Genomic DNA, 72,089 nt, shown 5'->3' on the forward strand with positions numbered 1-72,089 from the left:
CCAGCTGTTAGGTCCAGCTTCAGCTAACCTAGCAATTCGAAAACAAGCAAATGTGAGTACATCAGTAGGTACCGCCTTGGTGGGAAATTAACTGCGCTCCATGCAGTAATGCTGGCCATATGGTCTTGGAAGTGTCTATGGACAACGTTGGCTCTTTGGCTTAGAAATGGAGATGAGCACCAACCCTTCAGAATCAGACATGATTAGACTTAATGTCAGGGGAAACCTTTACCTGTACCTTTACCTTCCGTCTAGTAGAGAGGACCTGGTTTGGTAAAGGGGACCTAGTAGAGCAATTTGGAAGATACCAAGGTGAGGGAAACCAAACTAAAGAATACATTCCAAACTCAAGTACAGCTGCCTGATTTTTGGAAAAGAAAATATTAATTAGTTTGAATACTAATCCTCTACAGGAGTGTAATGAGACTATATTTGTGGAAACAGAGGAAGAAAAATTGGTGAAAGTTTGGAGTGTATGTTACTCTAAGAGGTTTCAGTGGATTTTTTTTCATAGATGAAGAAAAAAAATTGAGAGCCAGCATGGTGTAGTACATTGAGTATCAGAACATTATTGGTTTAAAGGTTTGAATCCCTGCTCAACCACTGAGACCTGCTGATTGACCTTGGATACATTACATTCTCTCAGCCTCAGAGGAGGGCAAAGGCAAATTCTCTCTCTCTTGCCAAGAAATCCCTGGGATATTGTCACTTTAACGTTGCCATAAGTCTTGAAGGCACAAAATAATGACAAAAATCTCCCCCAAACAGTGCATTTTAATTGGAAAGTACTGTATATTAGAAACCTTTCAAATAGGCAATTCAATTTCAAATACTTGGGTAAATGACATGAATTGGAATTAAATGCACATTTTGAAAATTATTTGAACTATTAATATCAAATGTGCTGCCGTTTTTCTGCAAACTTGCAGAGAAACTATACACTTCAGATTCTTCAAATATCTTACTATCCAAAGTCAAGATTAGAAAATTTGCCTTTCTATAGTGAAGAACTGGATGCCAATATGGTGCCAGCACATTTGTCAAAGTTGTAAATGAATTTTCTCACACAGCTATAGATACACTAAAGGTGAGTCCTGTAATATTCGAAGTGCACATGTATGAAAAGGCTTTTTTGTAAATTTACACTGTGTTGGTATATTTGTGAAGCTTTAGGTGTGGAGATTCCATGATACTCTCATATCAATTTCTTTTGGTGCATAAGCTAATTTTTCCAAATGCACAACTTAAATTTTAAGTTAACTGCAATGTTAAAAATCTGGGGAATGAGAGAAAATTCATTAGGGTAGATTCTTATTTGGAAAAACAGTGCTCTCATTTGTCCTTCCTGTCATTGCTTCTCTAAGTTTTGCATAAACACAACTTTATACTTTCAAAATAATAACCTACACTGGTCTGAAACACAAGTGCAACAACAGAATTGGGCCAGACTTTCCACGCAGAATCCCCATGACCAACAGAAAATACTTTGTTTTCAGATGGTCTTTGGTGACCCCTCTGACACCCCCTCCCCACCCAGGGGTCCCGACCCCCAGGTTGAGAAGCACTGCTTTAAAGCAACTATAAGGCAGTGTATCAATGATAAGGGCAAATATGCAGTTTCATAAGTGACGATCCAAACATTCATGAATATTTTACATGGGGAGCGTTTTGCTAATGCTCACCTTTACTTTCCAATATTAATGCACATTAGTTGACAAGTCGCTCCTGACATGAATTTTTTTTTGCACATTATCTAAGGAAGGAGGAGACATTATTGTAATTCCTTCCCCTGTACTCAACTACCCCAGTGGGTAAGGCCAGATCTAATAGTTCGAAGTTAGGAGAGAGTAGATCTTGATTGCACATTAGAAGAAACGTCTTGACAGTGAGAGTAGTTGTCAATGGAATGTATTGCCTAGAGAAGTGATGGGGGTCTTCTTCTCTGGACATTCTCAGAAAGAGGCTGGACAGCTACCAGTTGAGAATCCTTTACTCAGAGGTCCTACTCTAGCAAAAGGCTGGACTCGATGTTGCATAAAGCTCCTTCCAACTCTATGATTATAACTCCACAAGCTGAACACAGTAGTAAGTACAGTTCATACCAAACTAATCTAATTATCTTAATTAGGAAACTCGGCTGATATGTCTTCCAAATGGTTCTTGAACTGAGCTCAGAAAAATAGGCATGATAAGAAAGGTATGTAATTGGTTGAATGACTAAACACTTAAAGGGTGTCAATAATTGGATGAAGATAAGATGCAAAATAAGTACCCAGCAGTGTTTGCACATTCAAGTTTGGTCTTGTAACATTTAACATCATCATTAATGAGTGGATGAAGAAGGAGATGGCATACTCATTAAACTTGCAGATCGCACAAGTTTGGAAAAGATAAGCTAAAGATCATTGCTCTCAGCAACACAGTGAAATTCAAGATGGAACTATTGAAGGAGTTATAAAAAGAACTGAATCGAGTAAAGGAAAACCATCCTGGCCTCAAACCTGTTCCAGAAATGGCAGTCTAATCATCCACACATAGACATCGGTTTCTTCCAAACTGATTCTGAACCAGCCTAAGTGGTTAGTGTAGATGAGCCCATGTTTCAGCATTTTCCATCCATTCACACATAATTTCTTTTGATATTATTATTTGCTTTTCATTTCTGGGTTTGGATAAATTGCTTAATCTTCCATATGTTCTCGAAGGCTTTCATGGCTGGAATCAATGGGTTGCTGTGAGATTTCCGGGCTGTATGGCCATGTTCCAGAAGCATTCTCTCCTGACGTTTCACTCACAACTATGGCAGGCATCCTCAAAGGTTGTAAGGTCTTTTGAAAACTAGGCAAGTGAGCTTTATATATCTGTAGAATGTCTAGGGTGGGAGAAAGCACTCTTGTCTGTTTAAGACAAAAGTAAATGTTGCAGTTGGTCACCTTGATTAGCACTGAATGGCCTTGAAAATTCAAAGCCTGACTGATTCCTGCTTGGGGGAATCCTTTGTTGGGAGGTATTAGCTGGACCTGACTGATTCTAGGAAAATGGGGTTTATATAGCTGTAGAATGTCCAGGTTGCTTGAGGTACATGTGAATGTTGCAGTTGGCCACCTTGATTAGCATTTAATGGCTTGCAGTTTCAATCTTCCATAATCTGTGGTCATGATGAATGGCATTGCCATCTGAGAGATTCTGGGAGTGGTAGTCCAAAGGACATTTTTTCCTGCCTTTTGGGTGTTCTATATAATTGAGAGAGGCTTTATTTTGAGGCAGCTGTTTTAGAATGCATCTTAGATATGTTTTGGAGTTGGCCATGTTTACCCAGAAGGGTAAGGAATTCTGTACATATTCAGAAATGTAATGATTATGATTAAAAGTTTTAATGCTGTCATTTACAAAAGACACCAGATGGTTGTACTGGTTCAGATGGCTGTTACACTCTTTAAACTTTAAATAAATTGATTTATTGTGTGGAAACTAAACAGCTACATTTCTCTTCAGTCTGTGGTTGACTGTTCATTTTTCTAAGGTCTCTATTTCCCCTGCCAAAAAAGGACAGGAAATCAAATTAACTGGAAACCCAGTATAATTTGTAACCATTTAACAGTAGAATTTAACCCATATTCTTCTACCAATTACACTATGTAACATGATTTTTGTTCCTGGATTATAAATACTATTTCCTAATTGAATCTATAATAAAAACATGGAAAAAAGGGTTTTTTTTCCTCCATGTCAGGAGCAACTTGAGAAACTGCAAGCCACTTCTGGTGTGAGAGAATTGGCCATCTGCAAGGACGTTGCCCAGAAGATGCCCAGATGCTCTGATGTTTTACCATCCTTATGGAAGGCTTCTCTCATGTCCCTGCATGGGGAGCTGGAGTAAACAGAGGGAGCTCATTCGCACTTTCCCTGGATTTGAACCTCTAACCTATCAGTCTTCAGTCCTGTCGACACAAAGGTTTACGTCCCACCTCGTAATTTAAGATCATTCGGGGAGTCCCTGCTCTTGCTCCCATCAACATCACAAATGTGTCTGGTGGGGACGAGAGACAGGACCTTCTTGGCGGTGACCCCCCACCTATGGAACACACTCCCAAATTAAATAAGATTGGCTTCCTACCTCCTGGTTTTCAGGAAGAAATTAAAATCATGGTTTTGGGACCAGGCTTTCGGTCAGCAGTCATAAGTAGCACTTAAATTGACATTGACTGGAATGCCGACAAGACTAATGAGACTGTTCTTACTGCTTTTTCACTGTTTTTAATTACTGCTTATGTCCTGTTTTAATTATGACTTATATTTAATTGTGGTTGTTACATAGTATTATCCAAAGAATTGCATGGCCATGTTCTAGAAGCATTCCCTCCTGATGTTTCACCTGCTTCTGTGGCAGGCATCCTCAAATTTTGGGTGTTCTGTGGGAAACTAGGAAAATTGGGTTTATATATCTGTGGAAAGTCCAGTGTGAGGAAAGAACTCTTGTCTGTTGGAGCTAGGTGTGAATCTTTCAGTTGGCCACCTTGATTAGCATTTGATGGCCTTACAGTTTTTAGGTGTGGCTTGTTACTGCCTGGGAGAATCCTTGGTTGAGAGGTGATTAGGTGATCCCAATTGTTTCTTGTCTGGACTTCCCCTGTGTGTGGCATAGATTTTTGTAATTGGTTGAATTTTTGTTTTCTGTTTTTAGTTTTGTTTTGCAGGAAAGGGGGAAATCCTTTGGACAGTCTCAGAAATTGTCTTGAAGAATAACACTTGTTTGGGTTTCTGTTTTAACAAAAAATATGCATATTTATTATACTACCCTCTTTTTTGGAGAAAAAATGAACTTGCCCATATGCTTTTTTGTTTGTCTTTTTGTCGTTGTTGCCAAAGCTGTTGATACAAACAAAATTTTGAAGGCTAATTTGAAACATTTTGAGCTGTTGTATAACACAGAATGGGTTCGACTCAAGTTCTGCATGGAACATATTACATAAACTACTGATTACAATGGGAATCCTGTTAGATATAGGATCATTGCATCCACCTGAACATTAGGAAGAACTTCCTAACTGTGAGAGCTGTTCAGCACTCTCTGCCCCGGACTGTGGTAGAGGCTCCTTCTTTGGAGGCTTTTGAACAGAGGGTACTTTGAATGAGATTTTCCTGCTTCTTGGCAGGGGGTTGGACTGGATGGCCCATGAGATCTTTTCCAACTCCATGATTCTATGCCATAAAAGGGGGGGGGGAATGTTTCTGTATATAACTCAGGAATTAATTGTATTTTAAAAGATTGGATATTAAAAAACCAAGACAGTAGGAAAGACATGCTAAGTGTAGTTGGATGATGAGTACTGGCTTTAGCGTATAAAGCCCGAAATGGTTCCGGCCCAGCTTACTTGTTCCACCTCAGAGATTAAGATCGCTGGGGGAGGCCCTGCTTGTGATCCCACCACCTTCGCAGGTGCATTTGGCAGGGAAGAGGGACAGGGCCTTCTAGGTGGTGGACCCCCATTTGTGGAACATACTCCCTAATGAAATCTGGTCAGCCCCCTCTCTCCTGTCCTTCAGGAAGAAATTGAAATCATGGCTGTGGGAACAAGTTTTTGAGCAGCAGCCGCAGCAGTAACAATTATAAAGGAATCATGTGATTGACAATGGATGGATTTGAATTATGACTGGACTTGGACTTGTCTCCTTTAAATGGTCTTTTTAACTTATGATGACATTTTAATTAATGCTTAACTGTGTTTTTATTATTGTTGGCATCTAATGGTCGCCGGTTGTAAACTGCCTTGAGTCACCCTCTGGGGGTGAGAAGGACGGGATATAAATGTCTGAAATAAATAAATAAGAAATAAATGATGTGAATTGAGTAGATCTTCACATCTATAACTATTAGGGGCACTAGTCAACACCAGCATTCAGTTTCTGTTGCTAAGTCATCATTGCTTCTTTAGCTGTACAGGCTGGGTATCCCTTATCTGAAATGCTTTGGATCAGTTGTGTTTTGGATTTCAGATTATTAATAGATCTTGGAGATGGGACCCTAAACACTACATTAATTTATGTTTTATATACACCTTGTACATACACTCTAAAAGTAATTTTATATATTTCTAAAACTGTTGTCCATGAAACAAATTTTGTGTTTGTTAAACCATCAGAAAGCAAAAGTGTCTCAGTCATCCCATGTGATTAATTTTGGATTTTGAAGTCTTTGGAATTTTGGAATTCCTAATAAAAGATGGTCAGCTTGTACTGTAGTCTATGTAATTGTGTTGCGTTGTGTTGAATGTTGTTTTTTTTTTTGTCATGGCTTGTAAAAGAACAGCATAAATGCTGAATGATCATATACATTACTTCTGACATAAACATCTTTAAAATGATGCCATGTGCTATGCAACCGAGAAGATTTCCACTTTTTGTTTGTTTTAAAACCAAACAAATTGCCATAGGTCGCCTTTAGGGAAGCATGCTTAAAGTGAGCTTAAGTTGGTGACCAGCATTTTGTTATAGCCTCAGGAACAAGAGAGATGTGAAAGAAGATTCTCATTGAATGGATCATATGTTTTTCTGGTGCTGTACGCATTCTTTTTCTCTACTGACCTCCAGTTCCCACACCCTTTACTTGCTAGTTCAATTCCTTCAATTTAGTTTCTACTTTAGAAAAGACTTTTCTTCTGGGGTAAACAAAGAAAAAAAGACCTGTAACTTGGAATCTACTGGTCTGACTACCTGGAACGATCCTGCTTCGCTACCATCTTCTCCAGTTGTGAAGAGTAGAGAGACTTTCTGTATTTTGGCAGTCGGTGTAATACTTCCATAGAAAGGCTGCTGGTCACTTGGCTGTTTTTCTGGCAGATGGACAAACCAATTCTATAGGGGTGCGAGAAGGAGCCAACACCAGCAAAACCCTACTGGGCTCATGCTGGCCAGGAATAAGAGCATGGGAGGAGGGTTGGAAGAAATGAAGTGTACCACTTCCAGGCAGATATATGTTGCTTTCTTTGTCAGGAGCATGTCAGGAATCCACCTGAAATGCACCCCAATCTGCCCTGATGTGTCCTCTTCTTTCCACAAATTGAGAAGAGTTGAAATACACATAGTGACCACAGGATTTGTTTTTCAATGCTTAACTTTTAAGTTGAGACCTTTTTGCCATATGCGTTGTTCTTCTTTATGTAATGCATTGCTTTTATTCAGAGCACCACCCTGGGACTATTTGAAACACAACACAATAAATATAAATATTATTATATGTACAAACCATGGTTTGTAAATATAATAATAATTAAAATAATCACAATGTGGGTATTCTAATTAACATTAATTGTAGTTCTAATATTTCACTTTCCAGTTGTAAGACTATGGGATGGAATTTAAGTGGAATATATAGCACTATTAGTGTATACTGGATTTTAAATAAAAACAAAAACCTGTTATCTATGCATTTTATCTCACGGTCATATGTTATTATGACTACAGAATTTTTGTTTAATGCAGAAATTGATATCTCCTCCCACTTTTGGATGTGTATGTGTTTGCTCACATATGCATAGTATGAAGTACACAACACGTGGCATTTAACTTTTTATTGATTTGCACACACAAGAAAAGCTCTCGAATATCACTCCACACCCTTGATGGCACAAGAGAAGCATGTGGGGGATTTCAGATAAGTTTCCACCTTCTAGGCAGCTCAGTTGGAAGAGGTCGTATTTGGCTGCAATGCTATTGAACTTGAAAAGAAGTTATTTGCTGCTCTCTCTTGGAGTGACATAAAATAATCAAGAAATAAGTGGTGATGTTGCTTATGCAGGTGGCAGCTTCTCAGGTTTCAAGACGATGGTAATGTGAATGTAAAGCAATGGCAACTGTTGAATCCTCAGATGCTAGAGAAAATATAGCAAAAGGGCAGCATTTAAGCAAGAACCTTTATTCTAGGTTGAGCAACAATGTTTCCTGGTTGACACTTTGTGGTTTCAGCTACCTGGATTGCATATTGTGTCTCACTAGAGCAGGAGTAGAGAATCTCTGACATGCCAGATGAGGTCTACAGCTGGCATGGCTAATAGTAAGGAGTTAAGATGTTTCGGAGAGCTAGCCATTTCTTAACCGTCCTCTGTATGTTGTTTTGACTGGAACTTATGGAAAGACCCAACTGTATTTTGTAAGATAATTTTCATAGCCATAGTGAAAGGAAAGGAAATGAGCTAGAGCGAAGATGGAAAATGTGTGGCTCTCCAGTTGTTGTTAGACTACAATTCCAATCAGGCCAAGGCTGCAATGCCGATGGTAAGAAATGACAGAACCTGCAGTCCAGCATCTGGTAAGCTGCACCTTCCCCACTCTTGCTGTGTATAGTAACAATGGAACAATTTTACTTACCCTGTACTGAGGCCAATACACTAAAAATAAGTCTTCTACATGGTAACATTTCATATACGTGTAACACACACTGACATTGTCTGAGCACATGAACCAGTAATGTCATCGTGCCACCTGTGTCTCCTCCTTGAAGATAAAGTTGTTGGGAAAATTTCATTGCGATGGATCCTGGATCTGTCTCGATGGCTTCAGAGCATGTCTTTCACATGTGTAAGGTGGAACCTTGCTGTGTATGAAAATAAGGGAACCAAAAGGTAAGGTGACACTTTTTTATTGGACAATTTCTGAAGTTCAAAAGAGGGTCCCATTTTTTTAAAAAAAAAATCTCCACCTGTTTTGTCATTATACATTTCACATTATCTGGTACCTCCTGCAGGAGAGACGATATAGTCTGGAACCCTTACACTGCTTAATCCAAATCAGTTTCGGAGCACACCATACATTTCTATGGAAATTTATTCCCTAAGGAGTTGGCGTCTTAGACCACACTTCTAGTGAATGTCTACTGACATTGCTTCAAAATAAGCTCACACAGGTTCAGGGTGGCAAAGAAGCACTTGCCTCTTGTCACAGCAATGAGGCAGTAAATTGTACATAAAAGCTTCGAGATATCTCTGTGGCCATAGGAGACACTTCAAGAATGAAATGGACTACAACCTCTGGAGCTATTACTCTGGAATGGCTCCACATAGTTCAACTACCGGGATGGGGGAATGGCTTGAGGACAAAAGTAAATGTTTCATTTTCTGGGTGCCATCAAATTGTTCAAGAAAATGTATCTTAATGTAATATATTTGTTTAGATATGTGCTGGTAGACCATCCTTTTTCTCTGCAAAAACTTTTCAATGTCAGGTGTAAGTTTTGCACATTTAACAGCTTAATTGTTCAGAGTTGTGATGCAAAATCCTCATTGATGAGCTTTAGAAAAGGAAGAAATGATGACAAGCCTGTTAATGTGTAGCGTTTCTCCTGTTGTGTCTCAAAACAGGAATAATTCACTCCATGGAGAAAACTGTACACCACCACTACCAGCAATAACAACAATGAAAGAGAGAGATAAAAAACATTATGTGGCGAGCAACGAAATCACATAATCCAGAGCCACCCCAGAGATAATAATTAATCAATAATAATAATAATAATAATAATAATATGAGAAGCTAAAGCCCATTAGGGCCAGTTGAATAGATAGGGAGCATGTGGAATTTAGATGCCTTGTGAAGGGAAGGCCGCGTTCTTCTATCCGACTATCAAGCAAGTTGTTCCGTAATTAAAGGCAGCTTTGAAGCAACGTTGTCAAGGGGTGGTTTGAAGGGAGGGGAAGGGCATCTCCCCAGTCTTGTTCCTGTAATAAGAAGGAAGAAACACATGCTGCCTCTGAACCTTCATATGCTGCCAAAAGATTTCCAACAAAGAGCACATTTGCAAAAGAACTGGGGTTCTTTTTTTAAAAAAGGTGTTCCCCGACAAGAGAAAGACAGACAGATGCACCGGCTGGCTAGGTTTGCAATCATCAAATCACTTACACCAAAGTGGCTCCCCAAAGTCATCCTATTTCTAGAACAAATGGGATGAGAGCCTCTGTAATTAAGTGTATGTTTTGTTTTCATGTCTGTGTATAACTATGGGTGTTTGTACATGTTGAGAGAGAAAGAGAGTGGCCTTTAAATTATATGTAAGCATATCAATACATAATAATAACCTAATACTGCTTATGTATTAACTGCTCAAAGCACTTTGTGCGAATTGTGTTGTTTAAGCTATGGGCAGCATGGCAATTTATTAATTAATACAAATTAATGGAATGATGTACTTCTATAATCCTCATCACCATTTTCACTTTCAGTTTCCTCATCTGTATTTCTGATAGTGAGCTGAAGCTGAGGAAGAATGGTTTCTTTAAATCCACCCTGCAAGTATTTAATCCAACTATGGCTCAAATAGAGAACTTCTGTGTTCAAAGGTTATAGTCCTATCCATGATGTTACATCAACTAGACAGAGGATGAGTGTAGGAAACATCCAGTGACTATGTGATATGCAGATCTTGGGGATGGTTTGGAACTACCTAGAACTGAATGAAATCAGAAAAGTACTGCTTCTCTTTAGATTCTGTCCAGCCAGGTATGTCTCAGAAGCATTGGCAAACAGTCAATATTTTCAAGGATGAGTCCAGGGATAAACATAATGTGTACTGTTTGCAGAATAGACTAGGGCTCAACCTACTGCTGTCCAAATTAATTGCTCCCAGAAATAGCAAACTTTTTCAGGATGATTTGCTGCAACAAGGAGGAATACATATTATTTTTTTAAAAAAATCAGCTTCATCTGTCAAACATATGGAGTATTTGGGAAAGTGACTATATTGTGGCTGAATGAAAAGCCCGAATGGTGAAGAACATTTCCAGTTCTCAAGCCAAAGTGGCAAGTGTCACTTTTCTAAATGGATCCTTCTGCAACCAGAACATCTCCTGCCTTTCAGATCTGAATCCTAAATTACCTGAACCAGATCCCATCATCCACACTATGGATTTTACTCTTCTTCTTATTCTACACACAGAATAACAGGGTGAGGTCCACATTCATATCATGTGCCACAAGAAAACAGGAAAAGAATAGATAATTTTTTTCATGACGCTTGTTTTTTGAAACTTGAAAATCCTTCAGGTGCAAAGATTTGTGCATCCCTTTTATCGAAAGGATCTGAGGAATCTCAGTCTCTTTGAACTGCATGAAAACTTGCAAAAATGTAACAGATTTAAGAAGTGGTAAAACTGGACCCACCACAAAAAAATAGGAGTAGAAAAAAGTCTGCATGGTCCCAGAAAAAGTGATGATTGGTTTTGCCTTACCATAGAAATGCTAGCAAAATGTGATTGTTTTTCAAATGCTAAATCTCAACAACATCAAAACAGAACATATGAAAACTATTCATACACATCAGCCATGGATCATACATTACACCAATCTGCTTGAAAGAGCCACTGCTCTTGTAGCATCTTAACTGGCCTAAAGAATTAAATTAGTTAGCTCCATGTATCAAGCAATCATCAATCCATAGCTATTTATGTTGTATTAACTGGAAAGTTAGCGCAAGTCATTCACGGATGAGTATCCAGCACTACTATCATTGGAAGTTGCAAAAAGAGGGAAACAACTATTGTGAACATGCCCATACTTGGGAAATTGGATCAATTATTTCAGTGCTTTAGATTGTACCACTTTCTTCCTGCGGTTAAATATCAAGGCAGGACAAATAAAGGGGATTTTAACAAAAGTACCAGAAAGTACAAAGACTTGGAAGTACATGTAGTACATGCATTTTGCATTAGGAACATTGTGACGCGGAATAGTCTGTCATCAATGCTGCTCCCAACCCTCACCCACATGAGGACAGCAAATTCACCTATTTTGCAGAGATCCATGTAGCATGTACAACACGTTCTCTCTGCATAGCAATTTTAGTTTCTCAAGTTAGGGCAAGTTGCCTTATCTAGACTCAAAAGAACCTCACATCTGCCTTCACCTTTGCCACTGCCACACTTTTGTTCCTATGCAAGCGAACCTTGCAGGTTCTGTCCTTAGTAAGTATGCTTTCAAAGGTTTGCATGTCTCTCTGATACTTGGGGCAGGAGCCCTATACAAGTGTTATTTCTGTTGCCTCTATTTGCTGTCTTAAGGTGTGGATAGGCTCTCACATATCAACCTGTTATAGAGATTTTGCATTAGTAGAATCTACTCTAAGCTTCACACACAGCATCCTGAGTAAATGTAAGTATAAATAAGAATGGGCCAGGAAATATTTAGATAAATATTATAAAAATAAATAAAATACAAACTCTTAATTTGGACCTTCCTTCCATATGCTAAATTGTGCAAACCTAATGATGGTAGCACATGCCAAACCTCAAAAGTTAAAACAACTCTGAACATTTTGTGTGCAAGCAGGGGCAGTACCACCAATCATAGCTTCTTAGGATACAGTGGAGTGTTGTAAATTAGGAAAATGTAACCAAATTATGGTTTCCTATACTTCACATAGAGGGGGATAGCTATATGTTGGTTTGTTGCAGCAAAAACAACAGTCCTTTGGCACCTTTTTTTCATGTCAGGAGCGACTTGAGAAATTGCAAGTCGCTCCTGGTGTGAGAGAATTGGCTGTCTGCAAGGACGTTGCCCAGGGGACACCCAGATGCTTGATGTTTTTACCACCCTATGGGAGGCTTCTCTCATGTGCCTGCATGGGGACTGCAGCTTTCAGAAGGAGCTCACCCACTCTCCCCGGATTCAAACCACTGACCTGTTGGCCAACAGTCCTGCTGGCACAAGAGTTTAACCCATTGCACCACTGGGGCCTTTGACACCTTAAAGGACAATAGTTTTATATGGTATAAACCTTCATAAACACCTTCATCAGAAGCAAGTGACATACTCCGTGAAATGAATTTTGTAATATATGGAATGGTTCTACAAAAGGCATTAAAATAAAGATTCCTTTTGCATATTTTTCTAGGTTCTCTCTTGTGTACTGCGACAAACACAATCCAGGAGAGGACTGTTTTTCCTTGGCAATTTTACAAATGTTTACTTCAAAATACATCCTGCTATGTATATTGGGCCTTCTGCCATCAGATTTCTACCTTAGGATCGTTAGGAGAAAGTGGTTGCTTGCTATTCCATGCACAAATAAATCCCTGCTTATGGAGGCTTAGTTTGTGTCAGAACTTAGTTTTTGGATTATCTACAAAAAATAAATGTTCCAGACTATGAGCTGAGGTACATTCTGCATATGACTAAATAACTACAGTGTCCCTATATAATCGTTCTACCAAAACGCACACATGAATTCCTTGCTACAACATGTGTCAACTTATGTTAACACATCAATGAAGGGCACTGGCTGAAATAGCTTTAAAAAGTATTTGGTATTTATGAAAAATGAAGCTATTAACATTTTTAGCCATTAGAGCTGAACTTTTTTTTCCATGTCAGGAGCGACTTGACAAACTGCAAGTTGCTTCTGGTATGAGAGACTTGGCCACCTGCAAGGACATTGCCCAGGGGACGCCTGGATGTTTTGTCATCCTCTGAGAGGCTTCTCCACTGTCCCTGCAATGGAGCTGACAGACGGGAGCTCGCCCTGCTCCACGGATTTGAACTGCTGACCTTTAAGTCATCAGTCCTGCTGGCACAAGGATTTAACCCACTGTGCCACTGGGTGCTCAATGACCTGAACTAAACACTGATGTTCAAAAGCATCACACCTATAGGAAGTACTTGCAAGCATCTAGACCAGTGGTTCTCAACCTGTGAGTCCCCAGATGTTTTGGCCTTCAACTCCTAGAAATCCTAACATCTGGTAAACTGGCTGGGATTTCTGGGAGTTGTAGGCCAAAAATATCTCAACCTACAGGTTGAGAACCACCAATCTTGACACTGTAACTTTTAATGGGTTTTCTAAAAACATCTGGATGGGACTAAGTAATGCTCTAGAGACCAGTCTTTGATATTGCCTTCTACTATTAGAATTTTGGGTGGAGTGGGAGGCTTTCAAATAAAAAAGCATTACATCTAGACCTATTTCAATCTCAACAATTTCCAGGGTTCAATTTTTCCTATTAATAAAAAACAAATAAACAATTGAATAATAGTTAAGCAACGGTGCCCAACAAGGGCAAGGTTTGATATATTTTCTATTTTTTTTCATGTTGGGAGTGACTTGAGAAACTGCAAGTCGCTTCTGGTGTGAGAGAATTGGCTGTCTGCAAGAATGGTGCCTAGGGGATGCCTGGATATTTTACTATCCTGTGAAAAGCTTCTCCCATATCCCCGCATGGGAAAGCCGGAGCTGACAAACAGGAGCTCACCCCGCCTTACAGATTTGAACCAGATCAGCAGTTCAGCTGGCGCAAGGGTTTAACCCATTGCACCACTGGGGGCTCATGAGAAAGCTATACTGTCCAGGTTATAATTTGATAAAAAGAGAGAAATTGTTCTTTTTTTTTTTTTTTACAGCAAAGCTTAATTTCAGGTGGGCTATCTCTGAAATGGTTTTCCACATCCACTGCTTTGAGGACAAATACTGTAACAACAAGGCTGTTGTGCCACCACCATGACTTTCCTCAACCCAGCTCCTTCCAGATGTAGCAGGCTATGATTTCCATTACCCCAGTCAGCGCACACAGTGCAAAGCCACTCATAGCCTGACACATCTGGGTTATGCCAGGTTGGAAAAGCTCCACCACAAGAACATTTGAGCATCTTGCTATTTAGAAACGCATGCGTGGCATAGAAGAAATCCAAAAGAGATACATTTTAAAGACAAATGTGCATCCTAGTGTAAAATAAGCCCACCCCATAAAAAACCCTATGAAAGAACTGTCCTGATGTAAGTATCCCTTTGGCATTTTGAATGTGCAGGGCTCTATCAGGACCTTCTTTGGCCTTGCTGACTCTATTTCAAATGCAACTCAGAGGAACTCCAGAGGCTGAACCACTCTCCCTCTGCCCTTCCTGCTTTGTGGGGATTTTCCTTTCCCCCCCCCCCCTCTCTTTCCCCACTATTTTGTCCCTTCCTCTTTCTCTCCTGAGTACCTTGACCTCTTCCACTCTGTATTAGAGAAGGAAGACATAAAGAGCAGGTAGGAAGACTCTTCCTTCAGCAATTCAAGCACACAAGCCCTGTTGCCATCTCTTTCTGACTCTGTCCCCCACCAGGCTGGCTTCCAACCATCCTGGCATGAGCCCGCTCTCTTTCCGAAATGGACGAGGGGAGCCTGGATATTATTTTATTTCTCTCTTTCTTTTTCTGCTTCCTTCTGCGCTCTGTTCAAGCCAAGTTCCCTTCACGGCCGCTGCGGGGCGCCCGAGTTCCACTCTGGTCTGGAGAAGAGCAAAAGAAAAAAAAAAGGGGGGGGGACTCTTGGAACAGATGCTGCGCTGGGAAGCGGGGGGGGGGGGGCGGGGGAAGAGAGGCGGTGTTGGAGGGGATCAAAAGCACCGGGGGAAGAAGGATGGAGAGAATGCGGGGCCGGGAGGGGAGGAGGAGGGGGAGGGGGAGGAGGAGGGAAGCGAGGCTTTCTTCTCTAATGCCCTCGCTGGGGAGACTTTGTTACAAAACAGATTCATGCGAGGAGGGCAGGCGGGCGGCGGCGGGACAATGAACCCTCGAGGGGAGGATCAATCCCAGGGACGGGCCCAACACAAGGAGGCAAGCTCCAGGGCACTGGGCCGCCTCCCAGGCACCCACCCACTCGGATCCGCTGCCCCACCACTCGGGGCCTGCCTTGCTTCTCCCAGTCTGCCCTGGCCAAACATCTCTCCTTTTTTTCCCTTCCTTCCTTCCTTCCTTCCTTCCTTCCTTCCTTCCTTCCTTCCTTCCTTCCTTCCTTCCTTCCTCCCCCACCCCTCTTCCTTCCTCCCTCTTTCTTTCTCCCTTTCTTTCTTTCTTTCTTTCTTTCTTCCTCTCTCTCTCTCTTTCTTCCCTCTCTCTTTTTCTTCCTTCCTTCCTCTCTTCCTTCCTTCTCTTCTCTCTCTTCCTTCCTTCCTTCCTTCCTCTCTCTCTTGCGCTTTCTATTTTGCTTCCTTCCTTCCTCTCTCTCTCTCTCTCTCTCTTTTTCTTCCTTCCTTTCTTCCTTCCTCTCTCTTTCTCTTTCTTTCTTCCCCTCTCTTTTTTCTTTCTTGCTTCCTTCCTTTCTCTCTCTCACTCCCTTCCTTCCTTCCTCTCGCCCTTTCTTTCTTTCTTTCTTTCTGCCTTCTGAAAGCGCCAAAGCAAAAGGAAAGAATGAAAGAAGAAATGCAGGAAAGAAAGAAAGAGGGGTTTGACCAATTTCCCTCAACTTCTCAAGATACATAACCATTTCATCTCTCTACCGTGAAGACACCTCTATTTCTACCGAATTATTTTTTCCTTCTCCACCCCGCTCTTTCCCTTCCTCCCTCCCCCCTCTCTCTTGCCTTCTTTCTTTCTTTCTTTCTTTCCTTCTTACTCTCTCTCTCTTTCTCTCCCACTCCCCATCACCACCACCTTTGGGCCCAGGGTGACTTCTCTCCCCTCCTGCCCTGCTGCCTTTTCTTCCCGGGAGGCCTCCCAACCGCCTTCAGAAAGCTCCCTCCGCCTCTGTTCTCTCCTTTCTTTGTGAGTCCAGGGGGATAAAGGAGGAGAGAGAGAGAGAGAGAGAGGAGGAGGAGGAGGAAGAGGAAGGGGGGGGGGGAGAGAGAGCGAGTTTGGCTCTGTCCAAATATGTCAGATCGTGGTTTTCAACCCCCATACCCCAAAAGATCTTTGGGGAATACATCCAAGGAGCAGGCCTCAAACTTCTGCCCTTCTTCTGGGGCCAAAAGAGAGAGGGGTGGTTTTATCCTTTTCACGCTCTAAGAATCAAGCACCACGGCTCTTTCTCCATCAGCTTTGGGCACAAACAGTCGAGGGTTAATTTTATTCTATTTTTTTTAAAAAAGTTTTCTTAGGTGTGAGTGGGGATACTTAGCCACTCGGTGGTCCTCCAAAAACAATTGGATTCTCCCAGCCTTTGCTTTAATATGCAGAGATATATAGACAGACAAGTAGATAAAACCTCTCAACCTCTGAGGATGCCTGCCATAGATGCAGGCGAAACGTCAGGAGAGAATGCTTCTGGAACATGGCCATCCAGGCCGGAAAAGTCACAACAACCCAGCGATTCCGGCCATGAAAGCTTTCGACAACAGATATAGATAGATAGATAGATAGATAGATAGATAGATAGATAGATAGATAGATGATTTGAGAAATCTATATATGTTTATCTCAAAGCAAGATTCTGTGGAGTTTATATGAGTTTATCATCCCTCACTGTTGGTTATGTGTGTGTGTGTGCATACATATACATACGCACACACAAGGCGGTTAGGGTCCATGAACTCATATGAATGACACCAATTCCTATTCATAAAGGTACATAGGAATTGTGTGTGCGTAAAGGGCTTGGAGAGGGTCCTAACTCACCACACTGAATGAATGAATCCACTTTAAATCCAGTTTCTGCCTCCTGCAGAATTCTGGGGTTTGTAGTTTAGTGAGGTTGTGAAAGACTCCTCTCTAAACTACAAAACCCAGAATTCTGCAGGAGGCAGAAACTGGATTTTAAGTGGATTCATTCTCTAGTGTAATGAGGACTGAAGTATCCGCTGAACTGATTCTCCAAATTATTGGGAATCAGTGAAGGCGCCAAAGCAAAAGGAAAGCATGAAAGAAGGAACGAAAGAGGGGTTTGACCTGTTTCCCTCAACTTCTTTCTCCAGATACATAACCATTTCATCTCTCTCCCGTGAAGACATCTCAATTGCTACCGAATTATTTTTCTTAAGGGGCGGGAGAAAATAAAAGTCTGGCTCTTTTTCCCCTCCCCGCGTGGAAGGGCGGTCTCAAACAGGATTAAGGAATATAATTATAAGACCCTATCAAAATAACCGACGGCATCCGAGCCTGCTCAGCTTCCTTTCAACCTTAGGAAAGATAGATCCAGAAACTCTGTCTGCCCTGCAGTCTGTTTGCGCCTTTTCCTGGGAGGAAGGCCCTTTCAATAAATACCAATACAGTAGGGATTACTTCCAAGTAAACATCCATAGAGATAGTACTTGCAAGAAAGCAGCCTGTTTGGGGTAAAGGTTTTCCCCTGACATTAAGTCCAGTCGTGTCCTACTCTAGGGGTTGGTGCCCATCTCCATTTCTAAGCCGAAGGGCCGGCGTTGTCCGTAGACACCTCCAAGGTCATGTGGCCGGCATGACTGCATGGAGCGCCGTTTAGGGTAAAGTGTGTTAACAAATATTACATCGAATTAATTCTTAAATATTTTTTAAAAAAACTGGAGTATGGCATAGGCGCCAAGGCAGTCGCATCAAACACATATATTGGGTTGTTGTAGGTTTTTCGGGCTATATGGCCATGGTCTAGAAGCATTCTCTACTGACGTTTCGCCTGCATCTATGGCAAGCATCCTCAGAGGTTGCTGACCTCACAACCTCTGAGGATGCTTGCCATAGATGCAGACGAAACGTCAGGAGAGAATGCTTCTGGAACATGGCCATATAGCCCGAAAAAGCCTCCAACAACCCAGTGATTCCAGCCATGAAAGCCTTCGACAAACACATATACTGTTTTCTTAACACTCAGATTCAGCTTGGACAGCAAGTCGTGGGGAAAGGATTCTCTTCCATTTGGAAAGTGGGAAAGTTAAGCCGGGGAGGAAAGGGAACTTGAAGGGAGAGGGAAGGCGCCTCTCCCCCCCCCCCCCCCGCTTTCCCCCACCCGAAGGACTGGCACGAATTCACGCCTGCTCAAATCAAATCGAAACCGTCGCAAGGCCCTAATTAGAGTAATTAGAATAATAAGGCTGCCTATATGAGGTAAGACAATGTGTACAAACAACTTTATTTAATGTATACTGCTAATCAGCGGTGCGTGCGCCCTCCAAGGCTTGGGTGTAATAAAACTCACCCCTCGTCCGCCCAAACAATCAAAGGCAAATTAGGGTAATGATTGCGCCTGCTTGGGCGAGGCCTGCGGGACCCACAGGCCGGGGGAAAGGAAGCGTTTGCGTGGGTCTGGACAAGGGACGGGGCCTCCCGACGTTTGGGAAGCAAGGGCTGCAGGGAGGGAGAGCCAGGAGTGGACCAGCCAGTCAAGGAAAGGAAGGACTTCCCAAAGTCCTGGGGCGCCCAGGCTTTGGAAAAAAAGCCGGAGAAAGGGCGCCCAGGCCAGAAGGAAGCTCTTTGGGGGAAAGCAGGGGGGAAGGCCCACGCACTTTGACAAAAGCTTGCCCTTTCTGAAGACTCAGGCCCCATCTACACTGCCACCTCCCTCGTGCAGTTTCAGGATGCAGTTTAACTGCATGATCTGGCAGTATAGACTCATACCATCCAGGCTTAGGACCTCATCACACTAGAGAATGAATCCACTTTAAATCCGGTTGCTGCCTCCCGCAGAATTCTGGGTTTTGCAGTTTAGGGAGGCTTTTAAAGGCTCCTTCATAAACTACAAACTCCAAAATTCTGCTGAAAACAGTTACTGGATTTAAAGTGGATTCATTCTCTAGTGCGATGAGGTCATTAGTTGCGAGTGAGTGTTACTTCTGAATAAAGGACCTCATCACACTAGAGAATGAATCCACTTTAAATCCGGTTGCTGCCTCCTGCAGAATTCTGGGGTTTGTAGTTTAGGAAGGAGGCTTTAACAGCCTCCCTAAACTACAAACCCCAGAATTCTGCAGGAGGCAGAAACCGGATTTAAAGTGGATTCATTCTCTAATGTGATGCAAGTTTCCTAAAGGGAAGAACTGGCCTTGAAGCTGCAGGCCAGCTTCCCAACGAGAAAGCCTGGATCTACGCTGCCAAATCATGCCGTTTGAACTGCATTACAGAATCAGTGTAGACCCATATATTGCAGTTTAAACCTCATCCTATAGGTCCACACTGGCTGCATTATTTGGCAGTGTAGATCGAACCAAAGCAAGCCAAAAGAGCGAGCAACCAAAGCAAGAAAGCGGCCCAAATTGCAACGCAATGCAGCTGGCCGCCTTCGCCTCTTCTTTAAACCTTGCAAACCCTCTCCCGTCGGGTTCAAACCTATTTAGCCGGGTGTATTGATACAATACATACACACAAATATGTACGTAGATATCTGGAGGCTCTTCCACACGGCCCTATATCCCAGAATATCAAGGAAGAAAACCCCACAATATCTGCTTTGAACTGGGATATCTGAGGGCCCTTCCACACAGCTCTATAACCCAGAATATCAAGGCAGAAAATCTCACAATATCTGCTTTGAACTGGGTTATCTGAGTCCATATTGCCATATATTCTAGTTCAAAGCAGAACATGTGGGATTTTATTCAGCTGTGAGGAAGTTGGCGCAATGCTCTTATCCTAAGCATGCCTGGATGTGGTTAGGGTCTCATCATGGTCTAAGCCAGGCGACCTCTCTCCTAAGCCATTGCCTCCGTTTTGTGGCCGTGAAAAGGAGGCCCGGGTCTTTCTCTCCCCTCTTTTCTCTTCTGCCGCAATTGCGCGACTACAGCTTTGGGATCTTTGGACCAGTTCATATGTTAGTAGGTATTTTTCATCCCCCTGGAAACGGTGGTTTAACATTTCCACCCCATGCTCCTTGCTCGCCTTTGCTGCTGACGCCCGGCTAACTTTCTGCATGGCCATCTCGCCTGCAAAAGCACTGAAACTAAAGTACTTTGCATGCCCCCGGCCCCTCTCCAAAGTGAGCTGGATGCAAAAAGAATTAGAATCACACAAACAGCCTTTCTGGGCAAGAGGGGTTCCCAAGAAAGCTGTGAGAAAAGGCACAACTTGGGAACCAGGGCAGCCTAGTGCTTTGAGCCCCCAACTCTAGAGACTAGAGTTTGACCCTGAGCCCCAGTGGCAATGGGCTAAACCCTTGTGCCGGTAGGACTGAAGACCGACAGGTCGGAGGTTCGAATCCTGGGGAGAGCGCGGATGAGCTCCCTCTGTCAGCTCCAGCTCCTCATGCGGGGACATGAGAGAAGACTCCCACAAGGATGGAAGACCATCAAAACATCCTGGCGTCCCCTGGGCAAAGTCCTTGCAGACGGCCAATTCTCTCACACCAGAAGTGACTTGCAGTTTCTCAAGTCCCTCCTGACACACACACACACACACACACACACAAAACCTGACCAAAACACGCTCTCCTGGCCTCAGAGTCGCAGGCAACAACAATAACAATAAAATAATAATATTCCTCCCTGTCTCCCCGGAGGGACAACCTCATTTTGGGATTTCACAGAGCAAGCTGGCAGGACCTCGTTGCTTTCCGCGTGGGCTCCTGGTGGCCTTGTGCCTTGGAGGATGCCACAGCTGCTTCTCCTCTGGCCTGGAGGGACCAATCACCCCAATACAAAAAAAGACAGCAGAAGGACTAAAAGTGGGGAACAAGTAGAAGATTCAACCTCCAGAGTTTCCTGTATCGAGGAACTACAGTGGGAGAGGGCCCTGCTTGTAAGTGTCGCTTGTGATGCCTTCCACCCTTCTCATCTTTCTATCAAACCAGCCAGCAGATAACAATTTGTTTCTATGTATTGTCGAAGGTTTTCATGGCTAGAATCACTGGGTTGTTGTAGGTTTTTCGGGCTATATGGCCATGCTCTAGAAGCATTTTCTCCTGACTTGCCATAGGTGCAGGCGAAAAGTCAGGAGATAATGCTTCTAGAACATGGCCGTATAGCCCGAAAAACCTACAACAATCCAATTTGTTTCTACCTGTCCGATCACCAAACACACACACACTAACAACGTTTCCAACCTTCCTCTCCGACCAAAACAATTTTTTAAAGCCTGATTTTTTGGCACACACATTTAGACCAGAAATCCCTTCTGTAGATCAGAGGGGTTTCCAAAAGGAGGCCCTTTGCTTCTGATTCGTATGCCTTCCAATCGTCCCCAATCTTTGGCAACCCTGTCGCAGGATTTTCTTGGCAAGATTGGTTCTGCCTTTGAGGCTGAGAGAGTATAACTGGGCCAAGGTCAGCTAGTGGAAGCTGGGATCCACCCAGGCCCTTGTCTCCAGAGTCCTAGCCCTGAACCCAAACTACTGTGACACTCTGCTTCTCGGGTGAGTAAATGAATACAAGGAGAGAAACCAAGGCCGAAGGGATCTGCGGGTCATCCCGGATTTGGTGCTGATCTGGCGCAGAGAGGATACAAATGGGAAGGTCAGCAGACTGGGATGTTTCCCCTACCATCCCTCTTCTAAACTAGACGCAAATCTCAATCATTTCGAGCGCCAAACGTGGCCAAAACAGAGGTGCCAAATGCCTTTCCTTTCCAACTGTGGCTGCAGTCCAAACTCTATTGACTTGACAGGAATGTGATTGCTCCTGAGCAAGTGGATTTTGTTTTGAATCGCCAATACCTTGCACTTGTGTGTGTGTCTTCTCTCTCTGTTCAGCGATATTCTTACTCAATACAAAAATAGGTGTAGCTGAAGAATATGGGCTTCCCTTCACAGATGAGTTTTTCTGAGGTGGGAGTTTGGTGCATTAAAGATTTCCCGCCGGATAAGTACTAACAACTTCCAACTTTTTTCGTGGTTTAACACAATGTTGGAAATTGTCCCACTAAGTTGTCTCGGTTTGAAACACTGGCCTGTACGGCTGGGGAGGCCCTTAAGTCTTCTAACTTGTGCATTGCCTATGGACTTATGCACTTCATAGGCTTCATAGCCAAAGAATAGTCTGAGATTGGGCTGCTGTGAGTTTTCCGGACTGTATGGCCATGCTTCAGAAGCATTCTCTCCTGACGTTTCGTCCACATCTATGGCAGACATCCTCAGTCTTCACAACCTCTGAGGATGACTGCCATAGATGTGGGTGAAATGTCAGGAGAGAATGCTTCTGGAACATGGCCATACAGCCTGAAAACTCACAGCAACCCAGTGGTTCCGACCACGAAAGTCTTCCACAACACATACTTAAAATTTGTTTTTGCCAGTTCCTTCGTCTGAAATGTAATTTGCATCACCTGTGATCTTTTGGCTATCCAGGGCTGACCCTGCTTAGCTTCCAAGATCAGACTGAGGGCCATTCCACACGGCCCTATATCCTGGGATATCAAGGCAGAAAATCCCACATTATTTGAGTGTGGACACAGATGACCCAGTTTAAAGCAGATATTGTGGAATTTTCCTCCTTGATATTCTGGGATTTAGGACTGCGTGGAAGGGCCCTGAATCTGGTGCCTTCAAAGTTTTTAGGCATCCGCTTAACTCACTGGTAGTTCTTTTCATTCCCTTCATTCAAACACACTTTACCAGCAGGACCTTTGATTTTAAGGGAGCCTAACTTCCAAGTGAATGCGCTTTTGCAGCAAGACCCCAGCCATATTTCCTTGTAAATCAGGCCTGGGTTGCTGTGAGTTTTCCGGGCTGTATGACCATGTTCCAGAAGCATTCCCTCCTGACGTTTCGCCCACATCTATGGCAGGCGTCCTCAGAGGTTGAGAGGAAAACGTCAGGAGAGAATGCTTCTGGAACATGACCATACATCCCGAAAAACTCACAGCAACCCAGTGATTGCGGCCAGGAAAGCCTTCGACAACAAATCAGACCTGTTTATTGTTCTGCTCGCGGACCCAATTCCGATTTTAAGGTGATTTTAATGGGATTTCAGCCGCATAACCTGACCTTATCCACTTCCCTAGAAGCCCTAGTGTTTTTTTTCCCCTGGGCTTGAACCTAAAATAAGAAATCATGGGTCGCAGACAACTATACATAGTTTGAGGGATTGGGAACAAGCAGAAAGGTTTTGTTTCATCCTAAGGAATGAGAAAAAATCTTATTTAAATATATGCCAGCACTCCAAATGCAGAAAATCCCATTACTTTTCCTTTCCTAAGCTTTGGATTTCTGATTCAAAACAAGCACCTTTTCGAAATGGTTTAAATACATAATTGTAAAGGCAACATTATCTTCACTTTCCGATTTCTCCAGCAATATAGACAGTTAATCTGAATGCGATATACATAATAGCAAACTCCCAATAATAAGCTTCCTTCAAGCTTTGGTTTTTCTCCCACATTTCACAATGGTTGCCTGCAAATAATTTCTTCCATAAATTCTTTCCCATTTTTCAATTTTTACACACCTCTGCCTCCTCAAACATTTTTTTTAAAGGCAAGGAAACCTGCAAATTATCCACACACACGAAGGAAGGTGGAAAGTCCAAGCCGCGTGGGTCTTACCTCCGAGTAAAAGCATTGTTTGGAAAATACCGTATATGTGAACCCCAGAAGTAAACCCCGTTTTGCTCAATGAGAGTTACTCGCTGCTAAATAAGAGGGGGACTGCAGCCTCCCTAAAGAAACAAACAAACCCCTGGCCCGGAAAGAAAGGGAAGAGAATCCTTTTTAACCCCATCTTTTGTTTCTCTTTCTCTAGTAAAATAGTCTCGGCTGCCTCTTGCCTTCAGACCAAGCCCGTGGGGAGGGGAGGGCACCCTCAACGTGGGTGCGAAGGTGAGAAGCAGCGAGGCCTTCTTTGTTCCAGACTTCTTCCCTAGCCGTGCCAATCTAACGCGGATCTACAACAGCGAGGACGCCAAGGAGGAGGCCCGGATCGCACGCGAATTCAGCGGGAGGGTTGGCGGCTGCAAAGGAGCGGCGCGAAACCCTCCCCAGAATGACAAGCAAACAAATCGGCCTAATTGGCTTGAGGACCGGGGGGGGGGGCGGAGGGCCCGGGCGGCGGTGGGCGCGCTCTTTCGCCACGAACGAAGCCGCCTCGGATGGAAAGACAAGACAAGACGGCGGATGTCCTTCCCCGCCGCCGCCGCTGTTTACACAATCACCCCCATTTGACATATGCGCTTAGCACTGAGAAGAGGCCGGGAAATGGAAACGTCAAGCCCGCACGGCTCAGGAAAGAGAAACACAACAAAACCAAGCAGCTGAAGAAAAGGGGGAGAAGAAGAAGAAGGAAAAGGAGGAGGAGAAGGAGAAGAAAAGAGGGAGGAAGAAGGGAGAACCACTTTGGAAGAGTTTGCCGCCTATGCAACTCAAAAGGATCCCAGAAAAGAAAACTAAAATTGGGTTGTTGTAGGTTTTTCCGGGCTATATGGCCATGTTCTGGAGGCAATTTTTCTCCTGACGTTTCGCCTGCATCTATGGCAAGCATCCTCAGACCTCATTACCTCTGAGGATGCTTGCCATAGATGCAGGCGAAACGTCAGGAGAAAAATTGCCTCCAGAACATGGCCATATAGCCCGGAAAAACCTACAACAACCCATGGATTCCGGCCATGAAAGCCTTCGACAATACATTAAAACTAAAATTCTCCCTCTCCCTCTCCCTCTCTTTCTTTCTTGCACACACAAATCTCTCTCTCAGGGCCCTTCCACACAGCCCTATATCCCAGGATATCAAGGCAGAAAATCCCATATTATCTGAGAGTGGACTCAGATAACCCAGTTCAAAGCAGATATTGTGGGATTTTCTGCCTTGATATTCTGGGATATAGGGCTGTGTGGAAGGGCCCCTAATTCTTTTTAGACTCTCTCTCTCTCTCTCTCTCTCTCTCTCTCTCTCTCACACACACACACACACACAATTTATTCCAATCTCTCTCTCTCTCTCTCTCAATTTCTCTTTTTAGGGCCCTTCAACATATCCATATAACCCATAATATCAAGGCAGAAAACCCCACAATATCTGGGTTATCTGAGGCTCCTTCCACACAGCCCTATATCCCAGAATATCGAGGCAGAAAATCCCACAGTGTTTGCTCTGTACTGGGTTATCTGAGTCCACACTGCCATATATTCCAGTTCAAAGCAGATAATGTGGGATTTATTCAGCTGTGGGGAAGGGGCCTCGATTTCTTTCTTATAAACACAAATATCTTTTTTTTCTCTCTCAATCCTTTTAAGAATCTTTCTCACACACAAACAGCCTCTCTCAATGTCTCTCTCTCACCCACATAACCTCTCTCCATCTCTCTCACTCTTTGAACTCTCTCTCTCTCAATCTCTCTTTCTCCCTGTTGTGTCAAGTAAATATAAAATTTGCTTTAGTTTCTATAAGCAGCACATACATTCCTGGGGTCTTCCTATTCCGGCTATCTCTTAAGAAACAACAAAACAAAACACCCAACTGGACTCTTTAATGTGAGCTGATCTCAAGTGTGTGTGTGTGTCTATGTTTTGGTGTCTGAAATTTTCTCCCCTCCTTTAAAAAAATAAATAAACCTCACACCGCCTTTTGATTGAGGAAGTCCTCCCCAAATTGTAGTAGGGATTTTCTCATCCACCATTCGCTCCTAGAACTAGCTTTAGATCTCTCCTGCCGAAAAGGATGAAAGAGGATTTTTTTTTAAAAAAAGAGAGTCTACAATTTGCATAGATTTGAGTCCGGAAGTGCAAGCAACATACAGATTGGAGCACACACAATTTGGTCTCCTTCACAAAAGCCAGCCGCACTCTGATTGGCTGCCTTTTGGGGCGAAAGAGGTTCTTTTCAAAAGGAAGTGTTGTTTCTTTGAAAAAGAAGATTTTGTCGAGCTCCTACCTTTCCTAAAATTATAAATATTTGCCCCTTGTTCTGTATCCATAGAGTTAACCATATATAGTTAGAAAACATTATTTTCCTAAAGGTAACCTTGATTTTGCCACTGTATATAAGGGACACCGTTTTGCTACGCTGTAATACATCATGGGATTTGAATACCAGGGGTTTTGCTATCCACGGGAGTCCAGGAACCACACTCCACGGGGTACCAAGCCCCACTGTTGGAAACTGGACGTATAAAGGGAATGCAGCTTTCCTCCACTTTGCCTGCTTGGAATTCTACCAGCATCAAGGAGAGGCTCAGGGGGCAGGGAAGCTTTCATGAAGCCAACCCCACGCAGGATGCAGAGAGACAAGCCTGGGCCCAGGCGGCCCACCAAGTCCCACGCACGTGCTGAGGGAGAAAGCCAAGTATTCCCTCCAAGACCACTGGAAACGTCCTGCAGAGGGCAGATGCTGCCCAGTTTTCCACTCCACAAACACCCACCGTGCTCCTCTTACGATTTCTTTCTAAAGTACAAACAATTCCGAGAGCTATTGACCAAGAGGTATTACTCAATCCCTGGCCGGTTTAAACACCCCCCCCCCCCCCCACAACCTCAGCATCCCTGCGGTCGCGAAACACTCCTTCTTTCTGTCACTTCGCTTCCTGGCTATTGATAAGATCATTTAGCTGAATCTGTTTGGGAGGCATGTCATATTGACTCGGAGTTAGAAAAGATGATGACATCTAATAAGGCTGCAAACGGCAGTCGAAAGAAGTTGGGGTGGCGGCGTGGGAAAGAATGTAGGCTGGGATGGCGCGCGAGGAAATTCCACGCAACCCACCAAGGCTTGAAAACACGCGAGGATATTATTCGCATCTCACAGGAGATCCGATACAGAATTCTCAATCAACCTAGAGTAGGACCTGAACTGAAGTTCCATAAGAATTTAAATAGGATCCCTCTCCACTGTCGCTTCAGACGCAGTTTAATACCGGAATAAGCCTAAACCCCACTCACTTAATGCTGAGCCGATCCCGATTCTATGCTAGGAAAAGAATCGACAGGAAATACCCCCACGCGTGGGTAGACGTCCAAAGATTTCAAAGAAACCTACGAAAAAAGGCTTCTAACACTGCAGTCCTGGGTATAGCCAAATTTTTTTTTTTGTATCAGGAGAAAGGTCGGGAGAGAATGTTTCTGGAACATGGCCATACAGCCCGGAAAACTCACAGCAACTCAGTTTTTGTCTCAGTTACAGACTGAACTTTGATTTGCCCTCACACACCAAAGGAGAGGAAAATGCTAAGGAGAAAGAGGTTTCTTGAAGACAGAGAGACAGAAATAAAAGCGAAGGGGGCTCGGAGAATATTTCAAAACCAAGAATGCAATCTACTTGCCACAACTTTGTTTTGCTCTGAGAGAAAACACACATGGCTCCCTCTCCCTGGGGAAGAAAGGCTGTCAGGTAAACGCCTGCATGTTATAACGTCAACAGAAGTGTTTAATGATAAATAATATGGATATGCGGAGGCGGGGAGGTGGTTGTGCGCCTGTCTACACACAGAGAGACTCCACCACGCTGCACACAAACAAAACACCCAAAGCTCAACTGTTTGTCTATAAAACACTAACTTTGGAAGGTATTAAAGGTCTCTGGGCTGCCTTGAGTTTTTTTCCAAAATATAATGACTTCCCATTTAATCTAACCGGGGAAATTGGGAGCCCTAAGGCGGTGCAAACTTTTCAAAACTAACATCCTTCCCACCCATCCAAACAAGGGTTCCTTCTAGTTCAGATTTCAATAGCTTTCGAGATTGTCAAACCAGGCCACCCCAAAAGAGAGAGCCCCCACTCTGCCTTTAGATATGCTTTGCAGGAGAGTCATAAGCTGGAAAGGCCCAGAAGCTTGCTTTTTTTTTTTTTTTTTTGGCACAGGGCACCAGCTACCCAAATGACACCAACCAAAACAATCAAAAGATCAGATATAGATTTGCTTCCAAAAGATCAGGATATAAAGGGAGTACAGGGAATTCAACCTAATAGCAAGACTAGAGCCAGTTCCTTGGCACATAAGTGTGTGTATCTCTCTCTATCTAGGTTTAGACACAGATAGATATTTATCCTCAAGGAACCACTCAGTTCTGTTTCTCTCTCTCTCTCTCAAAAGGAAAATAAGTCGAGCAAACTATAAAAGTCTTGTGTATTTCTGTTTTATGTAGATAATAAAATATTACTTTAACATAAATATATAAGGATCTCTGCGCTTTTATTTTTTTTCCCCACAAGCACATCCAAATGTACCAAAAAACAAAGATTTTTTTTGAAAGAGACCGAACCAAATTTTTTTGTTTACATCCCATGTAGATTTGTTTTTCTTTTGTTCACCTACTCATTTAAAGCTACAGAAAGAAAAAGAAAAACAGTTTCCAGAACCTGTTTGCTTTGAAGAGGAAATAAATATACATTGAGGCAGGCCACTTAAAAAATGATATGAAAATATTTCCCTGGGTAGAATTTCAAAAGAAAGGGGGGAAAATAGACAAAGAAAACATTAAAACTATTTCTGCATTTCAAAGGACAAATATTAAACATATATACAGAGCGGTAAGGTTTGCTTGGTTTTTTCTTAAATTATTATTTTAAAGTAATCTATCCAAGGGTTTAGAAGAGGATCTGTCTCCCCCAAACTCCCTCTTCTGACCTTACCCAGATACTAATAAGTCTCACTGTCTTTTCCCTCCACTTTGCCAGCTCCTCTGCCCTCTGACCTGAGGAGACTCTGTCTCCAAACCATACCCAACAGCAGCTATAATACCCTTAACAAGAATTCATGGTTCATCTCATTTGAAGGAGGAAGAAAAGCACAATATGGAGAGGAGGGGGAGGATAGAATAAAGGCCCGTCAATGGAGTAGCTTCCCAGAAATTCCTATTTGTCTGATACAGGGGAAAGGAAAGGGAGGAGGAAAATCTGATGCTTAGAAGAACAACTTGAGATCATATTATTCAACCCCACCTGCCATGTTTATCTGTAGGTTTCTATGGCAAGACAGTTAATTTGCCTCAGAGGTCCCAAACAATATTCCTCTAGGCACACTGTGTAAAGATAATTCTCTTAAACTTATACAGAGACCATCCCACCACCCTTTTTTGTGCTGAGTACATGTTGTAAAAAATGTAGATCTGTCGCTATTACTATTGTTTCAAGAGCTGCCCCATCATCCTAATGTAAAATGTCATATACAAGTTTGAAGTTCTTCCTCCCTTCTTCCCTCTCCAGAGCATTCTCTCTCCATTTTGGGGTGAGTGGAGTTGTACTGCTATCTACTAAGAAAATGCATCTATCAACATGACTTAACAAAAAAGAGAGGGAAAGACAAGGTTGGTGGTGGTGAGGAATGGCATTTGGGTGGTTTTGTTTTCCCTCCATTTTGCTCACTGGGGAAGTTCAAACTGATCTTTTTTCATGCCACACATTATGCTGAGATTTGGATAAAGGATGTAGGTTACATTTAAAATTCGAGAGTGAAAAGACATAGCAAAGAGATCCCCCCTTGTAGCAGATTTTAAAGGGAGACCCATTTGCTTAGGGCCCTTCCACACAGCCCTACATCCCAGAATACCAAGGCAGAAAATCCCACATTATCTGAGTGTGGACTCAGATCACCCAGTTCAAAGCAGATATTGTGAGGTTTTCTGCCTTGATATTCTGGGATATAGGGTTGTGTCGAAGAGCCCTTAGAACTGAGTCCCATGGATTTCAATGGAAATAAACTTGGCCACATTCTCTGTTCCAAACCCATAGGTGTAAATAAAGATGGGACCGCCCTATTCTCTGAAAGAGTGCGGGGATTTTGTCCCATCTACACCTCCACTGAAGTCAACAGGAAACTTTGAATGGAGGTGAATGCTTCCAGGCTTAGATATAATGGCTGCAGCTCCTAGATCACTTACATCATACCAGGACATAGTGTGAAAATAAGTCCCACTTAAAGTGAAAGTGTCACTCTAGAGCAGGCATGGGCAAACTTCAGCCCTACGGGTGTTTTGGACTTCAACTCTCACTATTCCAAACAGCCTCAGGCTTTTTCCTTCTTGAGGAAAAGGAAGCGGCCTGAGGCTGTTAGGAATGGTGGGAATTGAAGTCCAAAACACCGGAGGGCTGAAGTTTGCCCATGCCTGCTCTAGAGAGCCTTATATTCTTCAGGATGTTTTAAAAAAGGGAAATGGAGTATCCTAAGTACCGACTGCCCTCTGAGTACTTTTGTGGAACCCACTCCCAGGTGGCTCCCTACAGATCAGAATGGAGGTTCTTGACTTGAATCCCCTCCCCCCAAAACCCCTCTTAGTTCCAGTTTAGGAACAGATGCCAGCATAAGTGTCCTAGGGCAGCGTGTTGTTTGGATGCTCAAGAAGCAAGAAGAACTTTCTGTACAGGTCTGCACTCTTTTTCCTATCTGGAATCCCTCACTCAGACTTTAGCTTCATTCAAAGCACTAGGCTAGGCTGATCTGAGCCTCTCCTTTCTCTCAGGGCCCTTCCACACAGCCCTACATCTCAGAATATCAAGGCAGAAAATCCCACCATATCTGCTTTGAACTGGGTTGTCTGAGTCCACACTGCCATATATCCCACTTCAAAGCAGATAAATGGGATTTTATTCAGCTGTGTGGAAGGGGCCTCACTCACACAGTTCTGCCCCCACCTTTTCATCCCAAAGGGATGAATCCAGTTTAGAGATTCCTCTTTCAGCCTGTGCACTAGGTCCCCAGCTAGATTCCCTCCTTGTCTCTTCTTCAGACTTTTCCTTGTCACTCAGCATTTCCCAGAGACCCATTTCTAGGAAGGGGGCAGTGGTTTACAACTCTCCCTCTCTGCTCTCCTGTCATCTTCCTTGACTTCCCCTCCAGATCTACTTAAGCCTAAAGAGCCCAGCTTCTCCACTCTTAATGGTGGCATTAAGGTTAATGGTGGCAGCATGAATGAATTAAGCCTGACCTCCATGGAAGGCGGCTCCAAAACTTCACACCCACACAAAGAGGAAAGTAAGAGTTGCACACACACACACACATACACAGAGCGGGAAAAGCAAGTCACTTCCCAACAAGGCATGAAAAATACAAAGGGGAGGGGAAAAAAAAGGAGAGGAAATGTGTAAACTTCTACTTTCTTCCAGTGCAAATTTATGGAGCCTTCCTTGGGCAAGAACAGCATGCCCCCTCTTGCAATACTCGCCTGTTTATCCACTCACCCAAACAAAACAAAACAAAAACAAAAAATAACTCCCCCAAGCGTTAGGTGTGTCCCAGCACAACAAAGCCTCTTTTCCTCTTGCCTATTCTAGGTGACCCTCAAACGGCAGCCAGGACAGCGTGAGTGGGTTTCTTTGGCTCCCTGACACTAGTGGAGGGTGGAGGGTGGAGGGGGGGGGGGATCTTTCCATCCTGTGCCTTGAAGAAGGGAAGAGGTGTGTGCGCGTGCGTGTGGGGGAGAGGGGCAGGCATGCACTCGTACGCCCCCGACACAAGGCCGGCCATAGGCTCACTGCACTTCCTCGCCCTTAAAGGTCAAAATACCCCCATCCGTGACCCACTTTGTTACCGTTTCAAGGTTAGTTGGGTGCAGTTGCTTCCCTGGCCCTTGCCTGTCTTGCATTTTTAAACTCTGTCTGCTTTCTACGTAGTTCAAAGGGGGAGAGGGGGAAGAAAACAATCACAAGGGCCGGAGGAGTTGGGAGAGAGGGAGGGAGAGGGGCGGGGGGTCGGGTCCCCCCTTTCTTCTTTCCTGCCTTCTTTCCTTCCTCCCCCGCCCGCCCGCCCGCCCTTCTTTTTCCCTCCTTCCTTCCTTCCTTCCTTCCCTCCTTCCTTCCTCCTCCTCCTCCTCCTCCTCGGCTTCATGATCACTGCACAGGAGCCTGTACCCCGTGGTGCGGCGGCGGCGTGTCCCTGCTGGCCCCATACACGTCCTCGGCTCCGGGCAGAGTCCCTCCCGGGGGGGTCATGCGTTTCTCTTTCTGTCTCCTGTTACAAAACCACACGCGGACCACCTCCTTCTCGAGCTGGAGGCTGTCCGCCAGCGAGGTGATCTCCTGGGCGGAGGGCTTGGGGCACTTGAGGAAATGGCTCTCGAGGGCGCCCTTGACGCTCACCTCGATGGAGGTGCGCTTTTTCCGCTTCCGGCCCTGCGCCGCGATCTTGTCTATGCTGGTGGGGCTGCCCGAGGACGAGTCGGCCTCCTCCAGCCACTTGTTCAAGAGCGGCTTGAGCTTGCACATGTTCTTGAAGCTCAGCTGCAGGGCCTCGAAGCGGCAGATGGTGGTCTGCGAGAAGACGTTGCCGTAGAGCGTGCCCAGGGCCAGGCCCACGTCCGCTTGGGTAAATCCCAGTTTGATCCGCCGCTGCTTGAACTGCTTGGCGAACTGCTCCAGGTCGTCCGAGGTCGGCGTGTCCTCGTCCGAGTGCGCCTCGTGGTGGTGCTGGTGGTGCGGGGGGTGGTGCGGGTGGTGGTGGTGGTGTGGCGGCGGCGGGCCGTGGTGCTGCTGCTGCTGCTGTTGCTGGGAGAGGTGGTCCGGGTGGTGGGGCGGCGGAGGGGGCGGCGGAGGGGGCTCCTCGTGCGCCTCCCGCAGGCCGTGGTGGTGCATCCCCGCCTGCCCCGAGCCCAGCATCCCGTTCACCGTGAAGCCCGGCGGCGGCGGCGGGGGCTGCGAGTAGAGGAGCCCGCCTTGGGCGCCCCCGTTGGCCGCTGCCATCCCGGGAGGCAGGTGAGCCGAGCCTCCGGTCCGCCACGCCACGGCCGCGGCCACGGCGGCGTGGTGGCTCCCTGCGTGGTGCACCAGGTGAGGCGGTCTTCCCTGCTGCTGTTGCTGCTGCTGGTGATGCTGCTGCTGCTGTTGCTGCTGCAAGTCGTCCCCGCGCCCGCCGGCCTGCACCACCGAGGGTTTGATGTCCTGCTGGCCCAGCGGGCTGGTGGACCACGGCGAGTCCCCGCCGCTGCTCCCGCTGCCGCCTCCTCCGCCGCCGCCGCCTCCTCCTCCTCCGCCGCCGCCTCCTCCGCCTCCTCCTCCGCCGCCTCCTCCACCGTGGGACAGCGCGGCGATCCACTGGTGAGCGTGGCTGAGCGGGTGCCCGTTGCTCTGCAGCGCCGCGTAGTCCGCCTGCACCAGCGCCTGGGCAGCGTCTCGGTAGCCGGCGCCCGGCTGCATGCTCCCCGGCGGCTCGGCGTGCACCATGGGCGAGCTGGCGGCGAGCAGGCTGTAGTGGTTAGAGGCTGTGGTCGCCATGGCTCTCCGAGCCGGACTGAGGGCTCCGCTTAAAGGCGCCGCGCATTTGACAGCGACTTTTTTCCGCCTCGGGCTCCGCTCGCCGCTCGCGTCCCCCGCAAGTCCGCTTGGCAGAGCCCGCTGCAAAGGCACGCGCCCCGGCTCCGCCCGCCCCCCGGCCCCCATTGGCTCCCCGCGCTTTGATTTACGTGGAGACCTCTAGCAACCGGCGCAGGGGGAGCCTCCCATTGGCCCCGGCCCTGGCGCTGACACCACGCCTCCCACCCAGCCTCCCTCGCCGCCGCCCCCTCCCTCCCCCCGCCCCTCTCTTTGTAATCAAACTCTGAGGAGGGAGAGAGGAAGGGAGGGAGGGAGGAGACGAGGAAGAGGAAGGAGAAGGGCTGGGCGGGGGCGCGCAAACACCCTGGAAAGGGAAGAAGAAGAAGAAGAGGAGGAGGAAGAAGAAGACAACTCTGCGGCTGATGACTTCTGGGGAGAAGGGAGGGGGGAGAAAGAGGAGAGGCCAGATGTGCTTCTTTTTTGAACAAACAAATAAGCAAACCCAGCGCACATCACACGCAAATACACCCCTGACCATTTTGCGTGCTGCTTAGGAGAGCTGGGAAACTCAAGCGCTCTCCTGTTGCTGCTGGCGTTTCTTTGGCCGGATAGAGACTCGGCTGGCGCAAGGGAGGCAGACCCGTGCGCTCCCTTCTCGGAGTCCTCCCTTTCCCCCTTCCTTCCTTCCTTCCTTCCTTCCTTCCTTCCTTCCTTCCTCCCCCCTCTCTTCCTGCCTTACTTCCTCTTTTCCTTCCTTCCTCCGTCCCTTCTTCCTTCCTTTCTCTCTCCCTCTCTTCTTTCCTCTCTTCCTCCCTCCCTCCCTCCCTTCCCCTTCCTTCCTTCCTCCTCCCATCCCTTCTTCCTTTCTTCCACTCTTCCTTCCTTCCACTCTTCCTTCCTGCCTCCTCCTCTCTTCCTACCTTTCTTCCTCTTTTCCTTCTTTCCTCACTCCCTCTCTTCCTCCCTCCCTCTCTTTTTTCCTTCCTCTCTTCCTTCCTTCCTCCCTTCCATCCTTCCTTCCTTCCCTCCCTCCCTCCTTCCTTCCTCGCTTCTCCTTCCTTCTCCTCTGCCTTGAGAAAACCCTCTCTGCGGACGGGAGAATCACTTGGGCAGAGTGACTTGGAAGCAGTCCTGGAAAACTACCCTCCGTCGACTTTTCTCCCTTTACTGGGGGGCGGTGGAATAGTAGGGCTTCTGTCATTGCTGTTGGTGTTGTTGTTTTGAACCCTCGCCCTGCCTCCCTGCCGCGGCACCCCGACCCGCAACGGGCTGATTTGGCAAACTTTCATTTCCTAAACTAAAGGCAGGTTGGGCGCTTCCTGGTGGAAGCTTCCTAATTGAGGAGCAGGAGAAGAGGAGGGTCACCCCTGCCCCTCCGCCTCTGTGTGTTTCTTTACCTCTTCCAAGCAAGGGCACCTTACTTCCCACCCTTGTCTTCCATCCCACTCGGACCCTCTCCCACCCCCGCCTCGGGTCTGGCGTTCAGAAAGCTGCTGCTCCCTTGCCCACAATGGCTAAGCCAGAGAAGGGCTGGGAAGGGGAGGGAGTTGTCCTCCCTGGGGACGGGGTCTTTCTTTCTCCCGCCAGCCCACCGACCTGTCCCGGGAGCAGCAGGTGCTGCCTTTGAGAACTAAACGAGGGTCCCTTCGCCATTTCACAGGGCTTAGAAGAGCCCCTCTCCGAGCCCAGAGCCAAAGCCAAGGCATCTTCTTCCCGCCCAGGTCTTCCCTCCCTCCGTCCCTCCCTCCTTCCTCTGGGACCACCAGCGTGTTTACAGACCAGCAACTTTCCTTTCTTTCTCTTTCTCTTTTCTTCTCCTCAAAACAGACCACGTCGGTCCGGTCGGAGTTGAATAAGCAAGGCAGGGAGCCTGGCCTCATTCCACTTCCCCCTTTCACTCCCAATATTAGAAAACATTATAATAATTCAAAGTGTTGTTGTTGCCTGTTCTCTAGATTTATCCAGATCTTGGTAGGGTCTACTTATCTAGATTTCTGGCAGCACTGCCATTGAGTTGCTGTGCGTTTTCCAGGCTGTATGGCCATGTTCCAGAAGCATTCTCTCCTGATGTTTCACCCACATCTATGGCAAGGATTCTCAGAGGTTGTGAGGTTTGTTGGAAACTAAACAAGTGGGGTTTATATATCTGAGGAATATCCAGGGAGGGAGAAGGAACTCTTGTCTGTTGGAGAACTCTTTCTCTCACCCTGGACCTTCAACAGATATAAACTTCCCTTGTCTAGTTTCCAACAGATCTCACAACCTCTGAGGGTGCCTGCCATAGTTGTGGGAAAAACGTCTGTTTGAAGCAAGTATGAATGTTGCCATTGAATGGGCTTGCAGCTTCAAAGCCTGACTGATTCCTACCTGGGGGAATCCTTTGTTGGGAGGTGTTAGCTGGCCCTGATTGATTCCTGTCTGGAATTCCCCTGTTTTCAGAGTGTTGTTCTTTATTTACTGTCCTGATTTTAGTGGGTTTTTTTAAAAAATACTGGTAGCCAAATTTTATTCAATGCCATCGGTTCCCCCTTTCTGTCGAAATTGCCCGCATACTTGTGGATCTCAATGGCTTCTCTATGTAGTCTGACATAGTGGTTGTTAGAGTGGTCCAGTATTTCTATGTTATCATAGTAGAATCATTGAGTTGGAAGAGACCTCATGGGCCAACCCCCTGCCAAGAAGCAGGAAAATTGCATTCAAAGCACCCCCAACAGATGGCCACCCAGCCTCTGCTTAAGCCCCCAAAGATGGAACCTCTACCACACTCCAGGGCAGAGACTGTTCTTAAATCATATGCTACAGCACTGCCATTGTACACACCTTGAAGCAGTCCTCAACTTCCAAGGTGAAAGGGATTACTAGCCTGGAGAGATAACCTTCTGGTCAACATAACAAGTGAAGCAGCTGGAGGATGAATAAGAGATCAGCCTGGTCAGTCCTTAGGGTTAGGGTTAGAGTCCTTAACGCACTGGTTCTCAACCGGGGGTCCCCAGATGTTTGTGGCCTTCAACTCCCAGAAATCCTAACAGCTGGTAAACTGGCTGGGATTTCTGGGAGTTGTAGGCCAAAAACATCTGGGGACCCCAGGTTGAGAACCACTGCCTTAACGGATCCTCTACAAGTTATTGAGAGGCTTTCTTGGGAAGGATCTCCAAGTCCTGAGCCCAATGGTCTCATGGCATCATTATAGCTATGGATTTCTGGGATCTGTAGCTTGCTGAGACACCAGCACTCTTTGGCAAATGCCTAAGACCTTGTAAAACTACAAATTCCAGAAGTCCATAGCAATGAGACATGGCAGTCAAAGTGGTGTCAAAATGCACTGATTCTTTTCCTGCTGAGGGGGAAAAGGAAGGGGCCTGAGGCCAGGAATTGTGGGAGTTGAAGTCCAAAACACCTGGATGAACTGCCGAAGTTTGCCCATGCTTGTTCTATAGGGTAGGATGTACTCAAAGTCTCCTGGGGAGGGAGTATTTACAACCTTCACCAGCAAAGAGTAGCCTTCCTGCCAGAGAAGTTCGTAATTTATCCTCCTGCTAGGGAAGAGTGCTAGGCTGGAAATCTTCCCTGGATGAGAGGAGTGCCTCCTAGGCAAGATAAGTCATCGCAGAAAGGAAGAGAGGTGTAACGTTTTGGTCCAGCAAAGGCGGGAGGACTGTTTCGGAGAGGGAGGGAGGAAAAAGTCCGAGCAGATGGGACGAGTGGAGCCTATTCAGTCCCCGGGATCCATGGCTGGCAGTCTGACCCTATGAGTTCGAAGGGAGGCGTATGGAGTGTACACAGGATGGAAGGAGACCAGTAGGACCCAAAACACAGAAACAAGCATCCTCCATCTCCCATACCTCAAATCCCAGGCTCAGATCACTGGGGGAGCTCGCTCCAGCAGGACGCAAGGAAAGGACAAGCCCCCAAGAAAGTCTGAAACTTGGCCAAAAATAGACCTCACTACCTCTGAAGATGCTTGCCACAGATGCAGGCGAAACGTTAGGAGAGAATGCTTCTAGAACATGGCCATATAGCTCGAAAAACTTACAACAACCCAGTTGGCCAAAAATGTTAATACTGGATTATGTTCCTCTCATATTAGTTTCGGAAAAGATTCATGGACCGGGGGTTGGTTGTTGAGTCACTGAATTCCTATTTTTATTCAAATGTAGTGTTGAGAATTTAGAAAAGCTTCACTCTCTTACTTCCTCTTTTTCCCCCTTAAGTATTCAAACAAAACTAACAATACATTTAATATATAGTCTAAAGATTCCATGGTCGGAATCCCTGGGTTGCTGTGAGTTTTCCGGGCTGTATGTTCCAGAAGCATTCTCTCCTGACGTTTCACCCACATCTATGGCAGACATCCTCAGAGGTTGTGAGGTCTGTTGCAAACTAGGCCAGTGAAGTTATACATATCTGTGGAATGTCCAGGTTGGAAGAAAGGACTCTTGTCTGCTTGAGGCAAGTGTGAAGGTTGCAGCTGATCACCACAACCTTTGAGTATGCCTGCCACAGATGTGGGTGAAACGTGAGGAGAGAATGCTTCTGGAACATGTCCATACTGCCCGGAAAAATCACAACAACCCAGTGATTCCGGCTATGGAAGCCTTCCACTTGCCTAGTTTCCAACAGACCTCACAACCTCTGAGGATGCCTGCCATAGATGTGGGCGATACATCAGGAGAGAATGCTTCTGGAACATGGCCGTACAGCCTGGAAAACTCACAGCAATCCAACACATTTAATACTGCCTGGTATTCCGGTTTCTCAGAAGAGGGCTGCGTTTATCCAAGGGGGGGGGGGGGGGATCGTCGACTTGACTATTGTTTCAACTTCGCTTGTGCTTATTTGCTTTCTTAATTAACATTTCTATAGTTTTTTTAAAAAAATTGCATCCAAGACGTTGAATGGCTTTCTTCAGAAAATCTCGAAGGACTGCTATAAACAGTACAAGTATGTGTGTGTATGTCCGTCCTTGTTCTGTTTACACACACACACACACGTTCTGGAAAGTAAAGAATGAAAGATGCCAGGAAAGTGGAAAGAGCTACAATTCACTCTGTTTGGATTCAGTTTCGGCTGGTGGTGTTTGGCTGGGGTTTGGGCCTGACGAGGAGGGGGGGAGGGAGGGAGGGGGCGGGTGGACAGTGTATCCCGCCGTGGCTTCCTTCCCCTCACCCCTCCCTCTCCTCCCCCCCCCCCCACAACTGTGGCAGTCCACTTGAATAGAGAGATCTCCCCACAAGCCAGCCCACTCCTGGCATGAGTTGAAAAGCCAGTGGAAAGCGGCCAGCATTTCTCTTTTCTATTCCCGGTCAGATCTTAACAAGCCTCATGAAATCAGCCCTCGCCTTTCACGCTGAGCGGGCGGGCCTTGGGAGAGAAGGAGGCGAGCAGCAAGGCCCCCAATCTGGCAAACCGGGATGGGGCTCGACCCCAGGGCCTAATCAGAACTCTCTGTCTCGGATTAACTTTTCTTCTTTCCATCCCCCTTCTCTTCTGGAGGTCCCTTTGCCACCAGCGCCACTGCCAGCGTTAGTCCCAGCCATTTCCGACGTATGGCGACCCTATCAGGGATTGCCAGGGGCTGAGTGTGTGTGACTCGACCCAGTGGGTCTCCGTGACGCGAACCCTGGTCCCCAGAGTCCAGAGCTCAAGCCACTACGCCGCTCTCGCACAACTCTGGCTGGATGGCGCAAGTTCCGTGCGCATATTTTAGGCGAAATTGCACATTAATGAACATGTTTTTGTGTTGGGGAAGAGGGCGAGGAAGGGAAACAACTCAAAGCCTAAACTTGCTCGCGGCGGCGCGGACGGGCGCGCTCCCGCCGGCTCCCACGCTCACGCCCACGCACCAAAGCGCGGGCTCTTTCCAAAGCCGCGAATCCCTTTCCTTTGCCTTCCTTCCCACGGATTCTTACCCGCCCTCTCCCCGATGCTGGTTTTCTTGGCACACAATCCTCCGTCCTTCCTTCCCCCTCTCTCCCTCCCCCTCCGTCCGCGCCGTGAAATCTCCCGTGTGCTTCTTCCCCCAGCGGGACGGACCACTCAGAGCGTAAGTGGGTGAATTCCGGTGAGGCTGCAAGCACAAGTCCCGCCTCCGCTTCCCCATCTTTTCTGGCTTCGCCCTGTCTTGGAAGGCTGTTTCCTAAGCCTCCTTCTCTGGCTGGCTGACTTGTTCTCCGTGGAGGAAACTCGGGAGCCACGCAGGAAGAGGAGGAGGAGAAGGAGGCGGCGGAGGGAGCGAGGCTGGAGAGCCGGGGGAGAGGCGAGGGCGGTCTGAGAAACCCGCCGGGTCTTGGAAGGGCGTCGGGTCCAGGGCGCGGCGTGGGCGAGCCCCGCGTGTGTGAGTCCCGCGTGTGGCTGACCCTGACGGATTAGAGGTCCCCGGAGCTTTTCTTTCCGTTCTTCTGCCCACAGAGAAGGGGCTTGGTGGGGCGGTGTCTTGGGCAGAGAAACCGCGAAGGGTTTCTCTTCTTGCTCTCCCTCCTTCTTTCTCTCTCTCTCCCTCCAAGCTTTCCTATTCTTTTCTTTTCTCAGCTCAGCCCTTCTTCTCCTTATCCCCCCCCCCCCCACTGTTCAAAGCAGCTGTTCAAATACAAGGGCTGCCTGCTTTTGACGGGAAGAGAGGATTTTCAAACAACCCCTAAAAGGCTTTGAACTGACAGGCCTCCTTGATATCTCCTTCCTTCCTTCCCCTCTCGCTCCCCGAGAATATTCTCCATAGAAAAGAAGGCGAGGGAGGGGGTGGGTGGGAAGGGTGGATGGCGGGAAGGTGAGAGGGTGGGCAAGAATGGCTGGGTGCCTGTGTGTGTATTGAGGAGGGGGTCTGGATACTGTATGGGAGGCGCCTGGGTGGGTCAAGAGACTGGATAGGCCAGGAAGGCAGAACAGTCCCAAAGGCGGGCCTCTGGGAAAACTCCTTTGGCTTGGGTGGGCTGCCACTCACAACTGCCAGCAAAACCCAAGGCTTCTCTTTGCACAGAACATACAGGCCAGGCCTTCCCCAAGGATGCTCTCTCTTAAAGGGACAGAGGCCCCTTGCCTAGCTTCTGACATCATTAAGCATGGCCACTAGATTCATTTGCAGAAACCCCGATTGTGTTTCCTGAGCTGTCCTATTATTTTGTTTGTATAAAGCCTTACTGTTTCAAAAGTATCTACGTATATCCCCCACCCCCCAATTCAGTTAGTGCCTTCAACATTATTTCCCAAGTGATAAATGAGTCATTTAATTCAAGGAGAAAGCGGTACTTAAAAAAATTATCTGTTGAGATGCTCCTCACTGTCTCTCTCTCACACGCATCATCATGAACGCATAGAGAGACAAACTTAGTTTGCAGCTGACACACATAACTTAAGAAAAAGTACATGTTGGGTTGCTGTGAGTTTTCAGGGCTGTATGGCCATGTTCCAGAAACATTCACTCCTGACGTTTCTCCCACATCTATGGTCGGCATCCTCAGAAGTTGTGAGGCTTGTTGGAAACTAAACAAGTGGGGTTTATATATCTGTGGAATATCCAGGGAGGGAGAAAGAACTCTTGTCTGTTGGAGAACTCTCTCACCCTGGACCTTCCACAGATATATAAATCTCCCTTGCCTTGTTTTCAGCAGACCTCTCAACCTCTGAGCATGCCTGCCATAGATGTGGGTGAAACGTCAGGAGTGATTGCTTCTGGAACATGGCCATATAGCCTGGAAAACTCACAGCAACCCAGTGGTTCCGGCCATAATGGAGGCTCACATCTACTCAGTGATTCGGGCCATAATGGAGGCTCCTTCTTAGGAGGCTTTTAAACAGAGGCTGGATGGCCATCTGTCGGGGGTGCTTTGAATGTGATTTTCCTGGTTTTGGCAGGGAGTTGGCCTCTTCCAGTTCTATGATTGTACTAGCTGCCCCCTGCTACGTGTTACTGTGGCCCACATGGGGGTTCTGTGTGGGAGGTTTGGCCCAATTCTATCGTTGGTGGGGTTCAGAATGCTCTGTGATTGTAGGTGAACTATAAATCACAGCAACTACAACTCCTAAATGACAAAATCAATTTTTTTTGAGTGAAGAACATACATTAGGTTGTTAGGTGTCTTGTGTCCAAATTTGGTGTCAATTCGTCCAGTGGTTTTTGAGTTATGTTAATCCCACAAACGAACATTACATTTTTTATTTATATTTAGATAGATGAAAGCCTTTGATAACACAACGTACTTGTTTTTTGCCCTTTTGTAGGGAGGAAGTCTTTAATTCCAAAACACACCAATCTAGTATAGGCTGCCTTTAATGGATTTTGCTTCTGAACAAATACATTTAGAAAACCCCTGACAATTAAATAGGATGAATAGCCCTGTAACAATGTAGTGTGATCAGGATCCAAGGTCCACTCAAACTCAGTAGGATTGACTTGCATTCAATCTGGATAAAGGACTGCATTATTCTTGGCAGGGGGTTGGACTGGATAGCCCACGAGTGTCTCTTCCACCTCTATGATTCTAAGAGGACTATTTTCTCTCTCTGTTCAGTCCCTCTCTTTGCTCTTCTTCCTCTTTTGCACCTTGATCCTAAGAGTTTCATTAAATAGTTGGGACATTATGCCTATAGAAAGGACTTAAGGTGTGAAAGAGCAACGTTGTTGTCCTCCCCTCACCCCCACCCCCACTCAGAAACCATGCCCAAATTCAAAGGCCGAGCGTGGAGCTGTCTGAGCGCACATGTGTTAGCTTGGGACGCGTTTAATGTAACTATTGTGAGCCTGGCCTGTTTTGATCTTGTTCCCTTTTAACCTTTCCGAAGGAGGCCCTATTCAGGCCGGAGCTTTCTCCACTGAGCCTGATTTAGTGGAGAGGGGGAACCCAACTAGACATGAATGAAACTTCAACTTTTAAGGGCCTACCACAGAAAGCGAAGGGCGGACAGGGAGGGGAGATGAAGCCCCCCTTCATCTCCCCTCCCTGTCCGCCCTTCGCTTTCTGTGGTAGGCCCTTAAAAGTTGAAGTTTCATTCATGTCTAGTTGGGTTCCCCCTCTCCACTAAATCAGGCTCAGTGGAGAAAGCTCCGGCCTGAATAGGGCCTCCTTCGGAAAGGTTAAAAGGGAACAAGATCAAAACAGGCCAGGCTCACAATAGTTACATTAAACGCGTCCCAAGCTAACACATGTGCGCTCAGACAGCTCCACGCTCGGCCTTTGAATTTGGGCATGGTTTCTGAGTGGGGGTGGGGGTGAGGGGAGGACAACAACGTTGCTCTTTCACACCTTAAGTCCTTTCTATAGGCATAATGTCCCAACTATTTAATGAAACTCTTAGGATCAAGGTGCAAAAGAGGAAGAAGAGCAAAGAGAGGGACTGAACAGAGAGAGAAAATAGAGAAAGAGAGAAAGAGAGAAAGAGAAAGCAGCCCCTCCAAAGCCTGGCCTTCACAAGGGATCGCTTGAAGAATCCGATCTGGCACAAAGAGGCAGCTGGGCTGTTTTAATGAAACCTGCCTTCAAGCCGCAAGTACAGCAGCCTCAGGGATGCATTTATAAGATGACTGGAAAGCTACACTTTCAAGTCGGGGGCTCCTCCAGGTGGCTCCAACAAATACGTGGCTCAGCCAAGGAGCTTGAACAGAATGGGCAGAAATTGATAACTTGGGTTGCCTACCGCCCTCAGAAATTAAAACCTAGCTCTTCAGTGGAGTCCTTTCCCCACTCCTTCTCTGTTTCAGGCAAAACGTTGAAGTAAATTCTTCACACACACCCCTCCCGCCCTCCAAGATACTGCAAGTCGTTTCTGGTGTGAGATTAATTGGCCGTCTTCAAGGACGTTGCCTGGATGTTTTGATGCTTTACCATCCTTTGGGAGTCTTCTCTCATGTCCCCTCATGGGGAGGTGGAGCTGACAGAGGGAGCTCATCCGTTCTCTCTCCAGTCTTCAGTCTTGCCGGCACAGGGGTTCTCAACCTTCCTCATGCTGCGACCCCCTTAATACAATTCCTCATGTTGTGGTGACCCCCAACCATAAAATTATTTCCCTTCCTACTTCATAACTGTCATTTTGCTACTGTTATCAATCGTAATGTAAATATCTGATATGCAGGATGTATTCACTGGACCAAATTTGGCACAAATACCCGATACGCCCAAACTTTAATACTGTGGAGTTGGGGGGGGGGGGGGTTGATTTTGTCATTTGGGAGTTGTGGTTGCTGCAATCAAAGAGCATACTGAACTCTACCAACGATGGAATTGGATCAAACTTTGCACACAGAACTCCCATGACCAACAGAAAATACTGGAAGGGTTTGGTGAGCTCTGAGTTTTGGAGTTGTAGTTCGCCTACATCCAGAGAGCACTGTAGACTCAAACGATGATGGATCTGGACCAAACTTGGCACGAATACTCAGTATGCCCAAATGTGAACACTGATGGAGTTTGGGGAAAATACCTTGACATTTTGGGAGTTGTAGTTGCTGAGATTTATAGTTCACCTACAATCCAGGAGCATTCTGAACCCCACCAACTACAGAATTGGACCAAACTTCCCACATCGAACCCCCATGACCAACAGAAAATACTGTGTTTTCTGGTGGTCTTTAGTGACCCCTCTGACACTCCCTCGTGACCCCTCCAGGGGTTCCCACACCCAGGTTGAGAACCACTGGTTAACCCATTGCGTCACCGGGTGCTCCAGTATCTTGGGTAACTCTTATGAGAGAGGAAAGTGGTCCCGCCTCCCTTCGCCGACCCAATTCCTGAAAAAGTTTGAAGTGAAATCCTCTAATTTCCCCCTCAACGAGTCTTCCCCTGACAACTCCTAAGCCGACTGCCACATTTTATCCCCCTCGCTGCTCAAACAAGGCAGGGTAGAATATTCCAAGTTCAGTACTTGAAATTAAAGTGATTTGAATTCCGGGATATTAATCTCTTTCCTCTGCCCCAACCCCCCCCCCCCTTTTTCCCACCCCGGCTTCATCCTCCGGTTCTGAATCTTGTCATTAAAAATGATCCACCCTTTGTAGTCCGCCAGTGAATATTTTATTATAGGCAGATACCGCCACGAACACTTCTAACAGAACGTCAAACCAGTCAGACTTTAGCAGTTTCAGGGATTACTTTGAGTAATTTATCAAAGGAACACTGCTAAATTTGGAGTGGCGAATATGAGGCCTTGGAGGGGGAAAATGGGTGTGTGTGTGTGTGTGTGTGTGTGAAGGGGACAATTTCCACCAGGCTGGGAAACAATCCTGTGCTGTCGTTTAGACTGAAATTTCAGACGGAGACACTATGGAGTTTATGGATGGAGAGGAGCTTATCTGCCTGCCTGCCATGTGGTTTTCAAGGGGTTTGTTGTTGTACCTCTCTTCCCGCCCCCAACCCATTAAACAGTGGGTCTAAAAAGAGTTGGGTTTTTTTGTAGTCAGGCAGGTGAATCATCAATAGTAAAATGACATGATTCTTCAGACCAGTTTAAGGTCCCAGCAAGGCCTTCCACGTGTGAACTTTCCACCCACGTGTGAACTTCCTTCTCCTTTAAGAATGGCTCTGTGAAATGACTTGAGAGTGCATTTAGGGCAGGCATGGGCAAACTTCGGCCCTCTCAACATGTGTTTTGGACTTCAACTCCCAAAATTCATAACAGCTACTAAGCTATTGTCGAAGGCTTTCATGGCCGGAATCACTGAGTTGCTGTGAGTTTTCCGGGCTGTGTGGCCAAGTTCTAGAAGCATTCTCTCCTGACATTTCGCCTGCATCTATGGCAGGCATCCGCAGAGGTTGTGAGGTCTGTTGAAAACTAGGCAAGTGGGAATGTATTGTGGAAGGTTTCCATGGTTGGAATCACTGGGTTGCTGTGAGTTTTCAGGGATGTACGGCCATGTTCCAGAAGCATTCTCTCCTGATGTTTCACCTGTATCTATGGCAGACAACCTCAGAGGTTGTGAGGTCTTTTGGAAACTAGACAAGTGGGAATGTATTGTGGAAGGCTTCCATGGCTGGAATCACTGGGTTGCTGTGAGTTTTCCAGGCTGTATGTCCATGTTCCAGAAGCATTCTCTCCTGATGTTTCACCTGCATGTATGGCAGGCATCCTCAGAGGTTGTGAGGTCTTTTGGAAACTAGACAAGTGGGGTTTATGGATCTGTGGAATGTCCAGGGTGGGAGAAATTGAAACATTCACACCTACTTCAAGGTGGCCAGTTGAAATATTCACAGCTACCTCAAATAGGCAAGAGTTATTTCTGCCATCCTGGACATTCCACAGATATATAAACCCATTTTCCTAGTTTCCAACAGACCTCACAACCTCTGAGGATGCCTGCCATAGATGAAGGCCAAAAATTTAGAGAAAGTTAAATATCTTGACAAGCTATAACTTCCAGAACTCCATAGTATTAATCCATGAAAGTGATATCAAACTGCATTCATTCTACAGTGTAGATGCATCCTCAGCCCCCCACCCCCCAAAAAAATACTGTCAGGATTCTCTTTTCACAAGAACTGTAGCCCTTCAACTGTGGACTGATTAGCAGCCTCTTATCCTTAAAACTGATTGGACACTTCCCAAAATCTTTTGACAACAGATTTCAGCATGACTTTTTTGTCATCTTCTCTCCAGATGGGTTACACTAGAATTGCTATCACTCAACAACCTCCAAAATCTTCTCCTCTGTACACGAAGGTATTCTTTAAAACAGGCCTGGGCAAACTTCGGCCCTCCAGGTGTTTTGGACTTCAACTTCCACAACAGCGGTAGGCTGTTAGGAATTGTGGGAGTTGAAGTCCAAAACACACGGAGAGCCAAAGTTTGCCCAGGCCTGTTTTAAAATGTTGTAGTAGATACACAACATTGGACTCCTTTCTTTCAAAATCAAATTGCCTGTGTGAGAGAAAAAAGGAAGGAAGGGGAGAGATGCAAAGCACCCGTAGTAAGGTCCCCTTCCTGATACCTAAATAAGTTATTTTCCTTGGGATCAGAGAGGATTAAGGGTGTGAAGATGTGGCGGGGGAAATACATGCAGCTCAGAACGGATTTCCTTCATAGACTGCATGACTCAGGGAATTTATTCTCCCTTGAACAGGTTACATGTACATGAATGGTAACAAGAAGAGAGAATATAATATAATATAATATAATAGTACAGTGTATAGTATAGTATAATAATATAGTGTATAGTATAGTATAATATGATAATATAGTATATAGTATAGTAAAATATAATATAATAATACAGTGTATAGTACAGTATAATATAATATAATATAATATAATATAATATAATACTTAACTGCACTCCACGCAGTCATGCCGGCCACATGACCCTGGAGGTGTCTACGGACAACGCCGGCTTTTCAGCTTAGAAATGGAGATGAGCACCACACCCCAGGGTCGGACACGACTGGACTTAATGTCAGGGGAAAACCTTTACCTTTACTATAGTATAGTATAATATAATAATACTGTGTATAGTATAATATAATAATATATAGTATAGTGTAGTATAGTATAATATAATAATGTATAATAATGTATAATATTTATTTATTTATTTATTTAGCAGTTTTGTATACCGGTCTTCTCACCTCCTTTCCGAGGGACTCAGGCCGGTTTCCAACATCAATATTACAGACAGTCATTAAAACATATTCTAAATCACACTAAAACATTAAAATAGCAAAATACAGTCATATAATTACAGTGATCAGTCGTCATCAAAAATCATCAATAATATAATATAACAATGTATAGTATAGTATAGTATAATATAATATAATATAATATAATACTTTACTTTATATCCTGCCCTATCTCCCAGAGGAGAGGAACTAAAATACTACAACCACCAGAGGACCACTGTCTCCAGTGGAAAGTAGAAAGTAGTGGCGTATTGGCTATGCAATTCCTCATAGAAAGAAACTAGGGTTGGGTTTCAAAAGCTTTTACGCTTCCATTGAGGAAGGGGGAGCAGATTGAAAGGGCCACAGACAGCGAGGTACAACTCTTAAGACAGGAATGTTAAGAAGACAAGAGAAGAGTAAATCTGGTGCAGGACAACAACATCGCCGGGCATGCGTGTTGGGCAAAGCTGTTCTCATAAGATCGGTGGCGGGAGTCATTTATTTCACTTTCAGACCTCACAACTTCCGAGGATGCCTGCCATAGATGCAGGCGAAACGTCAGGAGGGAATGCTTCTGGAATATGGCCATACAGCCCGGAAAACTCACAGCAACCCAGTGATTCCGGCCATGAAAGCCTTCCACAATACGCTATTTCACTTTCTTTGTATCAAGCGCCTCCCTCCATCCCGTTCGTGGACCAGACAGAACAAGGGGCCGAAGAAAGCGTCGCGTCGCGGTGTCAAAAGGAGGCGAGGGCCCCGATTCTTTCCTTCACCCTCTCCTTGGTTTTGAAATGGAAATAAGGAAGCCCTTCCCTCCGGCTGAGCTGGCCGCGAGAAGTCTCCTTGTGCGCCAAGGAGAAGGGCGCACGCCTGTCACACAAAGTTACTGCTGGAGCCGCTTTAAAAAGGGCTTTCCCTCCACAATCCTGAGGATGGTCCCTCTTGTGCTCTCAAGGCAAGCTTTCCAAGCCCTCTTTGGTGGCTCGATAAAGTCTCACCCAACTCTGCTTTTTCTTGGAAAGTTATTTTTGGGGGTGCGAAAGCTGCCATTTAAAAAAAAATCAAAACAAATACTAATTAGTATAAGTGACCACGGATATCCCCTCACTTGGGTCTACTACTCATGGCGAGAGATTTGGAACCCCTTTCCCTTTTATGCCTTTTTGCAATAGCAGTTTGGGTCTGAGAATGAAGGGTTGAGGGGAGGAAGGGAAGGAGAGCGTTTCCTTCTTGGCTTGGATTTGGAAGAGGAGTTGGAGGAGGAGGAGGGCTGCGTCAACGGAGGCAAACAAGGAGGCCGGGCCATTGTCCAGAGAGGGTGCATTTTTGTCAGCCCAGTGCTGGTTGCTATAGTGAGGACGCAAAACCAAACAGAAGAGCACACACAGCTCGCCTCTCTCCCTCCAGATCCTTTGAGAGGGAACTGCCCCCCCCCCTTTTCCTCCTCCTCGTCCCAACCAAAATAAAAGCGCCAACACTGTCCCAAGGGAGCTGTCTGGCCTCAAACTAATGATGGAGGTGAGGGCGCAGGTCAGGATTAGGGAGAAGGAGGAACCGGGTGGGGTGAGGAAAAGGAGAGGTGTTGGGGAGGGCAGCCACTGTCTTGCCATCAACACAGACCGAAACAGGTCCACCACCGGGTTAACATTTAGGTCCTGGAGCAGTGGTTCTCAATCTTCCTAATTCTGCGACCTCTTAATACAGTTCCTCATGTTGTGGTGACCCTGACCATAAAATTATTTTCCTTCTTACTTCATAACTCTCATTTTGCAACTGCTATCAGTCTTAAATATCTGTTAGGAAGGATGTATTTTCATACACTGGACCAAATTTGGCACAAATACCCTATATGCCCAAATTTGAATACTGGCGGGGTTGGGGGTAGTTGATTTTGTCATTTGGGAGTTGTAGTTGCTGGGATTTATAGCTCACCTGCAATCAAAGAGCATTCTGAACTACACCAAGGATGGAATTGAACCAAAGTTGTCACTCAGAACTCCCATGACTAACAGAAAATACTGGAAGGGTTTGGTGGGCATTGACCTTGAGTTTGGGAGTTATAGTTCACCTACATCCAGAGAGCGCTGTGGACTCAAACAATGATGGATCTGAACCAAACTTGGCACGAATACTCAATATGCCCAAATGTGAACACTAGTGGAGTTTGGGGAAAATAGACCTTCATATTTTGGGAATTGTAGTTGCTGGGTTGCAGTTAAATATATATTAAAAAACACCAATGAACGAATGAACAACAGCAACAAATTGCTGGGATTTATAGTTCACCTACAATCAAAGAGCATTCTGAACCCCGCCAATGATGGAATTGGGCCAAACTTTTCACACAGAACTCCCATGACAAACAGAACATACTGGAAGGGTTTGGTGGGTATTGACCTTGAATTTTAGAATTGTAGTTCGTCTACATCCAGAGAGCACTGTGGACTCAAACAATGATGCATCTGGGCCAAACTTGGCACGAATACTCAGAATACTCAATATGCCCAAATGTAAACACTGGTGGAGTTTGGGGAAAATAGATCTTCACATTTTGGGAGTTGTAGTTGCTGGTTTGCAAAAGCTGGGTTGCAGTTAAATATAAAAAAACCAATGAACGAATGAACGACAACAAGAAGTTGCTGGGATTTATAGTTCACCTACAATTAAAGAGCATTATGAACTCCACCAACGATGGAATTGGGCCAAACTTGGCACACAGAACTTCCATGACCAACAGAAAATACTGGAAGAGATTGGTGGGCATTGACCTTGAGTTTTGGAGTTATAGTTCACCTACATCTGGAGAGCACTGTGGGCTCAAACAATGATGGTTTGCAAAAAGCTGGGTTGCAGTTAAATATAAAAAACCCAATGAACGAATGAACGACAACAAGAAGTTCTGTGTGATCTGGACCAAACTTGGCAGGAATTCTCAATATGCCCAAATGTGAACACTGATGGAGTTTGGGGAAAATAGACCTTGACATTTTGGGAGTTGTAACTTCTGGGATTTATAGTTCACCTACAATCAAAGAGCACTGCGAACCCCACCAAGCATAGAATTGGGCCAAACTTTCCATATAGAACCCCCATGACCAACAGAAAATACTGTGTTTTCTGAAGGTCTTTAGTGACCCCTCTGACACTCCCTCGTGACCCCTCCAGGGGCCCCGACCCTCGGGCTGAGAGAACCATAGTCCTAGAGATTCAGATTATCTGCCCAGCATCTGCCTGGACCGACTTCCCTGCCAACAATATATTTGGCCATTGTATTGTCGAAGGCTTTCATGGCCGGAATCACTCAGTTCTTGTGGGTTTTTTCGGGCTCTATGGCCATGTTCTAGAGGCATTTCTCCTGACGTTTCGCCTGCATCTATGGCAAACTTCCTCAGAGGTGACCTCTGAGGAAGCTTGCCATAGATGCAGGCGAAACGTCAGGAGAAATGCCTCTAGAACATGGCCATATAGCCCGAAAAAACCCACAAGAACTATTTGGCCATTGATTTGACCCTTCTAAACCCCCCTACTCAGTGTCACTTGTACTCCAGCCAGCTGATCAGATTCAAGATTCACTGACTGTTTTTCACAGTCTCACAACCTCTGAGGATGCCTACCATAAATGCAGGCGAAACGTCAGGAGAGAGTGCTTCTGGAACATGGCCATACAGCCTGGAAAACTCACAACAGCCCAGTGATTCCAGCAATGAAAGCCTTCGACAATCCATTTCAGCAGTCTGTAGGAAGGCGATGTTACTGTATATAAAGCCTGACCGAGTTCAGGGGAACTCAGCGGGACTTCTTCTTTGTCCACACACCCTTGGGTTGGAAACTGGAGCGAGCTCTGCTCTCCATTGTCCCGAATCTGTAGTGTCACTTGGTCCAGAGGTATGCATGCCTCTTTTTGTCTTTTTATTATCTCATTAAGGGAAACGACAATAACACAACCAACAAGCCCTTTCTTCTTGGAAGCAGAAGAGAGGGCAGCAGAGCTCTTTACTTAGGGGGAGGAAGAAAAAAAGAAACACCCCAAAGAGACTCTTATTTTGCAGCGGCGGGTCCTTTTCTTCCCTTTCTTCCCTTGCGGAGTTCTTGGTTTCCCATTCAACTCAGGGGGAAAAAAGCAAGGCGAGACATGGCAATATAATGAAGGTTCTTGGCTCAAGATTTTAGTTATGCGCGTGGTTGGAAGTGACAAGAAGAAAGTTAGTTACTTAGTTAATTGGGAATTAGTTCATTGAGAGGCGGCTCTGAACCTTGCAGCGGTTTGTTTAAATGGGGTGGGTTTGTCTTTTCCTCCCCCTCCCTCTCCACCACAAGGGGGTTGCCTTTCCCCTCCCCTCCCTCCCAAATCACCCCGGAGAGTTTATACTGCAGTTGAAGAAAAGAGGTCAGTATCTTTTCAAATGAACCCGCCTCTATGGCTGCTTTCTTCCGCCTGTTTCCAGCCTTCCTAGGCAAAGGGAGCGGGTGTGTCGAAGGCTTTCATGGTCGGAATCACTGGGTTGCTGTGAGTTTTCCGGGCTTTATGGCCATGTTCCAGAAGCAATTTCTCCTGATGTTTCGCCTGCATCTATGGCAGGCATCCTCAGAGGCTGTGAGGTCTGTTGGAAACTAGGCAAGTGGGAATGTGTTGCGGAAGGCTTCCATGGCCAAAATCACTGGGTTGCTGTGAATATTCCAGGCTGTATGGCCATGTTCCAGAAGCATTCTCTCCTGACGTTTCACGCACATCTGTGGCAGGCATCCTCAGAGGTTGTAAGATCTGTTGGAAACTTGGCAAGTGGGAATGTATTGTCGATAGCTTTCATGGCCGGAATCATTGGGTTGCTGTGGGTTTTCCGGGCTGTACGACCATGTTCCAGAAGCATTCTCTCCTGACGTTTCACCCAAATCTATGACAGGCATCCTCACAGGTTGTGAGTTCTGTTGGAAACTAGGCAAGTGGGAATGTATTGTCGGAGGCTTTCATGGCCGGAATCACTGGGTTGCTCTGAGTTTTTCAGGCTGTACGGCCATGTTCCAGAAGCATTCTCTCCTGACGTTTCACCCACATCTATGGCAGGTATCCTCATAACCTCTGAGGAAGCCTGCCATAGTTGCAGGCGAAACCTCAGAAGAGAATACTTCTGGAACATGGCCATACAGTCCGGAAAACTCACAGCATTCTTGAGCACGTGAAGATTATATATCTGTGGAATAATGTCCAGGGTGGGAGAAAGAACTCTTGTCTGTTTGAGGCAGGTGTGAATGTTGCCATTGCTCACCTTGATTAACTGCTAATCAAGGTGGCCAATGGCAACATTCACACCTTTCTCCCTCTTTGGACATTATTCCGCAGATATAGAAACCCCACTTGCCTAGTTTCCCACAGACCTCATAACCTCTGATGATGCCTGTTATAGATGCAGGACAAACGTCAGAAGGGAATGCTTCTGAACCTGCTCATACATCCTGGAAAGCTCACAGCGTTCCTGGGCACGTGAAGATTATATATCTGTGGAATAATGTCCAAGGTGGGAGAAAGAACTCTTGTCTGTTTGAGGCAGGTGTGAGTATTGCTATTGGCCACCTTGATTAGCATTCAAATGGCCTAGCAGTTTCAAGTTCTTTCTCCCACCCTGGACATTCCACAGATATATAAACCCAATTTTCCTAGTTTTCAACAGACATCACAACCTCTGAGGATGCCTGCCATAGATGCAAGCGAAACATCAGGAGAGAATGCTTCTGGAACATCAACCATGTTGTTTTTTAGTCCAACTAAATTATATGAGGGTGTGATGGAAAGCTGCCGGTGATAGCAATATTTCAGAGGAACTGACCAAACTACTTCTCTGCTAATCAAGGTGGCCAATTGCAACATCCACACTTGCCTCAAGCAGACAAGAGTTCTTTCTCCCACCCTGGGCATTATTCTACAGATATAGAAACCCCACTTGCCTATTTTCAATAGACCTCACAACCTCTGAGGATGCCTGCTATAGATGCAGGCGAAACGTCGGGAGAGAATGCTTCTGGAACATGGAAAACTCACAACAACCCAGAAGCGGGTGTGGATGCCCTCCATCCACTCTGCAGTTTAACTATGACACTTCTTGGCTTCGAAAGCTATGGGAGAACGAATGAGAAGTTTGAAAAGTACTACTGACTTTCACCGGACAGTGACAACGTCTTCCTGAATGTATGAGAGAGGAAAGTGAGTGTGTGTTGGTGAGAAAGAGAGAGCGTGCATTTGGTCTCCTTTTCGAGTGGGAGGTTATTTGTGTTTGGGGGCTTTATGGGCCACCGCGGAATGCATTATTCACATTTTAATAAAAATGCTTGAAAGAAATCACCCTAATGAAGAGAACATTTGTAGTAATTTGGTGATAATTATCAGAATCACCCGGCATTCGCAGAGGCAGGATCATTACGTGTTGGAGGGAAAGCAAAGCACATTATTTTAATAGTCTGATATGCAAACTATGGACCATTCAATTACATGGCTTAATAACGCATACATGATGTGATCTTGTTACTGGGACAGGGAGGTCTGGAGTAATTCGCTCCCAAGACCCAAGTTGTGCTCTTACATTCAGTCCAACCCATTGCTATGGATCAGGGGGCCCTGCCAAACTACATTTAAGAGAATAAAAATTAATGACGGAGAATCTGAGCGTTAAATTAACATCAATTATATGACCTGCTCGCTGGCAAGATTAAATTTCTTACGCCCTAATTAGATAACATCCCCTCGTAGTACATCAAACCATTTCCTTTCCTAGATTTTGGCATTAAATATCCCCCCCCCCCCGCCACCGCCCGCCAGAATGAATGAGGAAGAGAAATGTGTGTATGTCTCTCTCTGAGTGAGAGAATGTTGTTTTGCTTTCGGGATTGGCAAGATGTAAACAACTTTGCAAGGAAGGCGAAAAGGGGGAGTCCGGGGAAGAGGCTCAGGTCCACGCAACAGCCCCCCCCCCCAACTTCCCGTGGGACTTCTTGAAGCAATCCCACTGCAAGCAAGCAGCACTCGCACCACGCGGCACTCAAGAATAAGGAGCCTCATCTAGTACCCAATCGCTCCACTAGGGGTGCATCTACACTGTGGAATTAACGCAGTTTCACTCCCATGGCTCAGTGCTGGAACTTGTAGTTTTACAACGTTTTTGGCCTTTTCTGGGTGCATCTTACTCAGAGGAACTGATGCAGTTTGACACCACTTTAACGCTCATTGGCTCAGTGCTTTGGAATCCTAGGATTTGTAGTTTTACAAGGTCTTCAGTCCTTTGTGTTGTCGAAGGTTTTCATGGCCGGAATTACTCTGTTCCTGTGAGTTTTCCAGGCTGCATGGCCATGTTCCAGAAGCATTCTCTCCTGATGTTTTGCCTGCAACTATGGCAGGCATCCTCAGAGATTGTAAGGTCAAGTGGGAATGTTGCAATTGGCCACCTTGATTAGCATTTAATGGCCTTGCAGCTTCAAAGCCTGGCTGGTTGCTGCCTGGGAAATCCTTTGTTGGGAGGTGTTAGCTGGCCCTAATGGATTCTGGTCTGGAATTCCCATAGGTAAAGGTAAAGGTTTCCGACTGACCTTAAGTCCAGTCGTGACCTACTCTGGGGTGTGGTGCTCATCTCTATTTGTAAGCCAAAGAGCTGGCGTTGTCCATAGACACCTGCTAGGTCATGTGGCCAGCATGACTGCATGGAGCGCTGTTACCTTACCTATTAATCTACTCACATTTCCTTGCTTCCTAACTGTTAGGTTGGCAGAAGCTGGGGCTGACAGCGGAAGCTCACGCCACTCCCCGGATTCGAACCTGCAACCTTTCGGTCAACGAGCTTAGCAGTGTGAGATTCCCCACTGCACCACTGTACTCTTTATTTATTTATTTATTTATTGTATTTATATTCTGTCCTTCTCACCCTGCAGGGGACTCTTTAGTCCTCTCTGGGTGCATCTACACTGCAGAATTTATGCAATTTGACACCTGGCTAAATCCTATGGAATCACTGGCTTTAAAAAAACCTTTAAAAAAATAAACATCATTAGTGGTTTTTCTTTTTTGTTTTATGGAGTGATCATGTGGGGCAAAGGTAGACCTGAGTGTCTTGGTCCCTTTGTTTCCCATAGAAAATGAAGAGAGTCTCTGTGTGGGTGTATCACTAAAATGTAGAATTAATGCAGTTTGACATCGCTTTAACTATCATGGGAATCCAGGGAGTCGGATGAGCTCCCGTTGTTAGCACAGCTCCTGCCAACCCAGCAGTTAGAAAACATGCAAATATGAGTAGATCAATAGGTACTGCTTCTGCAGGAAGGTAACAGTGCTACATGCAGTCATGCTGGCCGAATGACCTTGAAGGTGTCTATGGACAATGCTGGCTCTTTGGCTTAGAAATAGAGATGAGCACCACCTCAGAGTCAGACACAACTAGACTCAGTGTCAGGTGAAACCTTTACCTTTACTTTAACTATCATGGGTCAATGCTATGGAATTGTAGTTTGGTGAGGCACTGGTACTCTCTGGCAGAGAAGGCTCAAAATCCAACCATGGCAGTTAAAATGGCATCAAACTGCGTTTATTTTACAACGTAGAAGTTCTCTGTATTAATTTCCTCCCAGCACAGCCAAAATGTTAAAAAATTAGCTCAGTAGACTTAATTGTTTTTTGAGTGAGCTTCTTACCTGGCTGGCCAAAGTATACTGTGGTCTTTTTGGCTCCTTTCCCTTCCCATCACCTTCAATTCTTCTTTGAAGAAGCACACAGATTGTAAGTCAGGCACTGGGTTGTTGTAGGTTTTTCAGGCTAAATAGCCATGCTCTAGAAGCATTCTCTCCTGACGTTTTGCCTGCATCTATGGCAAGCATCCTCAGAGGTTGTGGGGTTGTAAGTCAGGCAGCATAAAAACAGGAATGTCACTCTTTTTCCCAGCTCCCTCAATATTTTTGTTTGAGGACATTTCAAAGAATGAGGCAGGAGGATGACCTTCTCACTCAGTTCACCTTCGGACTACATCATGGTTTCCTTTGAAGGTTTCAACTGCAGGGTTTCAAAATGGTGCCAAGATGCCTCCAGTTCTCCCCACAGGAAGCTTCTTGCCTCAGGGTATCAAAATGGCACCCAGGCACCTCCAATTCTCCTCTCAGGGCTTCAAAATAGCATCTAGATTCCACCCATTCACACAAAGCTTCCCTTCGCAGGGTTTCAAAATGGCGTCAGATGCCTCCAATTCTTCTCACACAATGTTTCCCGCTTCAGGGTTTCAAAATGGCGCCAGATGTTTCCAATTCCCATCACAAGAAGCTTCGTGCCTCAGGCTTTCAAAATGGCTCACAGAACCTTCCAATTCTTTTCACACAAATCTTTCAAAATAGGTCCCCAGAGGCCTCCAATTCTCCTCACACAACATTTCCCGCTTCAGGGTTGTAACATGGCACCAAATGCCCCCCAATCCTCATCACACAAAGCTTTCCACTTCAAGGTTTTAAAATGGTGCCAAATGCAGCAGTTCTCCTCACATGGAGTTTCCCACCTCAGGGTTTCAAAATGGCACCAAACATCTCCCATTCTCCTCACACAAAGCTCCCAAAAGTATCCAAAGTTGCTGAGGCAAAAAGCGAAGCGCTGGTAAAAGACAAGGATGTTGTGCTGAGGGAAGAACTTAATAAAATGGCAGTTCTCTTACCACCAAAGAGAGAATTATTTTTTTGTTGAGCCCCCTCAGGGAGATAGGGCGGGATATGAATAAAGTTTTTATTATTCTCCACTCCAACTTCATGTTAACTCTTTCACCTCAGACAAACAGACAGCACATTCAGCCAGACGTAAGGCCCATCTACACAGACGAAAAAACGAAAAAACAAAAAGAAATGTACTCGCTTTGGATTGGTTGCTATCCTGCCACACAATGCTCCTCAGGATTCTCATACCAACCAGATATTTGGTCCTTAAACTGTGATAAAAATATATTTTTGGCGTATTCTGATTGAAGAGCTGCAGGTGTTCTAGATTTTTTGCCCTGCAGCCATCTCCAGCTTTTCTTTAATCACACCACACCATTATATCACACCATTTCCATTGCTATCCTGGGATTTGTAGTTTACAGGGAGTCATTTTGAATTTTCAGTTGCAATACCATTCTCATTTACACCCCGTTGGAACATACAAGGAATCAGTGAGTGTGTGCATGTCAACTGTAAAATAAGATGCATGAAGCTGATTGGTTGGGCAGTGCACGGGGAGCAGGCTGAGCCTGGGATTTTTGGTTACTGTTACATTTTTCATTCAGGCTTGAACTAAGCAGCTGTTCAGAGAGAAGAAGAGAGAAGCAGAGAGTGAGAGAGAGTTTGGAGTGTACTCTTGCTTCATGAGCTGCTGAAGGAGTTTATCCAAATGGACAAAGAAATATCATTTTAGATCTCTCATAAAAGGACATTATCTGAGTTGATGCAACGGATCACACTGTACATATGTTGTTCTGAACTGAGAAGAGTAAACTACTTGTTCTTTATTGTTCACCTGCATGGTTTATTTTCTTTCTCTGGCAAGGCAGTGTGTGGGCTGATCAAATGTGAACGACACATGGTTTATTTTACACTATATCACAGGCCCTGCACTTATGATTCATCACCTGAAAATTATGCTTAACCAAATACATATACAGGCAGTCCCCAAGTTACAAACAAGATAGGTTCTGTAGGCTTGTCCTTAAGTTGAATTTGTTTGTAAAGTGGAGCAGGTACATTTCAGCCACATATACATATTTGCTTTGAATAGCATAGGGAAGGGTTCACATCCCTGTGGTGTTTGTTTTGCTGTCTGTGCCCCTGTTCAGAAGATTTCACTTCACTCTCTGTCCCTGTGATTTTTTTTTAAAATTGGTGTGTTGTGGAAACAGTTGTTGGCATTAAAGCTTCAGTGGAGACACCTTTCCTCCATGATAATAACCATTTCCGGAGTGAATTACCCTTCTGAGGGGTAAATTTCTCTCCCTTTCTGTTGTGTCACCCTTGTTCTTAACTATGAGTCATTTGTAAGTCAGATGTTTGTAAACAAAAGAAAGAGCTGTCCCCACACACTTCCTGCCTCTGTCCTTTTTTCTGGACATCTGTCATTAGTTGAAGGAAAGGTACTTTTCCCTTACACAATATTATCAGTTGGATAGGTCAACCCTAGAATTGCATGCATCTCCCAGATGCCTTTTTGCAGCCTCTCTGTTCATTTATTCCAAAATTGACACTGCATACTGCCAATGTGCAATCCAGCTTGCTCATCCAAAAATATACACTCTGTCCGTTATGCTCCCTCTCCTAAAGTTTATTTATTTATTTGCCATATTTATACCCTGCCCTTTTCGACTCTGAAGGGGATTCAAGGCGATTTACACATAGGCAATTATTCAATGCCTTAAAACAATGTACAACTAAAATAAATATTTCAAGATAGAATTTAAAACACATTTGAATCATAGAATCATAGAGTTGGAAGAGACCTCATGGGCCATCCAGTCCAACCCCCTGCCAAGAAGCAGGAAAATTGCATTCAAAGCACCCCTGACAGATGACCATCCAGCCTCTGTTTAAAACTTCCAAAGAAGGAGCCTCCACCACACTCTGGGGCAGAGAGTTCCACTGCTGAACGGCTCTCAAAGTCAGGAAGTTCTTCCTTCTGTTCAGATGGAATCTCCTTTCTTGTAGTTTGAAGCCATTGTTCCACATCCTAGACTCCAGGGCAGCAGAAAACAAGCTTGCTCCCTCCTCCCTATAACTACCTCTCTCATATAAAACATATAAAACATATACAAACATTATAAAGTCATTCTTGGTGCTGTCACTGACCATTTAGAGGCACTATAAATGGAGCAATTAATTATTAATTATTGTCACTACTATGCAGGTTAGGCTTCAAGAAACCTAGGATAAGACAAGAATGGCTTTTATCCTGGTTTATTACCTTCACCCTGGTACCCAGCTGCCAAGCCAGATGACAGAATGGAGTCTCTCTCCATCAGGAAACAAATGGGATTATTATTTAAATTGACATGAAGAAAAAGGAAAAGTGCATTTGAAAGAAACAAAAAGCAAGACAATTTTTTAAAAAGAAAATTTTAATGTTATATAAATATGTAAGCTATGTAAATCACATTGACAGCCTTCCCACCTTCAGGAAGATTATAAATGTCGTTAATACAATAAGATAAAAAGATAAGGGAGCCACTTTCCCTCTCACTTTTCTGTGTCCTGGACAAAGCTGTCCATAATATAATCTAAGATTTTATATTAAAAAAGTACTTATAAAAAGTGGGGATGCATCTGTGGAATTAAGTCAGTTTAACTGCTCAATGTCATGGAATCATAGGAGTTTCAGTTTTACAAGGTCTTTCGCCTTCTCTGTCAAAATGTGCTAATGTCTCACTAAACTACAAATACCAGGATCCCAAAGCATTGAACCATGGTAGTTAAAGTGGCGTCAAACTGCATCCATTCCACCGTATAGATGCACCCTGACTTTGTTTTTAATTAGCTTTTATTTCACACGCTTCTCTACAGTCCAAATGTTTCATTAGGAGAATCCAAAAAGAAACTAGTTTGCTTTTGCTTTAAGCATCACATTATGTTGGACTCAATAAGACCTCAAAAGATTTCTCTATGCTTGACCTCACCTCAGTAGCTTTGCCTGCAAGGAGAACAAAAAAACACAAAAACAAACAACACCCCCCAAAAAACCCAAAAACCAAAACCAACCCACAGTTTGTTTGCATACATGGTGTTGCTGTTTGAGCATTCAGCTATGACCTTGGGCAAGTAACACTCTCTCAGCCTCAGAGGAAGGCAGTGGTAACCCTCTTCTGAACAAATCTTGCTACTAAAACCCTGTGTTAGGTTTGACTTAGCATCACCATAGGTCAGAAAGGCACCAAAAGGCAGTGGGGAATCTCACACCCAAAATCCACCCATTTCCTCAATCTAAGTTTGTATTTTAAAAGCAAACACCACTTCTTTCTATTCTGGATCTCTGACAATGCATGCATGCATGACTAAAGCATTCCTGAAAGATGTCCATCCAACCTCAGATTAAAGGTCCTTGAGGGCCCATCACGCTCAAAGACAATTGATTCCAACAGCTCTTCTTTGTCAAGACATTCTCTTTATTAATTAGGTGGAATATTTTCCTGAAATCTGGGTTCACTGATTCATGTTCGAGTCACTGTTTATTTCTTTCTCTCCACACACTTTCACCCAGCTACCTATCCACTTACTCATTTTTTGGTTCCCTTACTAACTGAATTATGGATATTTTTCAAGTCTTCCTGATCTTGATCCTACACATCTTGCTGCACCAAGAGTAGCCAATAGTACAGATGACTGAATACAGTTTTAGAAAAGACACTTACCAGAGAAAACAGCTGTCACACTCAAACCTTTCTGGAAGTGAAATAAACACCCTCTCCCTCTGGGGTCTTTTAAAATTATGAACCTCTCATTTAACCATATCCCACCCTCAAGAAAATCCATGACTTCTGGTCCATTACAATTTACCTGGAGGAAAGGATTTAATTTGCTATCCTTTTCCATAGTACTGCAATGGCATATTCCTGTCATTCATTTGATGGACATGGATAACTTCCTACTTTTGGTTTATTGAGGTCTGACCAATGCATGCCTTTGCAATAGAAACTGCTCTTGGGAGAGTACTCAGATAAACAATGCTTTACAGGATTGGTCCCTCTTGACATCTGGAGTGTTGAAAGAGTGTAATAAACTGCCACACAAAAAGATTGGTACATTGCTTAAAGGCATTTTTAAACAAAGAAAGTTGAGTACAAGAGAATAACAGCTGGGTTCAAAAGAATGCCTTGGTTTCACTCCTGGTCTTGTGCTCTTCCCTTGCCAGAACTCACATCAAAAACAAAGCTCCCGAGCAACAACTTCTTTGCTTTTCTTTGGACACAGTCCTCTTACTTCTGTCTACTTTCACCTTAATAAGTTCCAGAGGGGGTAACACTGCTAATCTGTTGCAACAATAAGGCGAGAGACAGATGCCACTTTCCAGTGTAGTGAAGGATATGATCCAGAGAACTCAAGCAATAATAAATATGTTAGTCTTCACAGTGCCACAGACTATTTGCCAGCCCCTAGGAGCTGAAGGCCAAACCACATGGAGAACCAAAGTCTGAGAACTGCTTCTGTTTTGCACTATTCACAAGTTTCCATATACAGGCAGTCCCCATGTTACAAACAAGATAGGTTCTGTAGGTTTTTTTCCCCCTTAAGTTGAATTTGTATGAAAGTCAGAACAGGTACATTTTTAAGTGCAACTCCAGCAAAAAATATATATTGTTTAGCCTTGGGCAACATAGGGAAGGCTTAACACATCTGTGGTGTTTTCTTTGCTGTCTGTGCCCCTGTTCAGAAGATTTCACCTCACTATCTATCCCTGGGATAATTGAATTTTGAAAAAAATTGTTTGTTGTGGAAACAAGGGTTGGTGAGAAAGTTTCAGTGGAGGCACCTTTCCCCCATGATAACCCTTTCAGGAGTGAGTTTCCCTTCTGAGGGGTAGATTTCTCTCACTTCCTGTTGTCTCACCCCCATTCTTAACTGAGTCATTTATAAGTTGGATGTTTGTAACTCGGGGACTGTTTGTATAGTATATTAGTGACATTCAGATTTGGCAGATTGTTTGAATATAACTAAAGATGCAGTGTAGTTGACTCATTGTCAGCAATGTCATTTCCCACTGATTATTAAAACTGTCATTTCCATCCTTTCTATTTAAACCAGACAAGGATTTAGGGAGCCACATGTAATGTTTTTATGTAAAGAAGCAGCCATTTTCTGAGAAGTGAAATGACTGTGCTGTAGAATCACCACAATTAATGAGTCCAGTGGTTTCAAACCTTCATTTTCCTAATGGTTTGTTGTTGACTTCCAGAACTCCCACAAAAAAGTCATGCGTCAGGAATCCTGAGAATTGAAGAAAAAACATCGGGAGGACCAAAATTTGAGGAATCCTGGTTTGACCTTTCCACCAGTAAGAATTTGAAATGCTACAAAGAATAATCCCAACTGAACACAGTGGGAATTATTCAAGAACAGGTGAATTCAAGAAGGGAAAAAAGGGAACCCAAAACAATTACTGTCCAGTCAATGTATTGTCGAAGGCTTTCATTGCTGGAATCACTGGGTTGTTGTGAGTTTTCTGGGCTGTATGACCATGTTCCAGAAGCATTGTCTCCTGATGTTTTGCCTGCATCTATGGCAAGCAACCTCAGAGGTTGCGAGACCTCACAACCTCTGAAGATGCCTCCCATAGATGAAGGTGAAATGTCAGGAGATAATGCTTCTGAAACATGGCCATACAACCTGGAAAACACACAGCAACACACTGTCCAGTCAGCCTGACATCAATACCAGGGAAGATTCTGGAAAAGATAATTAGGGAAACAATCTGCTTTCATTTAGAAAGGAATGCTGTGATCACTAAAAGTCAACATGGATTTCTCAAAAACAAGTCATGTTAGACTAATATTTATCTCTTTTTTGGATCGAGTTACAAGCTTGATAAATGCAAGGAATGCCGTGGATGTAGCATATCTTGATTTCGGTAAGGCCTTTGACAAAGTCCCCCATGACCTTCTTGCAAATGAACTAATCAAATGTGGGCTAGACAATGCTACTATTAGGTGAATCCGTAATTGGTTAAGTGATCAAACCCAAAGAGTGCTCACCAATGGTTCCTCTTCATTCTGGAAAGAAACAACTAGTGGACTGCCGCAGGGTTGGGTCCTGGGCCCAGTACTGTTCAACATCTTTATTAATGACTTGGATGAAGGTTTAGAGGGCATGCTCATCAGGTTTGCCGATGACTTCAAATTAGGAGGGATAGCTAATACTTCAGAACACAGGATCAGGATTCAAAATAATCTTAACAGATTAGACTGCTGGGCCAAAGCTAACAAAATGAATTTCAACAAGGACATGTGCAAGGACACTTAGGCAGAAAAAAATGAAATGCAAATATACAGAATGGGTGATGCCTGGCTTGACAACAGTATGTGTGGGAAAGATCTTGGAGTCTTAGAAGCCAACAAGTTGCACATGAGCAAACAATGTGATGCTGCAGCTAAAAAAGCCAATGGGATTTTGGGCTGCTTCAGAAGGAATATAGTATTGAGATTAAAGGAAGTCATGAAACCCCTCTATTTTGCTTTGGTCAGACTTCACCTGGAATGCTGTGTCCAATTCTGGGTACCACAATTTAAAAGACACTGACAAGCTGGAACGTGCCCAGAGGAGGGTGACCAAAATAATTAAAGGTCTGGAGACCATGCCCTATAAGGAGCATCTTAAAGAGTTGGGTTAAAGAGCCTGCAGAAGAGAAGGTTGAGAGGAGACATAATAGCCATGCATAAATATGTGAAAGGATGTCATAAGGTGGGGTTCTGCTGCCCTGGAGACTAGGATTCAGAGCAATGGGTTCAAATGACAGGAAAGGATATTCCATCTGAACATTAGAAAGAACTTCTTGACTGTAAGAGCTGTTCAACAGTGGAACTACCCCACCTTGGAGTGTAGTGAAAACTTCTTCTTTGGAGGCTTTTAAACAGAGGTTGGATGGCTGTGAGAAGTGCTTTGAATGTGCTTTTCCTGCATAGCAGGCAGTTGGACTAGATGTTCTATGTGGTCTCTTCCAACTTTATGATTGTATGTTTCCATGATTCTCTGCAATGTGAGAAATCTATGGATAGAATGAAAATTTCATGGAGCAGGCAGAATTTTTTATTTAGGGAGGCAATGCCCTCATTTTGCCTCCCACCCCAGCTCCAGTTCCAGCATTGAAACAATCAAACATGGTTTTGATCTTGCCTTTCCAATAATGGATTTTGTCTGTGATTTAGGAACAATGAAAGAAGATTATTTGTATTCTTTCCCAAATGCCCAGTGTATGGATTGTTCATGTTCCCACATGGAAAAGATGGCCATATTCCTTCCTTTAATTCAAGACACTGGGAGCATGTATAAATATATTTGCCCACTGTTGCTATATATAAAATGAAATTCAGATCAAGACACCTTCTGTGTCATCAAAGTACAAAGTGACTCTCAGTTTCTGATGAGTTACCTAGATCTAAATCATTACCAAGATAAATCTAAACGTGGTGGCTAAACAAGGATCATGTGATGATACGAAAAGTATTCCCCAGGCATACATAAACAATGCAGTGCTTATTGGAGAACACGGAGGGCATCGAATTGATTTCTGCTATCCATCTCACATGGATAAATGCATGTATTTCACGCGCTGTGAAGAGAGGGAGAGGTGTTTGAGCAAATACAACACTTTCAGTGTGGATCTCAGATACAGATGTTCCTGGCAACAAAACATCTTTTAATAATATTTAATGGACACATTGTTTAAACAATTACTTTTCAGTGGTGCATCAAACATGGTTAGAGGGCAAAGACTGAACATGAACCATACTTTCTCAGAATCCCATGATGGAACTTAGATTTATTACCTCAATGTGATACAGATTGCAGCATTGCATCCCCCCCCCCCCCACAAGGCTTGTAATCCCAAACATATTGCATTAAAAGACATGACACTTAAACATTTTAAAAATGGAAACTTGGAAGTGTCAAAAGACAGGTTCCCCAAAGGGAAACTATCTAATCACAATAAAGAAGCAGCAATACCTAAGATATGATTGGCAGTGGAGCTTTGATTATTTTCCTTATTTCTGGGCTTGAGAAGCTGTCCTCATATTTGAGTTGTTCCTCTTCTGTGCTCAAGGCTGTGAGGTAGGTGCCTGTACCTAGCTGGCATACAAAGGGAGGGAGTTGCACTTCTTAAAGCACTGTTTGTTGGGTGTAGCCTGCATTCTGGAATTAGTTTGCTATAGCAGATACCCAATGAGAGACAACCCTGTAGTTGAGCCTTTGAGTTTAGTTGCCAGAGGCACAACACCTTTATGAGTGCTTGTCCATGGCCTAATTATTTCCAAAGGTGCAGCATAAACAGCCATGAGCCTTAGAATGATATAACACAGTGATGGGAATTGTGTAGCCCTCCAGATGTTATGGGACTAGAATGGCCATCAGCCCTTGCTAATATAGCCAATGACAAGGAAAGCTGGAAGCTGCAGTTTAACAATATCTGGAAAAGCTCACAATTTCTACTCATGCCTTAAACACTATAAACTCTTACAATGTATGAGTCATGGAATGTGGTTATTATGTGGTGCAATGTGATGCAATGCCATTCATTTGGGTCAGAAAACAGCTTTGGCTTTATGTTTCATTTACGTTGGGAGAGGATACTAGGATTGCTTCTGAAGGATAGATTTAAACCTTCTGGCAGAAATTCAGTGACTAAGAAGTCCCTTCACCTAATATCCTGCCCTTTCCTCAAAAAACCCTGATATCATTTTGTCTCTGGATAAAATAAGACATAGGACTTGAAATCATCCCCCTAATTGCAAACCGAATCACATACCAGCTTTGCCACTTGCTTGTTGCCCTGATCAGGACAACGGGGGATTTGGCCAGTGTACAGAAAAATAGCTCTTCCAGTTATCAGTTGAGTCCTGAACTTGTTACAAAAGGAAAGAATGAAACAGACTCAGCCAAAACCTCAAAAGGTGCTTATAAAGTTCATGTCGGCATCCCAGGCCACTTCTTCCTTCATTTCTTGAGAAGTAGAAAAGTAATGACCAGACTAAACTCAGCCATGGGCTGGAAGCACCTTATCTCTGTACTATAGGTGTCAGCCAATAGTGCTGAAATATTTGGTTAGTTGTTCTATCAATCACATCGCAAATGATAATTTTATATGTATTAAGGTTCCAATCAAACTGTCACAGACTCTGTTTCTTTGCACTGGATTGCAATTTTAATCTAGCCTTTTATTCGCCTCCTCCTCTTTTTATGGATACTTGACAACTAAAGCCCCATCTACAATGCCAGTTTCTGAATCCAGATTACCTGCTTTGAATTTAATTATATGGAGGTGTTGACTCATATAATTCAGTTCAAAGCAGATAATCTGGATTCAGAAACTGGATTATATGGCAGTGTAGATCCAGCCTAAGATCTCAACTTTGTATCTTATCAAATGGGTGCTCTAGGCCAGGGCTTCTTAAATGTTTCCACTCAAGAGGTCTTTTGGCCCAAGAAATTGTTAGGTGAGCCTGGTATATAGATATATAAAACTGGTATTAAAATCAAAAATTTTCCAGATAACAAATCAGCATTTGCAAAGCTTGCTAAACAGGCTTCTTTTCCTGAAACATTCTCCTGTTCTCCAATCATTCTCAAAGATCATTGCCTGTGGTTCTGAAATCACTTCTGCTAGTTCCCTCAATACTTTTTGGTGAATTAGTTTAGAGTATTCTGGACTTCTTCTTTCCTCATTTTGGGTTGCGTTTCCCCTATTACTTTGTCCACTCCATGTTACTCAGAATGAGGCACTGAAAATCATTAACACTTAGAATTCTTATGCATGTCTAAACATGCAACTGAAGTTTAAAATTACAGCAGTTCTACAAAAACTGACCACATTATGAAGGTTTTTTTTTAATGGCAGTACATTTTAGGAATCAAGATTACTTAGGTTTATAATTTGACCTTTTTCCAGGACATCTTCACTTTTTCAGAGCTAAAACTTCTTAAAATCTGCATTGTTGCTACATATTTTCAATTAATTTAGAACTATTTCAAAGTATGTTAACCTTTTAAATATGCCTTTTAATTTGCAAATTATTTAATATGCTTTAGTATTTAAAACTATTTTCTTATATATACTATCTGAAATTTGTTAGATTGATTTTATTGAATTTCACCCTGAGATTTCAGAAAAAGGACAGGATATAAATACTTTAAAAATAAGCAATAATACATTCACCTCTTGCCTGCCAAGGTTGCCTGAGAGTTGTCATAGTGATTGGTGGTTTGAAGTTGTCAGTAAATGTGTCCTCTTTTTTTGCTTTTCAAAATATGATAACCCCAGGTTATTTCATTCTGTGCCAGAACTGTGATCTGACTTTACTCTTGAAATAAGCAAAATATTTCTTCATTCATGAAATAGTTCCTTTGCATGATTTATGAAACAAGGCAATCCTCTGACTAATTCATAAAACTTACAGGAGCGCTGATTCATGAGAAGTCTTGCTTAACCAAAGTCCCTACATACATAATTTGTGCTATTATCTATGGTTGGCCCTAATTTGTGAAATAAACAAATCCATTGTGTATTAAAGAAATATTTTGGATTTCAGTAATTAAGCTTATTCATAGATCTGGCAAAAATGTTATCTCTTTCCTGAACACATCTGAAATATATCTGTTTATTGTCCATCAAAAAGCAGTTTCACACATTTAACTTCAAATGTCTATCACGAGAAGACATTCCATCCATCTCAGCTGCCGCAGAGGAAGACAAGTAGAAGTGAGCACAGACCCATTATGCCCAGGACCAGAAGCAGATGGAAAATCCTCCCTCCCCACTGTCATTGCCCTGGCTTTAGAAGCAGAGAAGAAGAGGTGGCACAGGTCCATCATGACCAAGACCAGCAACAGATGAAAGGCTCTCCCTCTGCGCCACCCAGCTGTCAATACCCTGTCTTTACAGGGGGAAAAGAAGTGATACAGGCCCATCATGCCCAGGAACAGAAGCATAAGAAAGGAGCCCCTTCCCTCCCAACTACCATTGCCGTGGATTTAGAGGGAAAGAAGAAGAGGCATCATAGGCCCATCATGCACAGGACCAGAAGCAGATGAAAGACCACCTCTCCCAACTGCCCCTGGCCTGTCTTTAGAGGGGAAGAAGAAGAGGTGGCACAGCCCCACCATGCCCAGGACCAGAAGCAGATGAAAAACCCTCCTTCCCGCCCAACAGCCCTGGCTTTAGAGAGAGAAGAAGAGGTAGCACAGGCCTATCATGCCCAGGATCAGAAGCAGTTGAAAGGCCCCCCTCCATACCAGGCCCCATCTACACTGTCATATAATCGAATTTTAGAATTCAAATTAACAGTGTAGACACATATAATCCAGTTCAATGCATTTTAATCTGCATTATAAGTGTCTATACTGACCAATTCAAACTGCATTATATGACAGTGTAGATGAGGCCTCAAACACTATTACCTGGGAGTGAATGGAGAGGAGGAAGTATTATTGGACTTAATCCCCTTCCATAATGCCATACTTTTTTCCTTTTGTATTATGTTTCAATTAATTTGTAAGACTGAAGGCAGAGAACTCTTCTGTTGTTCTTTTACTTGTAAAGTACCAAGAAAAATTATAGCATCCCATAAATAAATGATAACAACAACAACAAATAAAGATACCGAGCTCTTCTTTCAAGTGGATCAAGTGGCATGAGTGCTTGAATTTGTTCCTGCTTTTTCACTTTAGACCTGATCTTCATTCTGGCAAGCTTTTGAAAGATTCATTAGAACCTGTGTCACTTAGCAATTGCATATTAAGTTGTGTCCAGATTTTTCTAGTAAGGCAGAGCTCCAGAATCTCACCTACCATAATAGTCAATTCAATGTTTCTGCATCTATTGTGCTGGGATTTGTGCTCAAATATGGTTCATTTTATTGATTTGCAAATTTTGGTAAAGGAAGGAAAAATAAAGGTAACAATGCAAAGACAGATTTTGTGTGTATTTATACAGGGATGACTTAAATGCATGTTATAATACATACTTGGTTCAATACACAAACAAAATGAAAGACTTTTATGTGAAATTAATTTCATTATTGGTTATTGGTTTTTGATGCCTTTTAAATATATTGTTGTAATGTTGTTATATTTCATATTGTATTTTACTGTGTTATGTTTTTAATTGTGTTGACTGGGCTTGGCCCCATGTAAGCTGCCCTGAATCCCTTCAGGGAGATGGAGGCAGGGTACAAAATAAAGGTATTATTATTATTATTATTATTATTATTATTATTATTATTTCAAACAATGTAAAAGATAATGTTTACTTTAAAAATCTCCAGCTAAACACAAAAGCACAGAGCTACCAAATCAGCTCAGCACAATCTAGGCAAGGAGGTCTGCATATTTAGCAAACAGCAACTTACCACACAATGCTTTGCACATAATTTAGCCAACTTATTATACTACAATCACACTAGTTGTGTAAAGCAGTCACACAGCCACTGCACTGAACTTATATCTTCTGTATGTCAAACAGGTTCAATAAAAATCATCTGAAGATGTTGTGGTATAGCAAAGACTGATCTACTTGATCTCATGTTGTTGTAACAGATACATGCCTCACATGAAATTAAGCAAAATGCATTCAGGGAAAACGAATATGCAAGGCAACTCCATTTCATTGTTAGAATATTATCCAAGACCCAAGACTGCTTGTGATAAAATGATGTCATTATCCACCAACTCATTGAGTATTATTCTACCAGGTCACTGAAATTTGCTCCAATCAGTTAACTGATTGGGAGAAAGGCAGTGTCTAATAATATGCAAAATATGCAAGATATATAGTACAGTATACAGAGTTGTGTAAAACAATCTTTGCTTTGCTCAGAATTAATCAATGCATTAGCATGTCAAGGAATATCAAGAACAAGTTCTTTTAATAGAAAGAACAAGGTCTTTTAATGGAAATGAAATAGATCTCATTTCTCAGGGAGAAAGTATGAAGGCGCTGGAAACTCTGCACTTTTATTTATTCATTCAATTTATAGGCTTCTCATTCACATAGTTCTTTGAGTGGATTACTGCAAAGAATATTAAACATAAACTACAGTAGAACTCAGTAATATCTGTCTTATCACTAAATCTGATAAGACCAGAGATTCATATTTAACAGATAATATGAGTGTGGGGGAATGTTGTCCTAGAAAGAGTATTTTTTTAATATGTCCACTCCCTTTGCATGACCATTAAGCTGAGGTTGCAGCATGGTACATTGAAGGTGAACCTGTTTGTAGCAGTGTCTTGCTCCACTTGGCTTAAATAATTCAGTCTGAAAAAGTAAGAAGTATATACTGGCAAATGTCTTGCAATTATGTTGGTGAAGTGAAGTGAAAAGTGCATGACACGCCTGACTTCCATTTGAGGTAGACCAACCAAGATGTACCATACTACAAATTAGCTCTGGTGGGACAGAAACAACAGCTAGGTTTTGTGGATTATTCACAAATCAAGTGGAACCCACTAATAGCTTGCCAAACATGCGGTTGTCAGTCTCACAGGAGATAGGCAGGACATGAAGGGAACATTACCTCCAACACTCTGTAATTTGCAGGGGAGACCAACATTCACACTATTTGGATTTTTGATGAATTTTCTTTTGAAGGGGAAAATAGATGGAGTAATTCCGTCTGGACCCAGACAAAGTTTCTGTGCTATAGAAGTAAACATCACAAACCCACCCTTCCCCATCTGATTGTCAGGAGGTCGCTATAAGTTGTGCATGATTTAAAGAGCAGAAACAAAGCCGAATTAAATACTGAAACAAGGAAAAAACAATTTTTACAGCTGGGGAACAGTTGAGTGCTATGTAGTATAAAATGGAGTAAATTTGTAAATAGGTGTTTGCGTGTGTATGTGTGTTTGGGACCAGAAATGTACAGTATTTTGGATTTTTTTCTGGATTTTGGAATACTTGCATATATCTTGGAAATTGAAACACGAAACAATTTTATTGATCAGCCAATTGGCCTTATCAGAATACACAATACAAACACAACGAACAGTATACATCTAGTCCGAATATAAATATAAATAATTATGCAGGAGATTTAAACACAAAATTCCTATATGCTTTTTATACACCTTATACACCTGGCCTGAAGGTAATGGTATACACATATTATAAATAATTTTGTGCATGAAACAAAGCTTGTGTAGGCTTAGCCAACAGAAAGCAAAGGTATCACTATCTCAGCCACCTATATAGGCAATTTTGGATTTTAGAGTATTTTTGTTTTCATAATTCTGGATAAAGGATGTTTAACCTGTCTGTCTGTCTGTATTTGCATATATGGTATATGTGCATGTGTATATCAAATCGTCATGCCTCCCTGATAATTAAAAATTCAAATTAAAGATTCAAACTTTGCTTATTTTGGAGAGTGGCTTATTTTAATAATAAACCGCAATCTAAATGTATGTGTATTGGTTCTGAAGTCCATCCTCTTATTTCCCTCTGCCCATTTTAGGGTGCAGCTCTCTGGAGGAGTGTGGGAAAGATACACTGGGCAGCAGGGCCATTGAAGCACTCATCTATGGAGGAGTTGAAGATATGAACTTACTGTACTCCTTTCTCATCCTCAGAATATATATATATATATATATATATATATATATCTCCTTTTCTGTTATACAGAAACTCCACAGGGTTGGATGAAAATCCAGTCAGGTGTATTTCATTACTACTGAAATCAATGGCATAAAACCCAAGAGAAATCAATCACAGCAAGTTCATACAGGAAATGTTTTCTAGTACTTCCCTATCCCCACAGTCACAAACCCTTGAAAATCAGAGGGTGGGGACATGGAGGGGAGGAAGGATTCTTCTGAAATTGGAAGAAATCATCCTGTTTTGGATTATTCCCCCCTTCTTGCAGCAGCTGCCTGCAGCTCATATAACTTGTGCAAAATGAGACTCTTTCCGGAGCCAGAGGTGACTGTAGAAGCCAAAGAAGTAGAATCCGGGATGAGAAATTACCACAAACATCTTTCAGGTAATTTCTTGTTATAGGATTTAAGCAATGGGCAAAGTCACATTCTTCAACCTCAGA

General features: G+C 44.2%; 1 protein-coding gene across 2 annotated transcripts; it reads right to left on the bottom strand.

Annotated features, from left to right (window-relative positions):
• Positions 1-8,685: 8,685 nt before the first annotated feature.
• On the bottom strand, positions 8,686-33,804 carry POU3F2 (POU class 3 homeobox 2). 2 transcript variants are annotated; one of them, XM_060753072.2, is made up of 2 exons: positions 32,342-33,804; positions 8,686-9,713 (listed from the first exon to the last, which is right to left on the bottom strand). In XM_060753072.2, exons 1-2 carry the CDS (start codon positions 33,698-33,700, stop codon positions 9,639-9,641), a joined length of 1,434 nt encoding a protein of 477 aa, XP_060609055.1. In that variant the 5' UTR covers positions 33,701-33,804; the 3' UTR covers positions 8,686-9,638. The 2 variants fall into 2 exon arrangements, with proteins under 2 accessions (XP_060609055.1, XP_060609056.1); XM_060753073.2 differs by having other exon boundaries at positions 32,570-33,792.
• Between the last annotated feature and the right edge of the window lie 38,285 nt (positions 33,805-72,089).

Source organism: Anolis sagrei, chromosome 1 (assembly GCF_037176765.1).
Source record: "Anolis sagrei isolate rAnoSag1 chromosome 1, rAnoSag1.mat, whole genome shotgun sequence".
Lineage (NCBI taxonomy): Eukaryota > Metazoa > Chordata > Lepidosauria > Squamata > Dactyloidae > Anolis > Anolis sagrei.

Coding starts and splice junctions, on each gene's coding strand:
- POU3F2 (XM_060753072.2), bottom strand. CDS start 33,700: ATGGCGACCACAGCCTCTAACCACTACAGCCTGCTCGCCGCCAGCTCG. Junction 9,714..32,341: donor CGCCGCCGCCGCACCACGGG/GTACAGGCTCCT, acceptor TTCTTATTACAG/GAACAAGACTGGGGAGATGC.